At 42.0% G+C, this 71,556-nt stretch overlaps 4 protein-coding genes across 6 annotated transcripts in view; 1 reads left to right on the top strand and 3 right to left on the bottom strand.

The window, feature by feature from the left end:
* SERPINB3 (serpin family B member 3) overlaps positions 1-4,229 on the top strand; it is a 6,793-nt gene extending 2,564 nt beyond the window's left edge. The window contains exons 4-7 of the mRNA XM_008160661.3: positions 1-72; positions 1,166-1,308; positions 1,611-1,766; positions 3,362-4,229. The exon at positions 1-72 is cut by the window's left edge and continues 46 nt beyond it. Coding sequence (XP_008158883.1) covers positions 1-72; positions 1,166-1,308; positions 1,611-1,766; positions 3,362-3,766 — 776 coding nt within the window. The 3' untranslated portion in view covers positions 3,767-4,229. The remainder of the gene's footprint in view (positions 73-1,165; positions 1,309-1,610; positions 1,767-3,361) is intronic.
* Positions 4,230-10,349: 6,120 nt separating this feature from the next.
* Positions 10,350-28,183, bottom strand: SERPINB13 (serpin family B member 13). Its single transcript, XM_028139382.2, has 8 exons — positions 28,148-28,183; positions 26,264-26,439; positions 25,699-25,755; positions 17,145-17,273; positions 16,657-16,774; positions 15,089-15,231; positions 14,729-14,884; positions 10,350-12,197 (listed from the first exon to the last, which is right to left on the bottom strand). Exons 2-8 carry the CDS (start codon positions 26,420-26,422, stop codon positions 11,793-11,795), a joined length of 1,167 nt encoding a protein of 388 aa, XP_027995183.2. The 5' UTR covers positions 26,423-26,439; positions 28,148-28,183; the 3' UTR covers positions 10,350-11,792.
* Positions 28,184-41,667: 13,484 nt separating this feature from the next.
* Positions 41,668-71,101, bottom strand: SERPINB12 (serpin family B member 12). 3 transcript variants are annotated; one of them, XM_054724214.1, is made up of 9 exons: positions 70,790-71,101; positions 62,934-63,119; positions 59,995-60,129; positions 59,244-59,384; positions 57,594-57,711; positions 47,349-47,491; positions 46,045-46,212; positions 43,633-43,831; positions 41,668-43,478 (listed from the first exon to the last, which is right to left on the bottom strand). In XM_054724214.1, exons 2-9 carry the CDS (start codon positions 63,099-63,101, stop codon positions 43,366-43,368), a joined length of 1,185 nt encoding a protein of 394 aa, XP_054580189.1. In that variant the 5' UTR covers positions 63,102-63,119; positions 70,790-71,101; the 3' UTR covers positions 41,668-43,365. The 3 variants fall into 3 exon arrangements, with proteins under 3 accessions (XP_054580189.1, XP_054580188.1, XP_054580190.1); XM_054724213.1 differs by having other exon boundaries at positions 43,365-43,831; positions 70,790-71,100; XM_054724215.1 differs by lacking the exon at positions 70,790-71,101 and having other exon boundaries at positions 43,365-43,831; positions 62,878-62,997.
* On the bottom strand, positions 60,495-62,901 carry LOC129150929 (guanine nucleotide-binding protein G(I)/G(S)/G(O) subunit gamma-5-like). The gene has a single exon (XM_054724216.1). The coding sequence runs from the start codon at positions 61,470-61,472 to the stop codon at positions 61,266-61,268; it is 207 nt and encodes a 68-aa protein (XP_054580191.1). The 5' UTR covers positions 61,473-62,901; the 3' UTR covers positions 60,495-61,265.
* Positions 71,102-71,556: the final 455 nt, after the last annotated feature.

The raw sequence follows: 71,556 nt of genomic DNA, 5'->3' as shown, positions 1-71,556 counted from the left end.
CTGCTGATTTTGTAAATGCTGCAGAAGAAAACCGAAAGATGATTAATTCCTGGGTGGAAAGCCAAACGAATGGTACAGTATGAGAGGGTCACCCATTTAAAATCACCCTGAGTCCCCGCTGTGCATGAACCTGTGCTAACACTGCGTGAGGTACCAGGACAAGGGAGTGAGAGGAGTCCAAAGAGAGTCTGGGGGAGAGCAGTGCAGATGGTGGCATGGTCCAAGTAAATGAGGACAGAAATAAGGGGAGCCCAAGAGGGATCATGAAAACGCAGCTGGAGACTGATGTCATCTTTGTGGACCCCAACTCTCTGCTCAGACCCCATCTTGGGTTCACATCTTTTACTTTAAATCAGAGACTTAACTTCTGGATTACGATCCCTAAGAGAAAAGATGAGAAAGGGATCCCTTACCCTTTGTTAACTGAGAAACAAACAACTTTCCTGTAAATCCCCCCTTCTTGCCACCTGCCTGCCCCACTTGGCCATCCCCACAGCTTCTTCCTACACCACAGCACAGAGTTCAACAAAATCTCCATCCTATGAGCCATATTCTCCCTCCCCGCTGCAGTCCAGACTAAACCAACAGCAATTCTAAGTGTGGAATGAAGAGGAGGACACCCCGGGGAATGGCAGCTGACCACATAGAGCTTGTGCTTCAGATTATAGAGCTGGTGATATTGGCTCTAACGAACATTCAGGTCCTATTTCCCCTGAATCATGAGCCTAAATTTGAAAGAAAAGAAAAAAAAAAGAAAGAAAGAAGGGTAGGAAGGAAGAAAAGAAGAGAATGGAAAGGTGGAAGAAAGAACAGAGGGAGGGGAGGAGAAGGGAAGGCCAGGAGGGAGGGAGGTACAGAGGGATGAAATGTATTTGTTGAAAGAGTAGATGAAATCAGTTCATCAGTATTCAGTGTGAGATGACTGAAGTCACCCTCAGAGAACCTGAGCACCTTCCTAATCATAAGAAGTGGTGACTTTTCCATGGGGGTAACTCCATCAGGCTGGTGCTATGAGAAAGATTGCACCTTGTCAACTATTTGGTCATGGAATCACTAAAGTGGTGACTTGTACGAATAACTAATGATCACTTTAATTTTCAAAGCATCTTCCAGACAAACCACTTGTACCTTTCATGACAGACCTTTGTTTTTCTTTCCTTTGCAGAAAAAATCAAGAATCTCTTTCCCGAAGGCTCTCTTGATAGCACCACCATTCTGGTTCTGGTGAATGCCATCTATTTCAAGGGGCAGTGGGATGAAAGATTTGATCCAAAAAGAACTAAGCAGGGAGAATTTTGGCTGAACAAGGTATTGTCTATTATTTACTTATATAATGCAATGTAGCTAGACATAGAATGTTCCATTTCTACACATATTTGATTAATGTACAAGTTCAGGTAGAGAATAGAATTTCTCACAGTTGCACTTTCTTATTTTATTTTTTACTTTATTTAGTTAGGAGCCCTTAAAAAAACTCTTCTCTCTAATTCAAATGTCCCAGATTATCTCTTAGAAAGAGGATGTGCTTGCTATCTCAGTAATATTATTTTTTATTATTTTTTAAATTTATGCCTCCCTTGGCATTTGTTTGCCACACTAATTTACTGCAGGATACAAGCAAATTTGTGCAGATGATGAAACAAAGCAATATGTTCAAGTTCACCTCCCTGGAGGACATGCAAGCCAAGATCCTTGAAATACCATACAAAGGCAAAGATCTGAGCATGGTGTTGTTGCTGCCAAATGAAATTGATGGTCTTCAGCAGGTAAAACCTTGTATCTCCAATTCTTCTTTCTATTGTCCAATTTCCTTGTAGTACAACGCTTGTGTGGGCTATTTATGGAAGCGGTGCTCACAGCCCATGGGTGATGTCTGAAGGGGTTCAAGAAGAGATACTTTGTCTCTTCTCTGCATACAGCCTGAAGAAGAGGTGTTAAGGAGAACCCAGCATTCTGTCGTGTTCCAAAAAATAAATAATATCTTAAGTATCATGTGTGAGTGATATGGAAAAGTATATAGAAGTGTTTAGGATCACAGGTCCCATTAACATCTTGATAAAACCATGAATGTCAGTTCAGAAAAAATACATATACCTTGGCACACACATGGACTATTTTGCAACCATAGGAACCTCCGATATATTCCAGTTTATTCACTTGAAGACCAAAACACTAAGTCTTTGATGTAGGTGATACATGGAAAAATATACACAGGTTCACCCATAAACACAAGCAAGCAAATTAAAGCACCATTAGGTACCATTTTGCATACTGACTCACAGTGGGTTTGTGGACAGTAGACAAATAGATTTATCTTGATTTTCACTTTTCAGTTTAGAAGTAGTCTATTCCTAAGAGCTCAAAGTCATTTGGACTCTCATTCCTGTGAGAGAGAAAAAAAGAGAAAATTTCCTCTTAGCATTGTTATAATGATTAAATATAATGTGTAAAAAATATCAATAACAATACCTGACATATTAAGGACATTCCAAAAATGGCATCTGCAATTCCTATAATAGTCAAGGATGCTGCTGGAGTTGCAGTGAGCTTACTACAATAAAAATATATACTGTGGATATGTACACATATAGTACCTTAATAAAAAAAAAATATTGGCAGGGGAAGTCCTCCAGGAAAGTAGTCTGGTGGGATATGTGGATAGCCTTTACTATCTCTTTCCTCCCACTCAGCAGTCTTCCTAATCAATGACATTAGGAGCCCCAGTCCTGGAATTTATCCCCTGCTAATTAGTCTAAGCAAGACAAAAGCTTTTGGAACAAAGTGTCTAAAAGTAATGAACATTTCAAAACAAGGAACAATGGTGCAGCTTTGTATTGGCAATAGTTTAGCTTAGGGGCTGACACACAGTAAATACTTTAAAAATATTAATTGTGAAAAGATATATACATTGACTATCAATTTAATGGCAGTATATAATAATTAAAACTTGATTAAAGAAATATGTAGCTATATGAAAATGTTTACAAATAGGTCAAACAACAAAAAAGTATAAAAGTAAGTTGGATGCTATAAATTGTAAAAAAAAAAATTATGTACAAAAAACATTTACTAGAAGAGAGCTATTTAAAATGTAAACATGCAATGGACAGGCAGTTAAGAATGGAGATATATAATTCATCTTTTACAAAATAATTTTACTTAATGGTTCTATTGCTTTATATATAATACAGAAGATTTGGTTTATTATGTGTAATATGTACTTATGTATTACTATGTATTATAAAATATATATAACTGAATATCCTGTATTTATATTTGCTGGAACATTTTAAATCAATGTACAATTGTGTTCAATGTCCACTGAGAATCATGTCATTGGTTATTTTTCCCATTGTTATAGCTTGAAGACAAACTCACCGTGGAGAAATTAATAGAGTGTACGAGCTCACGGAATATGAGCATGAAACATGTGCATGTGCAGTTACCTCGGTTCAAAGTGGAAGAGAGCTATGACCTCCAGTCCACGATGACAGCCCTGGGGATGGTGGATGCCTTCAGTCCACAAGATGCCGACTTCTCAGGCATGACAGGGAGCCGGGGACTCGTGCTATCTAAAGTCCTACACAAGTCCTTTGTGGAGGTGACAGAGGAAGGTACAGAGGCTGCAGCTGCTACCGGCGCAGTAATTTCTGTCACATCAGCACCAATGTATGAAATGTTCCATTGTGATCACCCTTTCCTGTTCCTCATCAAGCACAACAAGACCAACAGCATTCTCTTCTTTGGCAGAGTCTTGTCCCCTTAGATGCAATTAGCATGCTGCTGTGTTAAGGGGAGGTTGACAGAGTTGATTGCAAGAACTGGGTTCTCTTTAGCTTTCCTTTCCAATCTCATAGTCATCACTAAGAATGTAATGGGTGAAAGAGCATGTTTGTCTCTCTCTTTCTACAAACACATGTAGATTATTTCCCCATGATAATCCTACCTTTGGGATAAATATTCAAGGAAAGGTAAGAGGATATTTCAACACTCTACCATCTAAATGTGAAATGCCATATTTGCTGCTTCAAAAATTATATCTACTATTCAAATGTATTAGCCTTACACCTACATTTATTGAAATTTATTTACATCTGCTGTAACTTTTCAATCCAATGTTAAATTGTGTTCATTGTCTACTAAAAATTATATCGTGTGCTATTTTTTCCTTACATGTCTACATTTTTGATTTTATGAAATACATTACCAATAAAATGGTGATTTGTTCATATTACTTGTTACTTTTCCTTAGTCAAAGATGAAAGCCAAGTCTCACAAACTGCCGATGTTGAAATGAAAGGATACATACCTTCTTCCCTTATGAAACGAGATTATCCTCTTTTGGGGAAAACCCTCAATGTTTAATCTTGTCGGCTCCATCAGAACGGGGCTCTGTCAGAATTACCTATGTTGTACACCTGGAGCACACACAGGGGTCAGCAACTATGTGACAAATGAATGAATGATTGACTCAATCCCTTTACGTCACTCAGGAGCCTAATAGTTCTTCAATAAGAACTCATTTGTATTTATATTATAAAAGACATTATAAAAATCCAAGATTGCCTCACTGTGAGTAGTGTAGGATAAAGTCATTTAACAATTATTCTGCACCTGCTATGTTTCATGCTGACTAAGGCAGCAGGTTCTCAGATATAAGATGACAAAAATAAATAAACAAATCTAGCATCCTGATGGCCAGAATAGAGGAACCAAATTCAGCACACAAGCATGCCAACATTTGGAACAAAGTGCCCTAATGTTGATGGTCAAGGGTTTATTCAAGGTCTGGAAATACAGTAACAGTCTGACTGTAATATACACATGTAAGCACGTAAAATCAGTCAGAAAATAGCTAGTGGGCAGTCAGAAAACTAGAAATCCACAAAACCTAAGGATCTCATAAATGAGGCAAACTCAGAAATTCAGGAAGACATTTTGTAGTAGACCCAGAAACCAGAACTCACTAAAGGTTCTGCCCTCCTTAGTGGCTGTGTGTGTCATTCCCCAGAGGGTAGGGCCATCCCAGAGCATAGAAACCCAGGGCCAGGCCCTAGCCTTTTAGAATATTAGAATCTAAGACTGTATAATCTCTGTTCCTGATAATTATGTACCCTAATGTTTGGAAACCAAAAACACTCAAAATATTGCCTAAGAAGATTCATGCTTCATTGGAGACTAAGAATGCATTTGTTTCCTTTCTAACAAGGATGTTTTAACGTATATTTTATGTCTAACAATAATTTTTTAAAAGCTTGTGTTTTTTTAATATACTCTAAGTTAGTGATCAGACTCAAGTGAAGTTCATTCAAGATAAATTACACATGACAAATAGAGAGATGTCTGCATTTCAACTCCCTGAAGTCGTGTTTATTCCAGGGATTGCACATCAATGACCTTGAAAGCAATACCAAGGCAGCTACTGCAGAGGAACCTGGAGCTCTGCATCCCAGGGCTGGTGAAGCCCATCACAGCATTGAACTCTTGTTCAATGGAGACTAAGAAAGCATGTCCTGGATTGCACAAATGGAAGGTCACCCTTTCTATCTCAATACACATCTGCATAAATTCGCAGTTAGACCAATGCTCAGAGGCACTGGGACTTTATGCTGACCCCCAGAGAAAGGCATGGAAATGATGTTAATTTTAGAACCAGTTATTCTGCCCACACCTCTTATAGTGAAAAGTTTGGGGTGTGGCAATGAGAGAAAATTTGCTTGGAAATGCAGAATGCATAACAACTATAGGATCAGACCTAAATATTGTCAAATCCCAGGGATTAGCTGGAGTAAGCTTAGTGAGTCAGAACTTTTGAGCATGTTTGATGGGCTTAATAGACACATTGGTATACAGCTTCCTGGAACACTGGCTTCCAAATACTGACATCGAAGTACAAATCAAACATTGAGAACAATGCCTCTCTAACCTGGAATCCACTAATATTTTAGGACTGATGAAATAAGACCTCAGATTTTAATATGGTGGCTAAGGACAGGATTGCCCTGATTTGGTTTCCAAGCGAAGTAAAAGGATGCTATTATTGCTGCTGGTGATGTTGATAATGATAATGATGAGGGTAGTGATAGTGGTGATGTGATAGTAATGACAAGGAAAATGGCAGGCAACATCAACTGGGTGCATACCCTGTTACAGTTTCTTTAATAAGCACATAGTCTATTTATCCTCACAACAGCTCAATAAAGTAGAAACTCTTATAAAACCAATTTTTAAAATGAAGAAATGGAAGCTCAGAAAGGTGAACTTAACTACCGTATCCCATAAAACTATTTCCAAAGCCCAGATTTACATTCTGTTTGTCTGACCCTGAAGCTGGCACATAGGAAGAGGATTTAGAAATGAACATGAACAAAATTTGCTTTTGTTGCTAAAGTGGTTGGCCTTAATTCCCTCTGTATGTCTGGATTATTTTCCATTAAAATTAGATATAGTGGACTATTTCATAAGGAGTAGTCACCAATGTAATGTTAGAAGTATTAGTAGAGATCCTTTTTACAATTCTCTATAATTAAGCAATAAAATAAAAATAATTGCAACAAAATGAATTGCCATCCTTGAGATCACAGTTAGGTCAGGGCAGAGCTAGGGTAGATACTCCAGCTTCCTGACTCCAAACTTGTCACTCTTTTTAAAAAGTGATTCTACAGAGAGGAAGGGAGAGAGAGATAGAAACATCAATGATGAGAGAGAATCCTGTTACAGCTGCTTCCTGCATGCCCCCACTGGGGATCGAGCCCACAACCGAGGTATGTGCCCTTGAACGGAATCTAACCCAGGACCCTTCAGTCCAAGGGCCAGTGCTCTATCCACTGAGCCAAACTGGTTAGGGCCAGACCTGTCACTCTTCACTTTGCTTCCTTCCCAGCATGGGTTGATAAACTTAATGTTACATATCACATTACCACTCAGACACTCATCTGTTATCCTCCCAGAGCACTGACAGCACAGGCCTGGGGGGTATCCATTCCCAGACACACTCACCCTTGACTGCCATCAACAAGCCCAGTACTGACTACACTGAAGTTCATGCCTAACAGATATGTGGGCATTAAATATTTCCACTTTCATATTCTTCATTGATAACTTGTTGTTTAGATGCTGACTCCTTGCTCCTCCAATAAGTTGGTGGATAGAACATTGCCTATAATGTGCAGGAACATTAAACTAGTCAGATTTTTGAACACTTGCATTTTCAGACATTGATCTAGATGCTGAGTGTCCAAAGATGACTGCAGTGAATGGAGAGATAGAAAACATAGATACAATAGTTAAAAGTGTGAACAAATCTCACTCTGGGAAGATTGCATTTGGTGGGATAGCTTGGGAGGGGCAGAAAATGTCACAAACCCAGAAGTGTCTAATTTACATATTTCAAATTCAGGATTTCAATGTATTGATTCATAAAAGGAATCATACCATAAATTATGTCTACTAATACCTGGGAACTCCTTCCTGTTGCTTAAGTTCACAAATCAAGTTGTACATGAAAAACCTGCTTGTTCAATGAAGGAAAAGAAAAAATTAAAATGAGATTTCCAGCATGAGAATGGCTCTGTATATCAGTGTCTTTCCTCTTTACCTCCTCTATAAGCAAGAAGATGAAATGGAGAAGGAAGAGGAGGCGGGGGAGGAGAGGAGAAAGAGGAAGAGGAGGAGGAAGATGAGGAGGAGAAGGAGGAGGAGGAGAGGAGAAGGAGGAGAAGAAGGAGAAGGAGAAGGAGAAAAGGGAGGAGAAGAAGAAGGAGGAGGAGGAGAGGAGAAGGAGGAGGAGAAGGAGAAGGAGAAGAAGAAGGAGAAAAGGGAGGAGAAGAAGAAGGAGGAGGAGGAGGAGGAGGAAAAGAAGAAGGTCTCTGTAAATTTCTTTCTCAGTTAAGTTAGGAGGTAGGTATAATTCTTGGTCTCATAATTCATATAAAGGCTGTGTGGGGTTCAGAGATAGTCACTCCAAAATGTTCTTCTGTGATATGTGGATTGTTATGAGCTAAGGGCAACATTAACTGCAGGCTTAGGAGAAACTTCTGCCCTCCCTTGACTACCTGGAAGAATTTGGATTAGGAGCCTTGCCCATAATGGGAGATTATCAGAGTTAGCATCTTTGACCTGTCTGTAGAACAGGACAATTTTTTACTTACTAAGCATCTGTTCTTATTCTGCAATGACTCTTTAAAACCCCCAAGTCTGCCGAGACCGGTTTGGCTCAGTGGATAGAGCGTCGGCCTGCTGACTCAAGGGTCCCAGGTTCGATTCCAGTCAAGGGCATGTTCCTTGGTTGTGCGCACATCCCCAGTAGGGGGTGTGCAGGAGGCAGCTGATGGATGTTTCTCTCTCATCGATGTTTCTAACTCTCTATCCCTCTCTCTTCCACTCTGTAAAAAATCAATAAAATATATATTAAAAAAAAACGAAGTTACTCCACCTCAACCCTTGCTCAGGATGTCTTAAACACTCATGTTCCCTTTCTGTCGCTGAACCTCTCCTGTATGCGGGGTCTCTGACTGGCATATAAAGGGATCCTATAGATATGTATGTATCAAATTTGGTTGTTTGCTAATCTGCCTCATGTCTATTTGATTATTAGACCAGCTATAAGAATCTTGAGGGTAGAGGAACATTTGTTCCTCCCTGACAACTGCCAAAGGTGGAAACAGCTGAGGTTGAGCAGGAGGCCCTGGAGGAAGTAAAGAGAAAAGCAAAGACATTGGTAAGAGGGCTCAGTAGCAGCAGATTTCAGAGAGTCTCAGCGAAAATACATTTCTCACAGGAAAGAGCCTCCCTCTCAATACAGAAAATAGCACGATTTATCTGGAAATAATTGGCATGGGGCCGGGCACTCTGGATTAGCAGCAGGAAGCTTCCTGGGCCTGACCTGACTCAGAAGCCCAGAGGACATGAATCACCCATAATCACAGTCTTCCAGTTTCTGCTGTGGTGGAAAAAGCTGGAAAGAGTGCTGCTCCACCATGACCGGAGTGGGGGGCGGGGAGATAAAAGTGAAAAATCTGGATAATACACAAATTCTTAAGCCCATCAGAAAGTTGTTAGGCCACCATCCAGTCTGAAATCTAAGGAAAGACAAGTGCCTTCAAGAAGAGACAGGACGCCAGCACTGACTTGCCTAGGACAGAACATGGGAGGAAGACAGGGCTCCAGACAAGTGCTGAAGGCTAAGTCTGTGTAGCACCAGAGTATAGAACCCCTGGGAGCCTCAGATACAGACAGAATTTATACCCAGTCTTCACCACACAGGTTCTAGGGTGTTCAAGAGAGCCTCTTTAGGACAGCTGGCAAGAAAGCCCTTGAGCTCCCTCCCTTGGCACCTGCAGGAGATGCAAACCAAGCAATCACATCTTAACCAGGCACAGGAACCCTCACCCAAACCCAAATCCTAATCACAATAAAAGCCCTCCTGGGTCTCCTAAGCCAGGGACCCCGCAATGCTCTCCCCAGAAAGCCTCATTACATAAGTAATCAATCTCTTCATTACTTTCTTGGTGCATGAGTGATATTATCAGTCTCAATGTTCAACCAATTTTTTTGTGTGGGAATAGGGGGACTCCATTCTATCTCCATGGGATGATCACAACATGCCACTATAGGATGTCTGTTTTAATGCAATATTCAGACGATCTATCATAAAATTGTACACTTGAAATCTATATAATCTTATTAGCCAATGTCACCCCAATCAATTTAATTTAAAAATTAAAACTCACTTTAAGTATAAGGACACATCTAAATTAAAATGGAAGGATCGGAAAAAAGCATACCATGCTAATACTAGTCATATGGAAGCCTGAGTGGTTATATTATTAGACAAATCAAATCTCAGGAAGTAATGTATTCAGGGATGGGGAGATATTGACATATGATAAACGTTTAGATCAGTAGAAGAACAGAGGATCAGAAACAATCCACACATGCATGTGACATAAAGTTTCCAGGGTGATTAAGTCATTGAGGTAAGGACAATCTTTTTAACAAATGGTGCTGGAACAACTGAAAGACCACATGAGAAACAATGAGCCCCAAGCCTTACTTCACAATAATTGAAAGTAAATTAGAGGTCTAAATGTAAAGGCTAATGGCATAAAAATTCTAGAAGGAAGTATTAGCAAACTTGAGATATGCAAAAATATCTTAAATAAGACAGAAAAATAGAAACCATAAGTGAAAAAAATTAATGAATTGGACTCCATGAAAATTTTAAATTGCTCAATGACACCATCAATGACAGCAACATTAAATTCATATAGCTGACAGGTTTTTTTTCCAGAATATAACAAAAGCAATTACAAGTCAACAATAAGAAAACAATTTAATAAAAATGGGCAAAAAATTGAATAGACATTTTACAAAAGAAGATATGCATATGGCCAACATGCACATGAAAAGATTCTCAACATCATCAGTCATAAGGGAAATGCATAAATTAAAACCACAATGAGATGCCACCTTCACACCCACTAGAATGGGTATAATGAAGAACGCTGACCACTCCAACCACTGGTGAGGATGCAGAGCAACTGGAATGCTCAAATATTGCTCATAAGAGTGGAAAATGGTACAACCACTCTGGAGAACATTTTGGCAGTTTCTTATAAATTTAAACATATATTGTATATACCATATGTCTCAGCATTTTCACTCACAGGTGTCTACCGAAAAAAAACGAAAGTATATGTCCACACAAAGATTTATGTACACAAATGTGCATCCTAGCATTATGCATAGTAGCTAAACACTGGAAGCAACATAAGTGCCCAGTGGGTAAATAGGTAAACAAAATGTGGATTTACCCATACAATGGAATACTGTTTGTCAATAAGAAGTAATGAACTACTGATATTCCAACAACATGGATTATCTCAGTGCTCAGCAAAAGAAACCAGACACAAAAGAGAACGTATGATATGAATCCACTTGAATGAAACCCTAGAAATGACAAATATACCCTGTAATGATTTAAGTAAGACAGGCAGGCCAGCAGTTGTGTGAGCTGGGGCTGTATGGGGTGGTTGACAGGGAAACAGGACAAGTAAACCTTGGGGACTGATGGAAATGTCCTGTATGTTGGGTGTGGTGGTGTTTGCACAGGTGTACACATTTACCAAGCGTCAAGTTCTAGGATTAAAATGAATCTATCTTATTTTATGACCACATTGACTTTATTTACAATATCAAGATGTTTATGCAATTGACAATGAATAATATGCTCTGTTAGAATAGAGGGTGAAAATATGGGCATCCTCTCTGCCAGGTATATTGTTTCATTTTATCCTGGCTTTTGAGTTTTCATTTATGTTTGGCTGATGTGTTTCTAAATTCTCTTTCCTATATGCAGTTTGCCGCACTAACTGCTGAGAAAGAGAAAAGTAGCACATGAATTGAGTAAACTACTGTTTTATTTCACTTTTTATTATAATCTTTCAAAATATTAGAACTAGAGAGACTCTCAACATCTTTAATTCATAGTCTTTACTGACAAGACAGTTTATTTCATTAGTGAATAAAACTATAAGTCATTAATTTACTTTTAGAAGAAATCAACAGCATATTTATAAGCCTTGATTAAACTCACTTTATACATGACACAAAAGAACATTTCACTTTTAAAGAAAATTATAAACACACACACCCAGTGCAGTCACTAAATCATCCATTTTGAGGGTTGGATTGAAATGCAAGCAAGAAAATCAAATTTCTTCAAAGAATGGGCTACTACCATAGTCATATTAATTCTCCAACACTGGTTTTCTGCCAAGCCAATGACTGGCCTAAGGAGAGGAAAATTTGCCAAAGAAGAGGACACTATTGGACTCATTGTGCCGGATGAAGAACAGGAAGGGATGATTGCAGTGGAAAGTTTCATAATTGGACACTGATGTGACTGCAAAGCTCATCCCGGTGCCCGCTGCAGCCTCGGTACCTTCCTCGGTCACCACCACAAAGGACCCGTGCAGAAACTTCTGGGCATGCAGCCCTGAACGTGGGGACATCCCTGAATAGTCAGCCTCCAGCTCACTGAAGGCATCCCCCAGCCCCATGGCGCCCAGTGCCGCCTCCAGATCGTAACTATCTTCCACTTCAAACCGGGGCAAGTGCAAATCCACAGTCCTTTCCTTCATCTGCCCTGGGTTAGTCCACTCTACTAATTTCTCAGGACTTACTTCATTTATAATCTATTAAGAAAAAAAGGGGAGGGGAAAAATGGCATGATCATCTATAAACGTTTGAAACAGTTTAACACTCATTTGTATCAGTCAGAAATCATTAATTTTAGAAACAAAAGTAGAAATTTCATTTTGCTAGACTGTTGTCTTTATATAGCAGGCACTTGTCTTATATTTCTCTATTTAAATTTTTTGTGCATATATGAAAAGTCAATAGCATTTAGTGAATTTTTAAAGATGAGAAATGCAATTTCTTACTATTTCCCTAGTGTCTTTGTATGCATATATATTATATATAATTTTAAAGATAAAATATGTTGCCGAAACCAGTTTGGCTCAGTGGATGGAGTGTCGGCCTATGGACTGAAGGGTCCCGGGTTCGATTCCGGTCAAGGGCATGTACCTTGGTTGTGGGCACATCTGTGCAGGAGGCAGCTGATCGATGTTTCTCTCACATCGATGTTTCTGACTCTCTCTCTCCCTTCCTTTCTGTAAAAAAATCAATAAAAAAAATACTTAAAAAAATAAAAAATAAAATAAAGATAAAATATGTTTATATCCTATCTAATAAAAGAGAAACATGCAAATTGATCATACCTCCGCTATGCCCAAAAGCCACACCCACCAGCCAATCAGGAGCAAGTATACAAATTAACCCTCTGTCCTATCTAATAAAAGAGTAATATGCAAATTGACCATCACTCCAACAAATATGGTGGCGGCCACAGAGCTGGAGAGAGCAGGAGGCTTGGAATGCCCCTGGCAATGGAGGAAGCCAAGCTTTCTAGCCGCCCTGACCTGCCCTGGCCTCTGCTCAAGGCTACAACATTTCAATTATAGAAGATAAATAAATCCCAACAAAAATGGTGGCAGCTGGAGCCAGTCGGAGGCTTGGGTTGCCCCTGGTGATGGAGGAAGCCTAGCTTCCCACCCTGGCCAGCCCTGGCCTCCATTCAAGGCTACAAAGTTTCAATTATAGAATATAAATAAATCCCAGATACCAGGGCCTTTGCTTGGGTCGCCAGGGGGCATGGCTGGCCTGCAAATCACCATAGGCCCCTCGCCCAGGCCACCCCATGCCCCAAGGGAACCCGCACCCTGATCCGGGATACCCTTCAGGGCAAACCAGCCAGTCCACCTGTGCACCAGGCCTCTATCCTAACTAATAAAAAAGTAATATGCAAATTGACCATCACTCCAACACATAAAATGGCTGCCCCCATAAGGTCAAATATGGCTTCCCCCCTTTGGACACAAGATGACCACCACAAGATGGCCAGCAGGGGAAAGCAGTTGTGGGTGATCAGGAAAGGAGGAGAGAGCAGTTGAGGGGGACCAGGCCTGCAAGGGAGGGCAGTTGGGGGCAATGAAGCAGCAGGGAAGGGCAGTTAGGAGTGACCATGCTTGCAGGGGAGGGCAGTTAGGGGTGACCAGGCCAGCAGGGGAAGGAAGTTGGGGGCAATCAGGCTGTCAAGGGAGCAGTTAGGCACTAATCAGGCTGGCAGGGGAGTGGTTAGGGGGTGATCAGGCTGGCAGGCAGAAGCAGTTAGGGGCAATCAGCAAGGCAGGCAGGCGAGCAGTTGGGAGCCTGCAGTCCTGGATTGTGAGAGGGATGTTTGACTGCCTGTTTAGGCCTCGAGGGGTCACAGATTGGAGAGGGTGCAGGCTGAGCTGAGGGACAACCCCCCCCCATGCATGAATTTCGTGCACCGGGCCTCTAGTAAATTATATAATAAGCAAATAATAATTAATACTAGAGGCCTGATGCTCAAAATTTGTGCACTAGGATCATCCTTGGTTAAAAAAAAGAAAGATTTTTTCTGAAAAGTGGTGTTGATTATGTGAGAGGTATGCATGTGTGGGACAGGAGGTGTGTGGGAAACCTCTGTAACTTTTTCTCAACTTGTTGTAAACCTAAAAGTCTTTAAAAATTGAAGGTCTAAAAAAAAATTCAGGTCTGAATGCATGCAAAATTTGCTGGATATGTGCACATATGATTTTTTTTCTGGAAAAGAGATGCCTAGATCAGTGGTCGGCAAACCGCGGCTCGCGAACCACATGAGGCTCTTTGGCCCCTTGAGTGTTCTAACGCCACTTCTTCAAAATAGACTCGCCCAGGCCAAAAACCGACTTCTGCGCATGGGCCACGAAGTTTCAATCACACTGTATGTGCGCGCCGGCATGTGGTATTTTGTGGAAGAGCCACACCAAGGGGCCAAAGAGCCACATGTGGCTCGCTAGCCATCGTTTGCTGACCACTGGCCTAGATAATCAACCATTTCTCAGAATACTGGGTGATCTTTACAATCCCTTAAATGTTTATTTTAGCTCATTCCCAAATATTTTCGTGTTGGCCGTTCTCAATAAACCTGATGTCATCTATCGCTCCACATTAGACATCCCGCGCAGAAGTTGAAATAGTTTCCACCGCCAGACACCAGCTGCCATTCAGAAGCCCGCTTCCAGGCTCATCCAGAATGAGCTCTGAGATGGAGAGCCTCCAGAAATGAGAGCAAGAATGGGGAGATGCAAAGTTTTACCTTCTCCAGACCATCGATGTCATTGGGCAGCAACACAAACATGCTCAGGTCACTGTTTTTATATGGAATCCCCAGAATTTGGGCCTGCAGGTCCTTCAGGAGAGAGAAGCTGAAGGAGTCACGCTGGGTCATCATCTGCACAGGTTTACTTGTGTTCTGCAACAAATTCACAGAGCGCCCAGTGTCCAAAGACGCATGAGATGACCAGGGGAGCTCACTGAAATGACGCTCTCAACCTAAAACAGTGCTAACGTCAGACCCTCCAAATCAGCATTGTCTGTCCACCCTGCACATTGATGGAAATATGACTTCAGAATGTACATCCCATGTGTAATCACATAAATAGTTAAAGAGCCATACCTTATCCAGCCAAAATTCCTCCTCCTTGGTATTTTCTTTCTTAAACTCCCTGTCCCATTGCCCTTTAAAATGCACGATGTTCACCAGCACCAGCTTCGTGGTGCTGCTTAGAGTGGCATCTGGAAACAGGTCCTTGACTTTTTCTGCAAACAAACAACAAACTTGGCCCATCTTCGAAATTATAAGTGATATATGCCTGGCAGATACGATGCAGGTGAACTTGACTGGTCACTAAAAACCTCAGCCAGGCCCTAGCTGGTTTGACTCAGTGGTTAGAGCATCAGCTCACATGGGTGCACTGAAGGGTCTCAGGTTCAATGCCCGGTCAAGGGCACATACCTCAGTTGCAGGCTCAATCCCCATCCCTCTCCCCCTCAGGGCACATGCCAGAGGCAACCAATGAATCAATGTGTCTCTCTCACTTTGATGTTTCTCTCACTCTGTCTTTCCCCTCATTTCTACTCTCTCTAGAAAAATCCATGGAAAAAATATCCTCTGGTGAGGATTAACAAAAACAAACAATAAAAACCTCAGCCTGGTCAGCACCTGCAGGCTCTGCCGACAACGACAACAGGTTCACTGGAAGTCCTCACTGTCCCCCGCCTTTTATCCCATTGGATGGATTGAGGTGTGAGGATTAAAGAGTTTAGGCTCTGGGATCAGATTGCCTCTGTGAGCATCCAGTTTTGCCTCTTACCAGTTAAGGAATTACGGGCAAGTTAATTAAGCTCTCTGTGCCTCAGTTTCCAAATGAGTAAAACAGGAATGAAACTGCTTCATAGGGTTGTTGAAAGGAGTAAATGATCTAGTGTGTGTGCATCACTTAGATCACTGTCTGGCTCACAGTAAGAACTCAGTAAATGTTAGCTATTATTATTTTTACCCACTTGATCTAGTTACCACCAGAGGATATGTTTACGGATTTTAGACAGAGAAGAAGGGAGAGAGAGAGAGAGAGAGAGAGAGAGAGAGAGAGAGAGAGAGAGACATCAATCTGTTGCCTCCTGTATGTGCCCAACCGGAAATCGAACCCACAACCTAGATATGTGCCTGAATAGTAATCAAACTTTAAACCACTTTGGTGTATGGGATGATGCTCCAACCAACTGAGCCACATGGCTGGACACAAAAGCAGATCTTAATGGAAGAGTTGAATGTTTCTCACTGGATAATGAGAAAGGAAACCCCCTATATTTCCACTCAAAGACCCAGACTCAGAAAGACTCTGATATAAAGAAAAGAATGTGAACCCAATGCAGACATGATCCAGTTTCAGGACCCTCAGCTATATTATGAACCACAACCAGGTGTAAATAATTCTCCACTAAGTGTCTCCATGAAGTTGGCTCTATGATCCCCTCTGATTCTCCTTGGCTTTCTCTACAATTTGCAGTGCCTCCTCCCACGCCTCATGCTCAGGCCTGCCTTTCCAACCCTGTAAAACCCATACCATGTCCCCTCCCAAAACTTGTCCACTCTGGTCCCCCACACAGTGCTAACCACAGGGCTTCACTCACAGTGGGCACTCAAGGAGCGTTTTTATGATGAACGACCCATCCATACTCTACCATGTGTTTGGCTTTCAACCCAGGAATTAATCTTCTTTCGACTTTCATCTGCTGCATTTACAAAATCAACAGGTTCCAGAGAAGCATGATAATATTTTTCAACATAATCTAAGTATTTCTTTAGGAGAAACAGGGGAGGAATAGAAAAAGGTTGAAATTCAATTTATCTATTGCCAACATCTCTAAATAAGTTCAAGATCACTAATATTCTAAGCAGGGTTGGGGGGCAAATCACTTTGACTATTTCCATGCACCTTTTATGCATGTGCAATAGGGTTAAAGCAAAAAATCAGATTTAAACTGCCAAGATTACAAAGGAGCTCTCAAGGGGCCAGGATGTCTGAAAAACAAGCAGAGGGATGCCAAGTGATCTGGGCCAAGCCAGGCAGTCAATGTAGGCAGCATGCCACCAGGACCCACAGTCCTAACAGAGCCATTGGCCATTCATGAATACCACTCACAGAAGTGGTGGACACGGCAAAACTTACTTGAAGAAAAAGGTATGTCTTCTCTCCAAATAGCCTGTTGGCTACTTTCAGTTCATAATTATTATTGGGTTGGCTTATTTCACTCAAAAATGTTTGGAATTGATGGTGTATCTCTTCGGTCTTCTCAATCTTCAAAACAAAACAAAAACTCAATGAGCTATCTTAGCAAAAGCAAGCCTAGCTTCTGCCCCAGGAGGACATGGATGCTGGGTCTCTTCCTCAGCTTGGCAGCCTTGAGGATGGCCCGTGAATTTGGTGTGGCCCCTGGATGTCAGCTGGCTTTCACACAAATCACTAATGTAAGTCACAACCAATCTCAGCTCTGCAAAGAAGCTTGCTCTTTGGCCCAATACCACAGATCTAGCTTTTCTGGCTCAGGTTGCATTTTTCATCTCAAATGTAATTGCCCACTAAGTGGTTCATATGCTTGCTTTTAGCTTCCTACAATATTAAGCAACTGGGAAAAGTAAATGATTCCTCAGATGACTCTTATCCACTTAAACTTGGCCATATCTGTTCCAGACAATGGATAAGAAAAGTAAATCCTGATGGTGTAAGCAGCCCTTTCTTAGCTATATACTGGACTGAACTGATACTATTTCTTATCTCCGGGGGAGGGTGGTAAAAAACTTTTCTAGACATTTTTTGTAGAATCCATCAGTTTTCTGATTGAAGGCTGAGGAGTGAGTGCTTCATGGCAGGGCCAGATGACAGTGTCCATAAAACAGAGAGGAACACTGCCCCCTGCCTGTTAAGTGATGTCTGGCTACCTCTATCCACCATTCACGTTGGATTCGAGGGAGAGTCATTTTATTTTTGAACTGAAAGCTTATCCCTGATTGCACTGAGAATGGAAGGACTTCTTCCTCTAGAATATAAAGCCCATGGGTCTTTTGTTTGTTTTCTTGCTTCATCTTTTTATTTCATGACTGACTACTCAATGCCCAGAGTAGTATCTGGCACTTAAAAGACACTCAGTTAATTTTTATGCTAATGAACTAATGAACATTTGAAGACATTCAGATGGAAATACATGCTGCTCTAACAAGTATCTGAGGCTGAATTTGACCTTTGGCTCCCTCCTTGTTACTGTGAGCCTTTAAATGTCCAGTGATCATTCATGGCTGCTCAGGTTGACTGATATGTGATGTGAGCAGATCAAGGTATTGAACCTATGGGGAATAATGGGTTGATATAAAGAGAAGGATGTAGTGGGAGTATTTCTCCAGTGGGACATTTGTGACTAAGTTGACCTGATAAATGGAGAAAGGGAGTAAGGGCCTACTGTCAAACAGATTTGAGGTTTGAAATTATACAATCTCTGTGGATGGGGAAACCCCAAACTAAGAAATTAATTTAAAGTGGCCCTGGGTTGATAACATCCCAGGATCTTATCCCAGGAAAAAAAATTACCTGTATTAGAAAGGTAACTACGTCTCAGGTTTTGCTGGACAACCATAGATTACCAACCAAATATTCGCTCATATTCCAAAGCTATAAATCATGAGAAAATAAGTCCCACATCAAGAATTGATGAGGAAAAAAAAAACCAAAGTAAACAGCCATATTGGATTCTCAAGGACTTTAGGTGTTGATATTATCAGATATCACACTTACAAAGCAGTATTTTGGAAAAAAAAATTAAAATATGGTGGAGAAATAAGAGACTGTTATCAAGTTCCAGGTTCATTTTATAATCAACTAGAATTCCTACATGCTCAATAAGCATTGAATTTTAAAAGCTCAATAGATGGGTTTAACTGCCAATTAGGCACTGCTAAATTGATAGACTAGATAGATCTGAATAATTTTCTCAGAATAAAACATAAAGACAAAAAGTGGTGAAAATATGTATGACAGATAAAGAAATCTAGAAGATAGAATATGAATTCTAGCATCCTTCCAACAGGCAATATAGATTGGAGTACATGCATTATTCAAAATATTAATTGACTGAGACTTTTTCAGAATTGATAAAAATATGAATTTTCATATTAAGAAAGCACAGTAAATCTTGTCTTGGTAAATTAATAATTCCATGTCTAGACACATTGCAGTAAAATTCAGAAACAACAAAAACAGACAGCAATACTTAAATGCAGCCAGAGAGAGATCACCTACTAAAGATTGACAAATAAACCAACTTCTTAACAGCAACATTAGACTATGAGAGAAGAATGCCATCATCAAAGAGTTGAGAGAAAATCTCAACCTAGAATACAACACATAGTTTAACATCCATTCAAGAGCCAACAAAGGTCAATGCAACCTGATAGCATCTAGTATGTGCAAATCTTTACTAAAGAAACTTCCCAGGAGGGATGGCATCAAGATTGAGAATAAAAAGCCCCAAACTAGAGATACTGATTTAACAACAATACAAGAAACAAATACCTTTGTAAGGAATCAGGAAATCAGTTAAGAGGTTTCTGTATCCCACTGAGCGTGAAACCAACTGCATCGAAGCCTAGTTTAAAAAAAAAAAATTCATAGCTCTCTGAGGAGAGAAACGGAAGAGTGCGGTGTATAACTAACATTCTGACCTTTCTAGAAGCTACCTGAGGGCTTAGTTTCTGTCTTGCTTGAACATAAATGCTGACAGGAATCCTGCACCAGGATAGCCACTAAGAACAAAGGCAATTGTCAGCAAATTCTGCAGTACCCCAGATAGACACCAGGGAGAGCTCCTGAGTAGAAACCTGCAAACTTCAATTGGGACATCACAGCACCTGCCCAGAGATTGCAGCCCCAGAAAAGGTTTAAGACGTCTCCAGAATCTCTAGTCAGCCTGGTTTTAAAAAGTTTTTCCTGCCCTGCTGGTGTGGCTCAATGCTTGAGTGTCAACCTATGAACTAGGACGTCACAGTTCGGTTCCCTGTCATGGCACATGCCCAGGTTGTGAGCTCGATCCCCAGTATGGGGTGTGTTGGAGGCAGCCAATCAAAGATTCTCTCTCATCATTGATATTTCTATCTCTCTCTCTCTCTCCTTACCTCTCTAAAGTCAACAAAAACTTTTTTAAAAAATTTCTTCCTGTATGGCTGGGTTTCCAAATACCAAAGTCCCAACAGAAGATAACAAGCATGCAAAAAAACAAGGAAACATCTCAAGGGACTAGGAAAAGAACAAACTAAACCAAAAGTTAGAGTTACATTTAAAGCAGAAATAAACAAAATAGAGAGTAGAAAAACAAAAGAAAAATCAACAAAAGCAAGAGAGTCATGGGATTTTTTAAGAAGATCAACAAAATTGACAAACCCTTAGCTAGACTAAGAAAATAACAGAAGAGTCCAATAAGTAAAATTAGAAATGTCTGGAAATTAAAGGACTATAAGGAACTACTATGAACAAGTATATATATCAAAGTAATGAATAGCCTAGAAGAAATAGATAAATTTCTAGAAGTATACAACCAACCAAGACTGAATGATGAAGAAATAAAAATGTGAACAGATGTAACTAGTAAGAAGACTGAATCTATAATAAAAAAAAAACAACCCTCAAATAAAGAAAGATAATTTCATTAGAGAATTCTACCAAATATTTAAGGAAGAATTAATACTAATCCTTTGTAAAGCTTTCCAAAGACTTGAAGAAGAGGGAACATTGGCAAACTCATTCTCTGTGGCTAGCATTACCCTGACACCAAAACCAGACAAAGACATAAGAGAAGAAAACTATATATAATAATAAAAGTGTAATCTGTTAATTAGACCAGACATCCTTCCAGGACGAAGCTGGGACTGCAGCCATGGGATTGAGGCAGCCGCCCTCGGCTGTGAGGGAGGGATCCAGGCAGCCCCCACGGCTGTGAAGGCCTACTCTTACATGAATTTCATGCATCAGGCCTCTAGTCTAATAATAACCCTGATGAATATTGATTGAAAAATCCTCGACAGAATACTAGAAAACCAAATTCAACAGCACATTAAAAGGATTAAACACCATAACCAAGCAGGATTTATACCTGGAATGTAAGGATGATTTAACACATGAAACTTGAATAATGTAATACAACACATTAACACTGAAAAACAAAACCCACATGATGTTTCAATTGATGTAAAAAAAGCATTAGACGAAATTCAATATCCTTTCATGATAAAAAAGAAAACCAACAAATTAGAAATATAAGAAATCCACTTCAACATAGTAAAAGCCATAGTAAAGCCCACAGATAATATTACACTCAGTGGTGAAATGAAAGCTTTTCTTCTAAGATCTGGCAAAGATGTCCACTCTCACCACAGCTATTTAACAAAGTCTCCATAGTACTAGGCATCCTACTTATAGAAACTAGAGAAGAAAATGAAATAAGAGGAATGCAAATCAAAAATAAAAGAAGTAAAATTATGCCTGCTCACAAAAGACATGATCTTACTTGTAGAAAGCTTTAAAGATTCCACAAAAAAATAAACGTTACAACTAATAAATTAATTCAGCAAATTGCAGAACACAAAATCTGCATTCAAAAATCAGTTATATCTCTATACACTAACATTGACCAATGCAAAAAAAAGTAATTAAGAAAATAATCCTATATACTGTAATATCAAAAAGGATTAATTACTTAACTAAGAGATAAAAGACTGTTCACTGAAACCTACAAAATATTGCTTCAAAAAAGTAAAGAAAATACAAATAAATGGAAAGACATTCCATGCTAATGATTGAAGGATGTAATATAATTGAAATATTTCTATTACCCAAAGTGATGTATAGATTCAATACAATCCCTATCAAAATCCAAGTAACTTTTTTTAATAGGAAAAAAACTAAAATTCATATGGAATTTCAAGGGACACTGAGTAACCAGAGCAACCTAAAAAATAAAGAGCAAAGTTAGAGGCTTCGCACTTCATTATTTTAAAATATACTACAAAGCATCAGTAAGCAAAATGGTGTGGTACTAGCATAAATAAAGATATATGGGCCAACAGAAATAATATATAGTCCAGAAATAAACCCTTGCTTAAATGGCCAACTAATTTTCAACAAGGGTGCCAAGACCACACAATGAGAAAAGGACAGTCTATTCAAAAGAAGGTGCTGGTAAAACTGAGTATCTATTTGCAAAAGCATGAAGTTGGACCCTTACCTTACACCATATACAAAAAATAACAACAATAAATGACTCAAAATAGGTTAAAGACTTGCAATAATACCTACAACTATAAAACTACTAGAAGAAGACATAAAGGGAAAACTTTAGGACACTGGATTTGGTAATGATTTCTTGAGCATGACATTAAAAGTATAGACAACAAAAACAAAAACAGACAAATGGAATTAAATCAAACTAAAAAACTGCTCATCAAACAATCAACAGAGTGAAAAGGCAACCTGCATAATGAGAGGAAATACTTGCAAATTATATATTTGGTGAGGGGTTAATGTCCAGAGTCTATAATTAACTTCTACAATTCAACAACAACAAAATTAACCCAATGAAAAATATGGGCAAAGAATTTGAATGGACAGTTCCCCAAAGAAAACATACAAATGTCCAACAGCATCTGAAAAGATGCCCAACACCACTAATCATAAGAAGAATGCAACTATCAAAACCACAGTGAGCCCAGCCAGTGTGGCTCAGTGGTTGAGTATCGACCTATGAACCAGGAGGTCACAGTTCAATTCCCAATCAGGGCACATGCCCTGGTTGTGGGATTGATCCCAGTAGGGGGCTTGCAAGAGGCAGCCCATCAATCATTCTCTCTCATCATTGATGTTTCTATCTCTCTCTCTCCCTATCCCTTCCTCTCTGAAATCAATAAAAATATTTTTTCAGTATTATTCACAATAGCCAAGTGGTAGAAGCAGCCCAAATGTCCATCAACAGATGAATGGATAAAGAAATTGTGGTAAATAAATACGAAGGAATATCATGCAGCCTTTAAAAAGAAGGAAATCTTGTCATATGTGTCAACATGGATAAATCTCGAAGACATATGTAAACAAAATAAGCCATTCGCGTGCGCGCGCGCGCGCGCACACACACACACACACACACACAAACATACTGTATGCTTCCACTCAAAGGAAGTATCTAACGTAGTCAAAATCATTAACAATTAATCAATCAATCACCAGGCCCAGGTAGTTGTAAATCCAAATTCAGAACAGAATATTAGGTGTGTTTCTGAATTTATACAAACTCAGAGAATAAAAAAAAAAGGAAACATTCCACACCTATTGTAAGGCTAGTGGCATCTCAAGTCCAACTATCTCTTTACAACTATATGGAATGGGCCTGCATACACTGCTGAGAGGAATAGATGTTGGTATCATCCTTTTGGCAAACATTAGGTAATATATATATTATTGATTTCAGAGAGGAAGGGAGGGGGAGAGAGAAATAGAAGCATCAATGATGAGAGAGAATTATTGATGGGCTGCCTCTTGTAAACCCCCTACTGGGGATTGATCCCACAACCCTGAATGTGCCCAGACCAGGAATCAAACCATGACCTCCTGGTTCATAGGTCAATGCTGAACCACTGAGCCACACCGGCCAGGCAACATTAGGTAATACTTAATAAAGTGGAACATGCACCCACCCTACCACCCAAATATATGCTATACACTCATGCTGTCTCATAGACATGAAATAAGAACAACAAATGTGAGCCACATACTATCTTAAATTTTCTAGTATCTCTGTTATTTTTTTTTCCAATTAACACAAAGATTCTATTTGGGAGGGAAAGTACTGTCAAACAACTGTGCTTCTTGACTGAGTGGACAGTAGAGCAGTTATCTGCCCCAACTCTGATGTACAAACCTGGAAGGAAGCCTGACTCTCTATATACACATGAGGAAACCAGACCACCTGGACATGTGGGGTGTAAAATGAATCATCCATATTGCTGGGTGACTTGACCCCTGATTTTATAAGGGTCTGGGACTGAGCTATGACTACTGTCAAGGCAGATGTGCCTTTCCTGAGAGCTCTAACCATCTCCAAATGCCAACCCAACCTATGGACTTAACATCTCTCCTATGTTTACACACTCTGTGTTTCAGGGAAGGAATATTACAACCCTATAGCTGAAAGAGACCCCAAGAGAACATTAATCCTATGCTAATATTTTTTTAATAAAACATCAGAGCAGGCAACGAAGGGACTTAAAATAAAAATACAATCTATACTAATAAAAGGGCAATATGCTAATTAGACTGGACATCTTCCGGACATCCTTCCTGACAAAGCCACGGTGGCAGGGGCCGAGGCAGAGGCTGTTAGGGGCAATCAGGCTGGCAGGGGATGGCAGTTAGGGGGTAATCAGGCCTGCAGGGGAGATCAGTTAGGGGCATCAGGCTGGCAGGCAGAGGTGGTTGGGGCAATCAGGTAGGCAGACAGCAGGTGAGCAGTTAGGAGCCAGCGGTCCCAGATTGCAATAGGGATGTCCAGGCCAGCAGTCGAACATTTCCCAAGGGGTCCCAGATTAGAGAGGGTGCAGGCCGGGCTGAGGGACAAACCCCCCCCCCCCCTGTGCACGAATTTAGTGCACCGGGCCTCTAGTATAGTAATAATATCACTTACTACTACCATGACCACCACTATGCAAGTCACCAGTGTTCCAGACAGTCTACTACATTTATAAAGGCCCAAAGAAGAGGAATAACTTGCCTAAAGTAGCACAGCTGCTAACTGACTAGCCCAGGATTTGAACCTAAATCTGTTTCACTCCAAACCCATCCACTCTGATATAGGGACTTCTCAGTCTGTTAGCCTTTACCAGGATCTATCATAGTGGTTAGTGTGCATTCCAGTTAAGTTCTCTTAACACTAATGGTTTATTATAATTAGAGGCCTGGTGCACAAAATTTGTGCATGGGGGTGGGGGTGTCCCTCAGCCCAGCCTTCACCTTCTCCAATCTGGGAGCCTCAGGAAATGTCTGACGGCCTAAACTGGCAGTTGGACATCCCTCTCACAATCCAGGACTACTGGCTCCTAACTGCTCACCTGCTGTCTGCCTGATTGCCCCTAACCGCCTCTGCCTGCTGGCCTGATGCCCCTACCTGCTCTCCCCTGCAGGCCTGATCACCCCCTAACTGCCCTCCCCTGCCAGCCTGATTGCCCCTAACTGCCTCTGCCTTGGCCCCTGCCACCGTGGCTTTGTCCGGAAGGATGTCCTGAAGATGTCCAGTCTAATTAGCATATTACCCTTTTATTAGTATAGATAACCCTAGTAACACTATTGCACTGCTGTGATTATTACTGCTTATAGAAGCATGGAACAGACTGTCGAATCTCAGAGGGGAGGTAGGGGTGGGTGAGTGGAAGGGAAGAGATCAACCAAAGAACTTGTATGCATACATACATAAACCATGAACACAGACAATAGGGTGGTGGAGACCTGGGGTGGGGTTGGGGGTGGGGGTGAGCTAGAAGGGGTAAATTGGGGGAAAATGCAGACATATGTAAAACTTTCAACAGTGAAGATTTTTTTAGAAATAAGCATGAAGTAGTACCTCTTCTACACATTTCCCCAGTGAGCCCACATCTACTAAGCCACCTTAGTGAAGTTGGTAAGACAAGTCTCCCACCTCTTTTCCTTCAGCTTTGATTCTTGAGCTATCTGTGTCTTTTTCAGAGAGAGGCACCTGGAAAAGACAGAAAATATCATGGTAGGGATCAGAGCAGAGGAAACCCCACACAGAATCAACCAGGGGAAGTGGACATTTGCTAAAGACTCCTCAGTGTCACACAGGAAGATCTGTCTCCTTGCAAAATCATGCAAAGCTCTGGCTGTCTTCAGAGGAACTTAAATTGGTTCACCCATGCACATATTCATCTTTGATGTGTCGTTTATACCCCAGTGGAGATTATGCAACTTTTCCCAGTCAGCATGGTTCTGTCTTTAATTATCAGGTTAATGTCTTTGGACAGGGCCTCACCCAGCCCTCACCTGGAGGAATTTCATGCACCAGGGAGCAGATGGCAGGGTGGAATTTGGAGAGGGAAGAGAAAAACCTAAAACGACTTCATGTCCTCACACGCTTAATTTGTTTCCTGGCTCATGGGTCAAAAAGATCATGTTTTCGAGGCAATTTCCAAAGGCTCATCCCATGAAGAGGCTGCCTGAAAAGCCATGGCTGCCTCCCTACCTACCTTCTGCAGCTGGGTGGCAGTGGCTCCCCGGGTCCGCAGGAGGAGCATGCCGACAGCCGCTAAGATGCTCGCAGGGGAAAAGAAGATGTTGCCATTGTTTTCTCTATTCAGCTCTTTGAAAAGATTAAACCCAAAGGTCACTGTGCCAAGTGATTCCATGATGATTCTAGTGAGATCTAGAATAGCAACAACAAGCAAAATTAATACAAAATAATACTGAATGTGAACTGTAATTGAAAAATATTTTTTTTAAAGAAAAACCAAATGAGCACTTGTTGGAATTGCTTTAGATCATGGGAATCCTTCTTGCTTCTCTTCCTGCATTGATCCAGAAAAGAGGGGCTATAGAATGTTTCAGTAAACAAATTAAATTCAGATACTGAGATGGGCCTGGATTTGAGCTGCAGAACTCTCAGAGAGTATTTCAGACAGTACATCCTCTGACAACGATAATAGCTACAAACCCTTCTGAAGGTGATATATGTTTGTGGTCTTGATCACAGTGATTAAGTTGTATACATTAAATATGTAAGCTTTGTGCATATCCATTATACCTCAATACAGTGTTTTCTTTAAAGAAAAAAAAAGATGGAAAAGTCCCAGTGGCCTGCTTCTCACCCCTTAGCATAGCCTTCTCTTGACCAGAGATGTGCATCAGCTGGGCACCATCTGGTGCTTCTTAGTTCTCATTTCCCCAGGGAGCTAGGTGACTGCCTTGGTTTGAATCTCTCTTGCTCTCTGTCAGAACCTGCCTGCATCTGCCTGCCCGCCGCCTCCTCCCTGAGGTAAGCTCCCAGCAGGCCCAGTGCCTGCCCTCCTTGTCTGGCTTGCCCAATGCTGTACCCACGACCAGGCAAGGAAAAGCTGAAGGAAACCCATGGCCTTGGATCCAAGCTGTGTTCTCTGGTCCAGCCATAACAACAATAAAGCCAAGAGTATATCCTTCTCTAACACTTTCTCAATTGATTCAAAATCCTGTGCAGAGATGATACATTAATTCTCTTAAACCCCAACCCCTAACTGCATGAAAACTTGATTCTGGACTCAATTTTTCCTCAACGGTAATGACATATCTCTAGATAGAAATTATTATTTTTAAATATATTTTATTGATTTTTTACAGAGAGGAAAGGAGAGGGATAGAGAGTTAGAAACATTGATGGGAGAGAAACATCGATCAGCTGCCTCTTGCACACCCTCTACTGGGGATGTGCCCGCAACCAAGGTACATGCCCTTGACCGGAATCGAACCTGGGACTCTTGAGTCCGCAGGCCGATGCTCTATCCACTGAGCCAAACCAGTTTCGGCTAGCCATGGATTATTAAGTGGAAGTGAAAGAGTTGCCTTTTAATAATTTTCTTTTATTTTAATTTTCTACATTTTTTCAAGTTTATATAGTAAGTTCACATTACTTTTATCTCATCAAACAAAATTTTAAGAACAATTAATATTAACCACAAATAAAATACATTTTATATTTTCTTCATCTCCAGCTAGGTATGCTATAATTAGTTAATAAAGGCTTTAAGAAAAAAATCCTAAAACAAGAATGAGATTAAGGCAAAATAAATTGTTTTGACTTTGGGGGGTTCTTTGCAACCAAGGACCCACACTGCTAGCTAAGACATCTAACATCTGCTGTTCAAACTTCCATTTCACCCCTGGGCTTCCTCACAGGGATTCCTTGCAGGTTAACCCAGAAATACAATGAATTAACCTGCTGTCAAACAACATGAAGAAGAAACTGTCTCATGTCTATGTAGGCACTGAAGTAAATAAAACCACCCCAAGGAAAGTTACCCACTATAAAAATTCTTCTTTCAAATCAACAAACATTCTCAAAACACAAAATGTCTTCAGTGGGCGCTGAAGAGAGAACTTACCTGGCTTCTGGGGAGACAGAGGTGTCTGAGCATGGACCTGGGAAGCACGTGTAACATGAGTAATTTAGGTCTTCAATTTATATCTCTCCCTCTGCCTCTCCCTAGTCATTACCATTTTTGCATTTCCAGTGAAACAACCTTTGGTTTCTCAATGATAATGCCCTTCATAAAATTAGCATGCAAGGTTTATGACAAAATTGAGGATTGCATTTTCTATTTCCTATGTGGCCATGAAGTTATGCACTTGAAGTTGTCAGTAATTTCATTGTAAACTGTAGCTCAGATACAATACACATTAAACTTAGAGGAAGAGAGCTGCAATTTCTCACTTCTCCAAAATCTCTTAGAAATTCTTTTGGGGATCCAAGTATAAAGAGATCTAAATTAGCCAGAAAACAAAATTAAACCAAATGCAGGAGCTCAACCCAGGACCACACGCAGCATTAGAACAGCCAAGTTAAATGAATTATTACCCAAGCAGGGGGAGACTTTGAGAGGGCCTTCAACCCTAATGATATCAGGGATCCTCTGAGGAGAACTGGTTCTCCACCTTGGGTGCTCATTAAAATCTCCTGGGGAACTTAAAGGGGAAAAAAAGATCTATGCCCAAACCCCACGCAACTGAGTCAGCATCACTGGGGTGGGAACCACGCATCAGAGTTTTTATCACCCCAGGTGACTTAATGTGCAGCTGAGGTTGGGAACCAGTGGTTTATGGCCACAGGAAGCTCTGAATCAATGCATACTTATCTACCACAGATGTACAGAGCTATGTCCTGACAAGCCCAGTCTCTGTAATTAAGTTAAATTTGCGGTTGCATTATGTGGGGGATGCCAAATGCAAAGAAAAAAAATGGGGAAAAAAATTTCTTGCTAGAAATGTAGTGAGAAAAAGTCATGAGAAAAGTTTGGGCAGGCAGCCAAACACACACACACACACACACACACACACACACACACACACACACACACACACTAGCTCTTGTTCTCAAGTATTCTGTTTATTAATTATGATGTCTCTCATTTTAATTCATTCAGTAAACATTTATTCAGAATCTATTGTGTAGCAGACATTGGGCTAAGCATCAATAATTCATAAACACCCAACAAGCTCACTGATCTCAGGAAAACAACACTACTAAAAAAATACCTCAACAGGAAGTTTTACCTCCAAATTCCAGTTTTTCCTACCAATCCTGGGGCACCCTTACTGGCTCTACAAGTTCATTAAAGGACACAGTGCTTGGACTGAGGGCGTGGAGGTTCATCACATTACCAAGCAGCGAATCTAGAAGGATATCTAAGCTCTTCCCTCTCCTGTGAATGTCTGCTTAAGGAAGCAGCTTATCTCAGTGATACAGCTTCTAAGGGCTGGCTGATGCCTGTGCCAATCTCCATACTCACGGTTTGCTTTTTAAAAAAATATTTTGATTACACCTCTTTAAGCAAACTCAAAGCTGTATATAATTAACTTTGCTTTCTAACTCTCTCTGATAAATGTGAAAACTGAGGAAGGTTTGGAAAGAATTAGCACTTAGTTATGGAGTCAACCCTGGATGCCAATGAAATGAAAAAAACAAACAAAAACTCATAGACACATTACCAAAAGGAAGTTGGGTATTAAAGGGGTCAAACAAATGGTGACAGAAGAATATTTGACTTTGGGTGGTAAACACGCAATGCAATATACAGATGATGTATCATAGAATTGTATTCTTGAAATATATATAATTTTATTAATCATTGTCACCCACAATAAATAAACTCTTTTTAAAAATGGCATGGAATCCTTGAGTTGGCAATTATGTTTTACGTTTTAACTAGAGGCACGGTGCACGAAATTCGTGCATGGGGGCAGGGGGTGTCCCTCAGCCCAGCCTGCACCCTCTCCAATCTGGGACTCCTCAGGATCAGGCCTAAACGGGCAGTTGGACATCCCTCTCACAATCCAGGACTGCTGGCTCCCAACCGCTCATGTGCCTGCCTGCCTGATTGCCCCTAACCACTTCTGCCTGCCAGGTGGATCACCCTCTAACCACTCCCCTGCCAGCCTGATAGATGCCTAACTGCTCCCCTGTCAGCCCGATTGCTCCTAACTGCCCTCCCCTGCTGGCCCAGTCACCTCTAACTGCCCTCCCCTGCCAGCCTGGTCACCCCTAACTGCCCTCCCCTGTAGGCCTGGATGCCCCAGACTGCCTTCACCTGCTGGCCCAGTCACCCTTAACTGCCCTCCCCAGCCAGCCCGGTCAACCCTGACTGCCCTCCCCTGCCGACCTGGTCACCCCCCAACTGCCCTCCCCTGCCAGCCTGGTCACCCCTAACTGCCCTCCCTTGCCAGCCTGGTCACCCCTAACTGCCCTCCCCTGCCAGCCTGGTTGCCCCTAACTGCCCTCCCCTGTAGGCCTGGTTGCCCCTGACTGCTCTCCCCTGCTGGCCTGGTCACCCCTAACTGTCCTCCCTTTCCAACCTGGTTGCCCCTAACTGCCCTCCCCTGCTGGCCCAGTCACCCTTAACTGCCCTCCCCAGCCAGCCTGGTCATCCCTAACTGCCCTCCCCTGCTGACCTGGTCACCCCCAACTGCCCTCCCCTGCCAGCCTGGTCGCCCCTAACTGCCCTCCCCTGCCAGCCTGGTCACCCCTAACTGCCCTCCCCTGCCAGCCTGGTCACCCCTAACTGCCCTCCCCTGCAGGCCTGGTCACCCCTAACTGTCCTCCCCTGCCAGCCTTGTCACCCCCAACTGTCCTCCCCTCCTGGCCCGGTCACCCCTAACTTCCCTCCTTTGCCAGCCTGGTCACCCCCAACTGCCCTCCTTTGCTGGGCCAGTCACCACTAACTGCCTTCCCTTGCAGGCCTGATCGCCCACAACTGCCCTCCCCTGCTGGCCATCTTGTGGCAGCCATCTTGTGTCCACATGGGGGTGGCCATCTTTGACCACATGGGGGCAGCCATCTTGTGTGTTGGTGTGATGGTCAATTTGCATATTAGGCTTTTATTATATAGGATATTCCTATCAGTATGTCCTCTAATTCCTTTCTCTGGGACCCTAGACTCCCTGTTCCAATGCCCAGCTATTTCCATTTGCTCTCTGCTTCTTCCTAAAGCATTTTCTCTATCACCCAGCTCTCACAGGGATGCCTGGCTTTCCCTGAGACCACCACACCCCACAAAGTCTTCACTGGTGGACATCACTCAAATCTTGAGATCAGAAAGCAAAGTGCCCATTTGTCATCTCTCTGCTCTTGCTTCTTCCAAGCTGTTCTTCCTTCACTTCCAATGTCCCCTTTTCAAACTTACAACATCTCCTTGTGCCACTCTGTCCCCAACCCTAGCCCTGCAGCCTGGTGTGTGGAACATGGTCTTCCTGTCCCCCTAGGCATCCCTCTGTACATCTTCACAATCCAGGTCGGCGGCTATCTCTCACTTTCCTGACACGCGCCTCCCCTCTCCTCTGGAAGCCCATGTACATGGCTACGCTGTGGATGTTGCCACCACCAGGGTCTACTGCTGTAACCAAAATTTAATTGGACACCAAAATTTCTCCATCTGGTTACAGATGCCTGTCCTTGATCTTTCTAACCCTAATTTTCAATGTCATCAAAACCTTCAAGCATTGGATCCTTTCCCCTTCTAGTATCAAAACTGTCCTAAAGGTAGATATGTTAATAATTAGAAACTATAAAAATGGTTTCTATGCTTATGAGTGAGGACAGAAGATAATTAAGCCCTGAATCAGAGTACTGATGAGTTCCCCATCCCATCCCAAGTTTGGCACAACCTCTACATGTCTGTTACTAATACTGATTTATAACATTTTTGTCTCCAAGCCTACAATGCAGTGGATGCTGCTGGGGTCCCACCCCGATTCTCTTAACCAGCCAGTGTTTCTATAACCCAGTTACTGGTTTGACTGATAATTTACAGCTACCCTTCTGTCAAATGAGTCTTAGCTAAATGGAAACCACCTGCCGGAAAATACACAGCACCCCACCCCTGCCAGGGCACACCTCAGGAGTGAGTCACTGGCATAAGGATATTAAAGGACAGGACAGTCCCCTTGCATCAAAATAGGACTTATTTTGTAAATGCAATTTGTCATCCAGAGCTTCTCCCATAGGATCAGACTGTAGCTAAACTTTTGCTGAGGCCACATGACTGATTAACATGTTTCCTTTATCTAGTCCTTCTTCTCTCAAAGACACACACACCCTCCAAATACCTGAACAAGAATCCCTGCCTTCGGCTCTGCTTCTAGGGTAGCTGACCTAAGACAAATGTGTTTTAATATCTAGCCCAAACCCTCTCACTGTTTTTGCTCTCCAAAAAATTCCTTGGCAATTCTTGCATACATACATTCTCCTTTAAATATTTTTAATCAGTTTATCAAGGCCTATAAAATAGACTCTGGGGATTTCAAATGGGACTCTTTAGAACTGATACATTAATGACAGAGAGAAATTGTCATCTATACTAATAAAAGGATAATATGCTAATTAGACCAGGAGACAGGACATCTTCCTAACATCCAACTTCCTTCCGGACAAAGCCACAGTGGTGGGGGCTGAGGCAGAGGCTGTTAGGGGCTATCAGGCCGGCAGGGGAGGTCAGTTGGGGGCCATAAGGCAGGCAGGGAAGGGCAGTTGGGGGCCATCAGGCCAGCAGGGGAAGGCAGGGGACATCAGACTGGCAGGGGAGGGCAATTGGGGGACATCAGGCTGGCAGAGGAGGTCAGTGGGGGCAATTGGGGGCCATCAGGCTGGCAGGCGAGGGCAGTTGGGGGCCATCAGGCCGGGAGGGGAGGGCAGTGGGGGCAGTTGGGGCCATCAGGCTGGCAGGGGAGTGGTTAGGCGGTGATCAAGCTGGTAGGCAGGCAAGTGGTTAGGAGCTAGCAGTCCTGGATTGTGAGAGGGATGTTCAACTGCCCCTGAGGGGTCCCTAATTGGAGAGGGTGCAGGCTGGGCTGAGGGACCACCCACCCCCATGCACGAATTCTGTGAACCGGGCCTCTGTATATAAAAATCTAAGCGACCGTTATGACCGAACAAACAGGAATGACCGGTTGACCAGATGCTATGACACACTGACATCCAGGGGTCAGATGCTCAATGCAGGAGCTGCCCCCTGGTGGTCAGTGTGCTCCCACAGCCAACCTCCTGTGGCCCCTCCCCATGGCAGGCCAACCTCCCAGGGTCCCCCCCCCCCCCCACGCTGGCCAACCTCCCGTGGTCCCTCCCCCTGGCCAACTGGCCCCTGATGGGCCTCGATCACCAGCCAGGCCGAGGGACCCCACCCATGCACGAATTCGTGCACTGAGCCTCTAGTCTTTACATATTGAGCCAGAAATATGTTCATCTTATAAGCCCTTCAATAGCATTTACAAATAGAAAGAAATGGAGAAAGAGAGAGACTTCTCTTTGTGCTGAAGAACAAAACAAGCATGCCCACTCTCACTGCCTCCTTCAGATTGAACCAGAGACCCTAGCAAGTGCAATAGGCAGTTGACTAATTAATTCATTACTTAATTAGTTAAAAGTTTCAAGACTCAAAATGAAAGTAAAATAATCATTCAAGAAGGAATTGGTACATACATTATAAGAATTTAAAAGTGAGTTTACCACGATTGAGGAATACAAGGTCAACATTTTAAAAATTAAGTATTTTTATATGTTAGCAACATAGTTAAAAAATAAAATTTTTAATATGTAATTTTTTAAAGTATCAAAGAGAATCACATACCTATTAAAAATGAAAGATGCGCAAGCCTCTATCTAGAAAAAGATCAAACATAGTACAGAGAAATTAAGAAGATCTAAGAAAATGGAGAGAGAGAGTTTGTGGTTTCGAAGACTCAATATTGTAAAGATGTCAGTTCTCTCAAAATTGATCACTCCAATCTCAATGAAATCCCAAGAGGTGTTTTCTTTTTCTTTTTCTTTTTCTTTTTTTTTTTTAATTGATCATCTGGTTCCAAATTTATATAAAATAGCAGAGGTTCTAGAATAGCCAAAACATTCATGAAGATGGAAGAAGAGATTCTGTCAAATAGTAAGACTTGTCATTAAAGAACCAAGTGTTATTTGGGCAAAGGATGAGCCAGAACATACATCTGCACATACAGGCACAATGGAATGCTTTGTGTTTTTTTCATATGGTTTTATTGATTTTATAGAGAGGGGAAGGGAGAATGCTAGAGAGAGAGAAATATTGATGAGAAAGAAACATTGATCTGCTGCCTCCTGCATGGCCCCCACTGGGGATCGAGCCTGCTACCTGGGCATGTGCTCTGACTGGGAATCAAGTCGGCAACCTCTTGGTTCATGGGTCAACGCTCAACCATTGAGCCACACTGGCTGGGCAACACAGGACTGTCTTTTTAAAAATATATTTTATTGATTTTTTTATAGAGAGGAAGGGATAAGGATAGAGAGCTAGAAACATTGATGAGAAAGAAACATTGATCAGCTGCCTCCTGCACACCTCCCACTGGGGATGTGCCCGCAACCAAGGTACATGCCCTTGACCGGAATCGAACCCAGGACCCTTCAGTCCGAAGGCTGACGCTCTATCCACTGAACCAAACAGGCAAGGGCAACACAGGACTGTTTTGAGAAATGTCGCTGCAGCGAAGTGGAAAGATTGGTGTTTTCAATACATTATGCTGAGTCCACTGTCTATCCATACAAGTAAAATAAAATCTTGACTATTGCCTCATACCATATTCAAAATATCAACTTTAAATCAACTGCAGAGCTAAATGAAATAGGCAAAAGTGTTGACATTAATAGTAAAGATTACTATTAATTATTATTACTGGCTTCATAAACATTAAAAGTTTTCATTAATAGCCTGGCCAGCGTGCTCAGTGGTTGAGCTTCGACCTATGAGCCAGGAGGTCACAGTTCAATTCCCAGTCAGGGCACATGCCCAGGTTGAGGGCTTGATTCCAGTGGGGGGAGAGGGGGGGGGAGGGGCCTACAGGAGGCAGCAGATCAATGATTCTCTCTCATCATTGATGTTTCTATCTCTCTCTCTCCCTCTCCCTTCCTCTCTGAAATAAATAAAAATATATAATAAATAATAAATAAATAAATAAATAAAGCACTGCAATATTGGCATATGAGTAGTCAGACCAATGAAACAAGATAAATGGTCCATAAATATCATAAACTAGAGGCTGGGTGCACCGGTGGGGTCCCTCAGCCTGGCCTGCGAGGATCAGGCTGAAACCGATTCTCCTACATCTCCTGAGGGGTCCCATATTGTGAGAGGGCAGTTCTTGGGTGACACACCCGGGAATCAGGAATCAGGCTCCTTCCCCTCTGGTTCTGGGTGTGTCACCTGAGCACTGCAGCTGCCAAGTCACTGCAGCTCAGCAGCTCCTGCGTTGAGCTTCTGCCCCCTGGTTGTCAGTGCACATTATAGCTACCAATCAGACAGTCGAATGATCTGCCGGTCGCTTAGGCTTTTATATATGTAGAGGATGTGGTATCTCAAATTTCTGAGGTACAGAGAGATATCTTAATAAGTAGTATTAAACAAATGGATAACCATTTGGAAAAAGATAAAAATTGGATCTATATTTCACCTATAAGCCAGAACAAATTCCATTTTGATCATAGATCTAAATTTTTAAATATGAAATCATACAGGTAATGGGAGGGAAATGGGTAAATTATTTTACAACCTGGACATGAGAAAAGACTGATTTAAAATCTAGAAGCAATAAAAGATTGATCAACTCAGCTTATGAAAACTCAAAAAATAACTTCAGTGTTTTGGAGGGGTTTGGCCAGAGAAAAAAATTGATAATTAGTAAGGAATAACAAAGCAAAATGATGTTTTTCTTGCTTGAATTTTTGGAATCTAGAAAAGATATATTAAAGTTATTTACTATTTTTGTAGATTTTTCAACTTCCTCCTTGTGTTTAAAAATTATGCTGTTAAGTGATACTATTTTTTTTCTTTTTAGATGACTACTTTTATCTAAGAGAAATATTTATCTTTTTCTCTATTTCTGTTTTGGACTTTGATTTGATTTTTAGCTGATATTATTGTGATTCTCACTTCCCTCCTGTTAATTTCAATTTCTCTATCATTATTTTAATTTTCTTAGTTATTGTTGTCTCCTATAAATATAATCTAAAATTATAAATTTAAAAAGACAAGTTGAAAATTTTTCTTTTTAATTCAATCTGTCTTTTAATTGTCCAAGTTAACTCATCCATACTTCTTGGGACTAGTCATATTTCAACTTATTCACCATCTTGTTTTAAATTTTATATACGCCATTCTTTCTTGTTTGTTTGTTTTTTCTTCTTTTTTACTTATCTTTGAATTAAGCAAGAGTTTTTCATTCTTTTTCCCCTAATGTTTTAAATTATGCATTCTCTCTCAGTTCTTCAACTGGTTGTCCTTAGGTTAACACAAATATCCAGACATAATTTTCCATTAATGTGAAGGGTTACTCCATTCTCCCTTGCATCCCCTGAAATATAACAATGGGTTTTATTTCTATCTAATTCCCTCTTCACTCCTCAACCCCACCATCACCCACCTCTCATGTTGAAATCATCTGAATATTAATTTTTAAATTATTTATTCTAATTTAAACTTAAATCATGTCTTAATCTTTTTGATGTTGAAAGCATCACTGTTACACATATCCAATGTTTTCTTCTTCAATTCATCTTTTAAATTCTTTTAGAGTAGAACTTTAAGGCATTCTTTCAGGTTGAAATGTGCAGATGCTACACTTAGAGTCCTTGCTCATGCATTTTGCTGTCACACTTGAGTAATAGTTTGTATGGATACAAGTTTTAGTTTCTTTTTCCTCTCTTAGAACTGCAAATATTGTTCTGTGTCTTCTTGTTGGATCAAAGAAAAGCCTAAAAATAATCTGATCCTCATTCCATTGTATGAATTATATTTCTCTTCCTCACAAAGCTTTGAGAACACTTTTTTTTTCCATTGATCAATAATATTGTGTGGAAGTGTAGGTTCTTAATGACCCTCTCAATCTGTATGACCATATTTTCAATTCTGTACATTTTTCTTTTCTTATATCTTTGAGTAGTTCCTCTCCAACCCCTCAGAACTTTGTTCCTGAAATCTTCCTTGGTAAATGTTGGAACTTCTTAAACTACTTTGCATACTTCTTAACATTTTTAAGTACTCTTTATTTTTTTCTAGGTTTTCTAGAACCCCATGTTCAATCTTCCAGCTTACTTTTCAGCCACTTTAGTAAATTTACTGATCTTTTTGTAAAAATTAAGATTATTTCCAAGAACTTTAAATAAATATTTAATAATTCTCTATTCTTATTTTATACTAAAGGCCCAATGCATGAAATTCATGCAAGAGTAGGCCTTCTTTCCCCCGGCTGCCGGCACCGGCTTCCCTCTGGCACCTGGACCCAGGCTTCCTCTTGCAGCCCCGGCTTTGCCCGGAAGGGTGTCCAGTCTAATTTGCATATTACGCTTTTAATATGATAGATTTTTAATGTCTCTTATTAACTCTTGAAATTGACTTCTTTCTTTCAAGTGTTGTTTCCTTTAAATATTTGGTAATGTAAGTTATATGCTTATCTCTGTATTTGATATTAGCCTGTATGAAGGCTGTTTTGCGGTTACCACAGCCTACCTTGGCAATTTAGGAGGGGCCCATGTGCTTCCAGGCAAGGGTACCAGTAGCTTATAACCATTAAGTGGGAACTGTCCTCTTTGTCAATGGGCGACACCTGGGGCTTCGCTGTGCCTCTATGACTCAAGCAGATACACCTACTGCTCCAGCCTGAAGGCAAAGACCTCTGTCTGTCACTCACCACTTGGCATAAGGCAGGAAAAGGAAGACGAACACCTACCAGGCTGCTCCTACTGAACCTGTCCCCACAATGGTTGCCTGCCTCATAACTCCTCCTCCTACATGAATTTTTCACATTCAAACAAAGAACACTGGCACTCTCAACTCTATTGGTCACCTAAAATTTGATCTTGAGGAACCCTTGACTCTCAAAGTTCACATGTGCAAAATAAAGAAATGGATATAAATGACCTCTTGTATTCTTTATTTCTACTTGGAAGAGTAGATAGAGCTGTGTTTAGAAATCCACTGTATAACATCCAGCCAGAAAGCCTGTTCAAATCCTTGTTCAACTGTACACAAAGGACTTCATCTCTCTGTGCCTCAGTTTCCTCATCTGTTAAAGTGGCTAATAATAATAACTAACGGTTCAGGATGATTAAGAAGATTAAATGGGCTGACACATATCAAGGTCTTTGATCAATACCAGTTCACAATAAGTATTCAATAAATATTAGGTATTATTATTGTTCCAATTCAGAGATTCCATGGCTGCAATCTTATTCTGGATGTTGAGACTCACCCCCTGCCTGTTCCCAATGTAAAAAAAAAAAAATATATATATATATATATATATATATATATATATATATATATATATGCTAAAAAGAAAAGTCACACAATTTGGGGACATCATTAAAACTCAAAATTAAGAACTTTTCTTCTTCCTTTGATGGTCAATTGAAATCATATTTTCACTGAAGAAATTCCTTTACTAACTTTTGGAATCTTTGATTGCATTGGATTCTGCTCCAAACAAGAATTTAATTTCAATTCCTATGATGTTTACAGCACAGGTGCTAAGGATTAAAAACATTACACTCACAAGTGCAAAAATGGAGCAAAGAGGACTTTTCTTACAACTTGACTCAGCATGAAATTCTTTAATCATATATTTACCCCTCAAACTTGTACACTAGGCTTTATTTTCTCCAGAAATTTAACACAAACATCAGAGGCACATCTGATTTGTTTATCCTTTTTTAAATGTTTTTTTTTACTTTTTAAAATATATTTTTATTTATTTCAAAGAGGAAAGGAGAGGGGGAGAGAGAGATAGAAACATCAATGATGAGAGACTATCATTGATTGGCTGCTTCCTACACACATCACACCGGAGATAAAGCCTGAAACCCTAGCATGTGCCCTAACTTGGAATTGAACCAGCAACCTCCTGGTATATGGGACGATGCACAACCAACTGAGCCACACAGCTGGGTTAATTGTTTAACCTTTTAAGTAAATTTTCTTTTTGTCCAAATGTTAATAGAATCATTTTTTCAATCTTTTATTTTTTAAAGTTTCTAGGATGTCTATTTTTGCTTATATTTCTTGGAAATCAGTGTAATCAGGTGACTATCCAAGTTAAGAAATTTTTTTAATTATATATTTGATTATTGATTTCATGCCAATTAATCTGCTTCCTTTCTCAGAAACACCATAATTCTTGGATTTACTTTATGTTTACTCTTTGTATCTACAATTACCCTCCTATTATTCCCTGTACATTTTAAGAGAGACCCTCAAAGACACTGCTCAGCAATAACTAAATTTTCCAGTGCATCAGTTTTGCTGCTTTATCGCCTCTAAAATCTATTTAAATTTTGCTGTTGCATTTTAAATCTTATTGACCTTCTAATTCTTGCCATAAATTTTTTCCTGAAATCTCACTTTTTTCCATACCATTATGTATCCCTTCCTTATTTGACACTATTTTTTTCACAACCCTAAAGTTTTTACCCATTTATTTAACCTTGGATATGGATTAATGTGTTCAAAAACTATGTGTGTCAACAAAGGGTGTATGTGGGTTACTGTCAGCCCCACTGTTGTGTATTTATTTTACAAAGAGAGTGGATAAAATATACAAATCCAAACACTGCTCCAGGGTTCTTTATGTCCTTCCTTCTTAAATCCTTCTCACCCATCTGTAGCAAAAACATTGTTTGATGCATATCATGGATTTAGAATGGAAATGGATATTAGAGTATGAAGATATTTAAATTATACTGTATAATGAGTATAGAGAATACATTGGTGAACAGTGTGCATATGTGGGATAAACTTAGTGTTGTTTTTATTGAGTAAAAGAAAAGAATAAGACAGTGGATTGGGGAAAACAAGAATACAACGTGAGTAATGTGGATGAAGTTGGCATTCAACTGTGGAACAAAGGAACCCACTGAGACAACTGCACATCTTCCTCATCCTGTTGCCCCAATTACAGGACCTCTGCACAGGTTAATGACAATGTAATAAAACAATACTGGACATGCAAAAGAAGTAAACAGCATCAGGGATGATGCAACAAGTGTTCTGGCTTATCCCAGCTCCAGGACAAACTGGGGAGGAGTAGGAAGGAGAGACAGGCATGCATTAGATGATGTATGAAATCATAACGAGGACTTGGGTTAAAATAAAACAGAATGTCCTGGGCCTATGAATTAAAGAGTAGTAGAGAACCTGTTGGCTAGTTGGCATAAATCAATTGTTTGAACTCTACGTTGCTTGGCTTGTCCTGCAACATTGCTGGATGGAAGGAACTTTGCAGTAGTCATGGAGGAGTTCACTCCCTGGAGTTTCATGCTCCCGTTGGTTTTCTTGCAATTATGCTAGCCTACTTATTTGTGTGATCTCCTGCCTCTGCCTGCCTTACTGGAGTGTCAATCTTGTTGGTGTGAAAAGACTGAAGAGTCATTTTGAGCATAATTTCCACAGTCCCATGGACTCCCATCTGGAGTAGTTCTGTTGGACTGCTAGAATGCATTTCTCCATGTATGGCCTGACCCTGACATTCCAAACAAAGAGAGTGGATGAAATATACAAACCCAAATATTACCTCCAGAGTTCTTTCTGTCTTTAGCCCACAAAAAAAAAAAAAAAAAAAAACATTACTTGTGATGACTAAAGTGCCTAGAGTGGAAAGTACCAATGACTGTCCTCACCTTCCTCTGAGTCATACTTGAAAAAAAACACAAACTGCTAAAAGACAGAGGCTAGGAAATAGCAGCAAATGCAAAGCAGAGAGATGGATTCCCGAATTTTGATTGGAAGAGCTCTTGTGTTTCTGAATTTGGGAAGGCAGTCGTGGTAGGAACACAAGATAGATTGTCACAGAGGTAGCCCCTCAATTAGACCTTTCCATCCACCCCATTAATTTGTAGTCAGCAAAAATTTCTTCCACATTTTGATCATTCATTGATTCTTGGGTTTTATTTTTATTTTTAAATATATTTTTATTGATTTGAGAGGGAGAGAAAGTGGGAGGGAGAGAGAAAGTATGAGGATATTTAAATTAAATGTTAAGTATAGAGAATACATTGGTGAAAGGCGTGCATCTTGTGCACCCCCACTGGGGATCTAGCCCATAACCTGGGCATGTGCCCTGATTGGGAATCAACTATTGACCTCTTAGTGCATGGGACAACACTCAACCAACTGAGCCATACTGGCTAGGGCTATCTCTTAGGTTTCAGAATTATGAGTTTTCATCTGTTTTTATATGCTTCCATGTGTAATTATGGTGTAAAGTTGTAAGAATTTGTATGGAACAAGATATATCTTTCCTATGTAATAGATGAATTGTTAGTTTTAAAGATTATGTATTTCTATATTTCTAATGAAAAAAATTTAAGTTCGATTTATATCACTAAAAAGCCAGTTGGTAATACACTGTACATATTTTAATGACAAAAGGGCTTTTATTCATTCAGAAGAAACATTTTAATCAAAGTTGCATAAAGAATGCTTTTACTGATTTACAGAAAGATTTAAGAGTCTCACTCTTTCTCATTTTTGTAAACAGATATATTTTTCCCTTGGGATTAAAATTTTGAGAAATCACAATACAAATAGGAAGATTTTTTCACCAAAGAAGATAAGCATGTAAACAATGCCAGATAATTCCAACCCTATGTATAGGTTATGATTATCCAGCTCAGTGTCCAATGGTGATGCAGGTCAGTGTGGAATCAGCCCTCAAGATCATCAGCCCCAAAAGGAACCACAGGAGACACTAAGTATTTGATTATCTGAGGTAAATTTGATCCATGGGATATGAATTATGGGTAAAGAACTTGCAAGAGCTCTGCAGCCTGCATGAAAAACATGGAACTTGACTCTCACAGCACAAAGAAATTGCCAGTGTGGAAGAAAATTTGGGTGGGTGGGGCAGCATGAAAGCATGTGCAGTTAACCTACCTTCACCTGCAAAAGCTGCTACCACCACACGTAACCAACATGGTGGCAACTGGGAAGAAGATGGATATAAGGCAAGGCAGGGAAGTGGGGCCACACCAAGACCAGAAGTTCACCTCACAGAAAAAAGACTGAGGCACTCTGACATGCATTCAGCTAAGGCAGAGATCAATAACTCAAACTGACACATCAGAGAACAAAGGTCCCGGGTCCTGTAGTCAAACAGGCATTGGGCTTTCAGTAGATTGGAGCTGGATATGGAGCCAGTGGCCTTCCTGACAAGAGATTCCACATGCATCGTGCCCAGGCCCAGGCCTGAGACCTTTGAGAGGACAAATAAGTTCATGTGAACAGAGTATGGAGAGGGGGATGAGGAGCCCAGCTTTCCACAGTGAAAAGCGCTCCCCTCCCCCACCTCATGATGGCTATTTAGGAGAATGCTCTCTGAGGAAGGGAAGAGGGTACAGAAGAGACAGAGGGCAGTGCTTCATGATGATGGCCTCAGAGACTCAATGAGGAAAACTGAGACTAATCTCTTTTAAATTCACTTGCCACTCTCCTGGGTCAATGTCAAGTTCACAAGACAAATTCTCTGTGCAAAATGAATGCTGGTTGAAATACTTTTACAACTTTGAGCTCTCGCTGAAATCCACCCCCAAGCCCTGTTTCCTCCTAAGTGAGAAGCCCCTTACAGGACATCTTTGGACAATAGAAGATGGAAGAGGAAGATGCATCTTGCCCACTGCACCAAAATTTTAACTGCCATAGAAACAGAGCTGAGTTTCCAAAATACATTCCATATAAACATTTTCTCTTGTCACCCATATTAAAGTGGTTTCTGAGTTTGTCATTTCCTAGAAGTGGTCTAGTGATTTGAACTTTCATGATTCCCTCAAAATGAAGTAAGTAACTTAAAGTCAATTTCATTCTCAATGATGTTGACCTTCAGGTCCAGATGTTGAATTTTTTATATGCTTGAAAACTCAGGGTGGTGAGAGGTGAGAGAGGGAGCAAGGGTCCTTCAATACTAAGGGACTTAGACAAAATCAACTACAGGTTGAGAGAAAGAGCATGACAAGCCCAGACCAAAAGCTGGAAGAAGGGGACATGACACTGTGATGAAATTCCATCGGCTTTAGATATTAGCAAAAAATGCCCACGTTATGCTATGGGAAGATTACATTGCTGTTTTCTTCCAGCTCCCAGGTACTAGACACTGTGCCCTTTTCAAGGAGAGCAGACCCTGCCATAGAAGAAAATGGTTTGGTTTTTGTTGTGTCTGATGAAAAAGAGAAAAGGGTGATCAGCATTAAAGGTCTCCCAGGATGGTGCAGACATTACATTGCCCACAGCCCCACTGGCTCCAACTGCCTGGGTGCCATTTTCATCCACCTCCACAAAGGTTTTATGGACAACTTTTGACAAGTACAAACTGGGATTTGGAGAGATTCCAGTAAGATCAGCCTTCTTTCCATCGAAGACATCCGTGATGCCCATGTCTTGGAGAATAGAGTTGAGATCATAGCTGTCTTCCAGGGTGAATTGGGGAAAGGAGACAGCTACTCTTTTTTCTGACATATATTCTGGACTGCTCCAGGCCACTATTTTTTCATAAGTGATGTTTCTTTCAAGCTACAAGATGAAGAAAACAATAGTAAGGGTCAGATTATGAGCCTGCAAAGAATACCCCAATTACTTCTCAGGGCCTGAGTCTACTCAACGATAGTAACAATCTTCAAGTTCTTTTCCTACACCTCAAACTACTCTGATTTCATTTAAAACTCCTCCAAGCAAATCTCTTTTCTCTTTAGAAGTGTCGTAGTAATATATAGAAATGTTTTAAGATGCTTTTAAAATGCCTAAAAAATATTAAGAAGGTTTTAAAATGTTTAAATTAACTTTCCTTGAAACTTAAAGTGTGATATTAAGAACACATTCCCCACTGCCCTGAAGCATGTGTACCTCATAGATAAGGATTTGAACTTCAGTAAATAACTCAGAGTGACTTGTCAAGATAACCTCTTGAGTGAGTGATGTACTCTCCCTAGATAACCACATGTAGCCCCTCGCCCTGTTTGAGATAAACATGTGTGCATTGACGTAGTTCATTGATAGCCACCTGGACTGCTGCAAATGGGGTGTGGGCTTTAAAAATGGGGATCCTGACCAGCCCAGTGATCGCCTGTCAAGACAGCCACAAAGGCACGTCCTTTAGTCAGTCCGGCAAGTGACGCCGCTCCACGCTCCTCTTCCTGCCAGCTGACAGAAGAACGGCTAGTAACTCCCTATTGAGATGTGACCAAGCTCTCGGGTGAGGAACACCGACTCCCTGCATCCACACAAGACCAGTCTAGCTGCCGTACCCCAGAGGAGACAGCACCACTGGGATCCCATTTAAGGCTGTACCCATAGCACCAGGAATTGTGTGAGTGATAAAGTGCTGTGTGATTTGCAACTTAATATATTTCATGTGGTGTAATTCCTCCGGCAATTAATTGAATTATTTTGCATATGCTTAGAATTTAAATTAGAGCTTCTGGTCTTTTTTGGTCCTACACCTGCCCCTTGGTCCTGCTTGCATAGAGAAGCCTCTTTGCTAGCAACTACTTGAATGTCCCATACCTGCAAGGTTAAAGTTTATCTCAAGGGATGCCTTAGATCAGTGGTTCTCAACCTTCCTAATGCCGTAACCCTTTAATACAGTTCCTCATGTTGTGGTGACCCCCAACCATAAAATTATTTTTGTTGCTACTTCATAACTGTAATTTTGCTACTGTTATGAATTGTAATGTAAATATCTGTGTTTTCCGATGGACTTAGGCTCTACAGCAGTGGTTCTCAACCTGTGGGCTAGCAGGGTCACCTAAGACCATCGGAAAACACAGATATTTACATTACGATTCATTAACAGTAGCAAAATTACAGTTATGAAGTAGCAACGAAAATAATTTTATGGTGGGGGGTCACCACAACATGAGGAACTGTATTAAAGGGTCACGGCATTAGGAAGGTTGAGAACCACTGCCTTAGATAAACACCCCAGATCCTTTCCCTGGATCTACTTGGGACAAGAAGTTACAGAACAACTTGAGTTCCAGTGTTTTTTGGGGTCTGACAGACAAGTATTCAAAGCTCAGTTGATTAAGTTGGGTGAGCATGACCAAGCCTTGACATTGGAAGTTCAATCTCTTCTATAAAACAGAGATAATACCATCAGGCTCCTCAAGGATTAAACAAAATAATGTATTTAAAATATGTAACATAGTGCAGACACATAATACATTTTGAATAATGGTCATTATTATAATTACTATCCAGTGTTTCTCTCTCCCTCTGTATCTCTTTACCCTACAGGATGTGTAGTTGAGCTCCCCAGCTTTTATTAATCCCCACCTCACACACAATCTATTCCAGTATCAGCATCTCCACTGCTGTCCAAGCACAGGCATCCCGAAGCAGGATTCAGCTAAAGTGTCTTTAACTGAGCTATAGCAAAATAGTCTGAGTGAGAGGCCAGCAGTCAGGATGTTCAGGGAAAAGGAAATGCTGTCTTATCTGTAGCAATTCTCAAGTTACTCCCCATCCAGATTCGGTGATCTGGAAAAATACGATTCCAGAGAGCAAAATGGGATTAGAGAGGAAAGCCCTAGCCTACATGTTTGGCATTTGTTCTTTTCTAAATAAGTGAGGAATAAATAGCTCAGCGAATTCAGATTCTTATATATTATTTGCTTATCTCAGACAGCTCAGATACCACCCTGCCTCAGGAGGTAAATGGTAGATGGTGCTGCTCTCCAAAGATCGATAATGAAACATTTTGGAGAGACAGGAAAATGAAGCTTTACCTCCTGTAGGCCCTTTAGGTTATCTGCAGAGGGAGACGGCAGGAGGACGAACATGCTGAGCTTGCCCTTGGTGTACGGCATTTCAAGGATCTGTGCATTCACCTCCTCTATGAAGCCCATTTTAAACATACCCTTTTGATTCATCATCTTCACAGTCTTCTTCTCATTCTGCAGCGAATGAACAAGGTAGAAGGTCAGGACTGCCATGATAAGCTTACAAACTCACATGGTCCCCAACTTCTCTGAAAACAGGGGTCCATTAAGTTGAGCAGGGTCTTCCCCAGAAGTTCGGAGCCACACCAGTGACCCAACCTAAGAGTCATCTGCCCACAGGCCCTTACTTTGCCAACACGTTTTCCTCCTGTGGTTTTAATGGATTATTCAACTCCCAAAACCATTTATTGGTAGCTTGTCTATCCAGGCACCTACTCACAGCCTAGCCAGCAGAAACAACTCCTGCAGCTCTCTCTATCTTTTATACCTCAGCTACCCCAGCCTCATGGCCTCACTCGACCCCCTGTCTGAGCTGGACTGAATGACCCCACTGCAGGGCCAGTGGGAACCTTGGTTAAATGATAGTCACCTACATAGTAAATAACAATACCTGTTCCATGTACTTCCATCAGAGGCAAGGGCACAGCCCCAGATACCTCAAACTTCAGATAAGCTCACAGTATGGGGGTGGGAGGGCTAGCAATCTACAGATGAGGACATGAAGCCCTTGACAGTCATCCAGCTAACAAGTGTTGGGCTGGGTCTGACTTTTCCCTTTCCTCCAATTCTACAGCCTAGTGGTTTAGAACATGGGTTTTTCAGGCAAACACAGATGTGAATCCTAACGCATGGATTTGGCTACGTAACTTAACCTTTGTGGTTTTTTCCCCTCAGCTCCTTAGTGGGAATAACAATAATTTCACCTATTTTCATAAGGTGATTTTAGGGAACAAATGAAATAACAAATGAAAAATGCTCAGTGCAGTGTCTGACACCAAAAAGAGAGAGAGAGAGAGACAGAGAGAGAAAGAAAGAGAGAGAGAGAGAGAGAGAGAGAGAGAGAGAGAGAGAGAAAGAAAGAAAGAAAGAAAGAAAGAAAGAAAGAAAGAAAGAAAGAAAGAAAGAAAGAAAGAAAAGCTCAATAAACTCCAGATACTGATTTTTGTTAACAGCAAATGTATTCTTATTATAAATGCAAGCTATAACCCAGGGGTCTAAGCTTTAGATTTGAGTATACATACATCAAACCATTCTTAGTGGAAACTGTGAGTGGAATCATTAGAAACCACACACATGCTCTAATATAGTACCTCGCTTAAAGAGAAAGGTGCATCAACTGTGTTTCCAACTTCAAAGTATTTTTCCCATTTGGCTTTGAAGTAAACAGCATTCACCAGCACCAGGACAGTCCCATTGTTAATGGTATTCTTGCTGAAGAGTTCCTTAATTTTACCTAAAAAAAAAAAAAAAATTCCAGAGAATATCTTAAATATGAATTGTATCAAAATTGCAGACAGATTTGTTTCTTACTGCAGCTTAACATGCCCAGGGCTAGAGAGTGTCTCATTCAAGAACTAATCCAAGAAGAAACCCGGGTTCCACAAGATATGTGATCAATGCCAGGGCCCCGCCAGCAGGCGAGGGGATCCCAAGGCAGGTGCTGGGCATGGAGGCCACGGGGCATAGGCTACCAAGGAGACAAAACTGAACCTCATGTCACCCTGCTTGGCCCCGGAGGATGGCTGGTTAGCCAGAGACGGGTAAGATTCCTCAAGGAAGGAACAACCTAAGACAGGCACAGTCGCAGAGGGGCCATCAGGAGAGAATTTGGGGATCAACAGAGGTGGGGCACAGAACCTCACCCCCCCCCCAACATTGCAGGGGCCTGAAACCTAGCCCCTTCTGAGGGAGGTCTCCTGCCCCCATGGCTGCTTCGTGCTTCCCATGCCCACCTCAGATCAGGACCCAGGTGACCGACAGAGACTTGGCCGACAGCAGCTGCCATCTCACTCCAACAAGAATTGTTTGAGTTATCTTGTACCCATGGTGTGGGGAAGTGGGTTTACGATATCTAAATCCAGCCTACCACCAGGAATGCTCAGGACCTACTCAAGAAGGCAAATAATCCCTTCCACCAATATTTACAGGGTAAAATAAGATTGTTGTTAGAGTAATAAATTTGACAGTAAAATAGTAGTCAAGTTTTCAGGCAAAATTAAATTGGCTAGTTGAAACAAGCGAATATTCTAGAAAAATTAATTGTACTGGACAAAAAGGTGTTCCTAAAGTGTTAACTAAAATTTTTATTGTAACTTCATCTCATGATAAAATTGTGCACCATGTAATGAACCTAAAACAGTAATATTATAGTGCAAAAAATTAAAATTTAAAAGCCATCAAGACTACATTATAAAATTTTCAAAAGCCTCCTAACATTTAAATCAAAAAAGGAGGGGATAGTAGAGGAATATCATGTAAGGAAAAATATCCTGTAAGTAAATTACATCTAGAAAATTAATACTTTAGAAAATTAATTGTAAGGCTAAAAGCAAGACACCCATGAAAAACACACAAGGTGACAAAACAAGCCAGAGGAAAATCATTTGGGCAAAAAATGAAATAGGATCCCAAGTCAAATTTATAGAAAATATTACTTTATTAACTTTTGGTCGAGAATATGTTTGTATATTTTCAGAAAACAACTCTGAGACCATGTGGATTCCGGCAACAGAGAGGAATCGACAGGACTACTCCAGCCATGAAGACAGAAGAGAAGCAGTCCAAAGATGGAAGACGCTGATGTGGCCTTCCCATACTAGCAGTTAACAGCTGTGCATCACTGCAGGTTGCCCAGGACCAAACCAGAGAGAGTCGGACCTGCATTACCACCATTTGTCCACCATCCAGAACTGTAATGTCAGTGCTGACATGTACACATAAGGAACTGTTGGACATTGAAATTGGTTCTCAAAAGAACTGTTGGCCCAGAAAGAAACTCACTACAGACTGATTCATTTGCCTGTCACCATAACCATTATTGCTTGTCTCATTTTCGGTTTTTATAAGTGTATTTCTAATAGCACATGATCTCACTCATCTAGGGGAAATAATGAACAACATAGACTGATGAACAAGAACAGACCCAGAAACAAGGAGGCATGGATCAGACTGTTGGGCCTCAGAGGGAGGGTAGGGTAGGGTGGGGGTAAAGGGGAGAGATCAACCAAAGGACTTGTGTGCAAGCATATGAGCCTAACCAGCGGTTAAGGACAACAGGGGGGTGGGGGCATGTGTGGGGAGGGGTGTGGGATGGGAATGGGGGGGATGAGGACAAATATGTGATACCTTAATCAATAAAGAAATTTAAAAAATTAATTAATTAATTAATTAATTTAATAAATAAATTGGGGAAAAAAAATAAAAAAGAACTAATCCAAGAAAGTTAAACCTGGAGAAACCAAGATGGCGGCATAGGTTAAACACCTAACCTGCAGCCGGGCACAACAATTTCAAAAATACAACTAGAGGTCAGAACGGACATCGTCCAGAACCACAGGAGAGCTGGCGGACTGAAATGCCCACAGCTGGGGGGAAGGAGAAGGCCACGGGGACAGTCGGGGAAGCCGTAAAAGCCTGAGGTATGGAGAAACGGGCGGAGACACGAGCACACGCGCCTGCAGGGAGGATGGAACCGGAGAGGAGGGGGCGGCTGATGACCTGGCCGGAGTTCACTGGCAGGAAGGAGATAAAGGCTCCGGAGTACGCTGAGCACCGGCTCCGATTGCACTGAACCCCATTCCGGGCGAAACCCTGGGAAACTCACTCACTTTCGCAACTCCCCCGCCCCCGCAGGCTGCCCGGCCCGGGAAGCTGGGGACGCCGCCGCAGCGGCGGCGCCCGGAGCCCGGCGGCCTCTCAGCACCCGTCCCCGCCGCGCAGCCCCCGCGCGCCTGGTGCCGCGGGCCGCTCGCCCCGCACACCGGACGGAGGCCCGGGCGCCCTCTCCGTGCACCTCCCGGCGGCGCTAGACTTCAGTAGAGTTGACTGAATTCAAGGGATTAAGAAGTATAAATTGGGGGGGACGCCGCGGCGGCGACGTCCGGAACACGGCGATGGCGGTGCCTGGAGCTCGGCGGCCGCCCAGCGCCCATCCCAGCCGCGCGGCCCTCGCGCGCCTGGTTCCGCGAGACGCGCGCACCGCGCACCGGACGGAGGCCCGGGCGCCCTTTCCGTGCACCTCCCTGCGGCGCTAGACTTCAGTAGAGTTGACTGAAATGAAGGGATTAAGAAGTACAAATTGAGAAGTTTGAAAAAGATGGCGGCGGAGGTTAAAGGCTGTTCTGTTGCCTCGCACCCAGCGAAATCGGAGGGGATGAGGTGTGGAGGTGCGTGGGTCTGGCTGGTGGCGGGGAAAAGGGGCTTTTGTTCCAAACCTAAGGGAGATTAGCTCTCCATCACCCTGAAACCCATCTTCTGGCGAACCCCGGGAGACCCAGATGCCTGCGGGGAGAGGCGGGACTCTTGCAGAGGTGCGCCCAGCAATCAGTGCTTGCTGCGCTGGAGTGCGGAACGAGGGGACTTAGATACGTGGAAGGCAGAAGGACCAGACTCACAGCCATCGAGGCTCGCCGCACCATGGCCTGTTGGCGCCCTGAGACCCCGCCCCGCCCTGGGACCCGCCCCGCACGTTTTGAAGACCTGCCCCGCAAGTCTTGCAGGCACACCTGCGCCCCAAGCAACGGCTTATGCATGTGGGTGGCCTGCCCTCTGGCAGCGGACCAGATGATCTGCTGTTCTAGTCGGACTGCTCCAGGGCCACTCAGACAGGAGGAAGAAACTACAGTTTTTGCTGTAATCCTTGCTGAGTGCCTAAGGCAGTAGCTGATCTACACCCCTTTGGAGACCCAGAAACGAGGGCATCTAGTGGTCTGTGGGAGATGACACCAGATTTCAACCACGTGCATAAGGGACACATTCAACGGGAATATTCAGTGAGCGCCAAAGCTTTGCTGCACCAAGACCCGGCCCATAAACGTGTCTCCTGCACAGCAACTCTTCCTTTATAGACAAAGAGAGCCCCCCCAGTGACACCAACAACAATCAAGACTTAACTATACAAAGGAGGACCAAGATGGAGGCATAGGGCGGAAGCCTGATTGTTGCCTACCACAACAACTTTGAGACTATGACAAGAGAGCAGAGCAGACACCATCCAAGACCACCATAGGGCTGGCTGAGTAGATGCTCTACAACTAGAATAAAAGAGGGGGATGTGGGATGATGCTGATGCCGGTGACCCAAAGACCACACTTTAAGAACTACAGCTCAGGCGACACAAAAGAACTATGGCTCAGGCGATACAACAGCGGCCTGGAACGTGCTCGGCGCAGTTCCCCCGGCGGTCTCCACTGGCAGCCAAGCACGGACAGACGAGCCCCTATGAGACATGGGGTGGGAGACTCCGCGCTTGCTGACCTCTGAGTCCGTCAAGAATCTCAACGCCCCGGAAGCGGCCAGGTGCGCATGCTCGGCGACCGGCCACCGATGCAGACCCAAGGGCCGACACAGCGACGCCAGACTGGCCCACCGCCATGCACCGGGTGCACCGGAGCTTCGCCGAGCCGCCGCCCGACGAGTTCTGCAGCAGCCATACTGGAGCTCTGGAAGGATGGCCAGGGGAATTGCTGAGGGGGGATTGACCGGCAGGAATTGGGATCGGGAAGACGGGGCCCCGCTGAGACCCGGGTGCGGGCGGGGTTGCGCGCCTCTGGGCTCGGGTGTGGTCACACGCCTCTGGGTATAAGTGAGGCCTCACGTCCCTGGGTCTAGGTGAGGCCACATGCTCCTGGGTCCAGGTGAGGCCGGACTCCGGGTCCGGGTGAGGCCAAGTGCCCCTGGACCCGGATGACGCTGGATCCCGTGCCCGGGCGAGGCCAAGCGCCCCTGGGCCTGGGAGAGCCCACACACCCCTGGGTCCAGGCGAGACCATGTGTCCCTGGATCCGGGTGAGGCCGCGTGCACCTAGGCCCGGGTGAGCCCAAGTGGCCCTGGGTCTGGGAGAGGCCAAGCGTCCCTGGGTCCGGGTGAGACCATGTGTCCCTGGATCCGGGTGAGGCCTCGGGCACCTAGGCCCGGGTGAGGCCACGTGCCCCTGGGTCTGGGAGAGGCCAAGCGTCCCTGGGTCCGAGCGAGACCATGCGTCCCTGGATCCGGATGAGGCCTCGTGCACCTAGGCCCCGGTGAGCCCAAGTGGCCCTGGGTCTGGGAGAGGCCAAGCGTCCCTGGGTCCGGGTGAGACCATGTGTCCCTGGATCCGGGTGAGGCCTTGGGCACCTAGGCCCGGGTGAGGCCACGTGCCCCTGGGTCTGGGAGAGGCCAAGCGTCCCTGGGTCCGGGCGAGACCATGCGTCCCTGGATCCGGATGAGGCCTCGTGCACCTAGGCCCGGGTGAGCCCAAGTGGCCCTGGGTCTGGGAGAGGCCAAGCGTCCCTGGGTCCGGGTGAGACCATGTGTCCCAGGATCTGGGTGAGGCCTCGTGCACCTAGGCCCGGGTGAGCCCAAGTGGCCCTGGGTCTGGGAGAGGCCAAGCGTCCCTGGGTCCGGATGAGACCATGTGTCCCTGGATCCGGGTGAGGCCTCGTGCACCTAGGCCCGGGTGAGCCCAAGTGGCCCTGGGTCGGGGAGAGGCCAAGCATCCCTGGGTCCGGGTGAGACCATGTGTCCCAGGATCCGGGTGAGGCCTCGTGCACCTAGGCCCGGGTGAGCCCAAGTGGCCCTGGGTCTGGGAGAGGCCAAGCATCCCTGGGTCCGGGTGAGACCATGTGTCCCTGGATCCGGGTGAGGCCTCGTGCACCTAGGCCCGGGTGAGCCCAAGTGGCCCTGGGTCTGGGAGAGGCCCAGCATCCCTGGGTCCGGGTGAGACCATGTGTCCCTGGATCCGGGTGAGGCCTCGTGCACCTAGGCCCGGGTGAGCCCAAGTGGCCCTGGGTCGGGGAGAGGCCAAGCGTCCCTGAGTCCAGGTGAGACCATGTGTCCCTGGATCCGGGTGAGGCCTCGTGCACCTAGGCCCGGGTGAGCCCAAGTGGCCCTGGGTCTGGGAGAGGCCAAGCATCCCTGGGTCCGGGTGAGACCATGTGTCCCAGGATCCGGGTGAGGCCTCGTGCACCTAGGCCCGGGTGAGCCCAAGTGGCCCTGGGTCTGGGAGAGGCCAAGCGTCCCTGGGTCCGGGTGAGACCATGCGTCCCTGGATCCGGATGAGGCCTCGTGCACCTAGGCCCGGGTGAGCCCAAGTGGCCCTGGGTCTGGGAGAGGCCAAGCGTCCCTGGGTCCGGGTGAGACCATGTGTCCCTGGATCCGGGTGAGGCCTCGTGCACCTAGGCCCGGGTGAGCCCAAGTGGCCCTGGGTCTGGGAGAGGCCAAGCATCCCTGGGTCCGGGTGAGACCATGTGTCCCAGGATCCGGGTGAGGCCTCGTGCACCTAGGCCCGGGTGAGCCCAAGTGGCCCTGGGTCTGGGAGAGGTCAAGCGTCCCTGGGTCTGGGTGAGACCATGCGTCCCTGGATCCGGATGAGGCCTCGTGCACCTAGGCCCGGGTGAGCCCAAGTGGCCCTGGGTCTGGGAGAGGCCAAGCGTCCCTGGGTCCGGGTGAGACCATGTGTCCCTGGATCCGGATGAGGCCTCGTGCACCTAGGCCCGGGTGAGCCCAAGTGGCCCTGGGTCTGGGAGTGGCCAAACGTTCCTGGGTCTGGGTGAGACCATGTGTCCCTGGATCCAGGTGAGGCCTTGTGCAACTAAGCCCGGGTGAGGCCACGTGCCCCTGGGTCTGGGAGAGGCCAAGCGTCCCTGGGTACGCGTGAAGCCAGATACTGGGTCCGGGTGAGGCCGTGCGCCCCTGGATCCATCCGGGTGAGGCTGGGTCCCAGGCCCGGGTGAGACCACGCGCCCCTTTGGTATGGGTGAGGCCACGTGCCCCTTAGTCCAGGTGACGCCGTGCCCCTGGGTTCGGCCGAGACCAAACCAGAGGGAGTCGGACCTCCATTACCACCATTTGTCCACCATCCAGAGCTGAGGGGTCAGTGCTGACATGTACACATAAGGAACTACTGGACATCGAAATTGGGTCTCAAAAGAACTGTTGGTCCAGGGGGAAGCTCGCTACAGATTGATTCATTTGCCTGTCAGCATAAATATTATTGCTCGTCTCACATTCAGTTCTTATTAGTATATATCTAGTGACATTTGATCTCGTTCATCTAGAGGAAATGATGAACAACATAGACTGAGGAACAAGAACAGAACCAGAAGCAAGGAGGCAGCGATCGGACTATCGGGCCTCAGAGGGAGGAGAGGGGAGGGGGGGGGGAGGGTGGGGGGGGGGGGAGAGTTCAACCAAAGGACCTGTATGCATGCATATAAGCCTATCCAACGGTTAAGTTCAACAGGGGATTGGGGCATGCGTGGGGAGAGGGGTGGGATGGGAATGGGGGGATGAGGACAAATATGTGACACCTTAATCAATAAAGAAATTTAAAAAAAAAAAAAAAAAAAGAAAGTTAAACCTCAGAGTCCTGGGTGGGGAAGGAGTAGAAGTAAGGTTGGGAGCGGTGGGAGGAGCATCTAATTCAGAGCCCTGTAACTGAGGGTGGTTTTCTGGTTCTATCACTGTGGTGGGAACTTGGCATCAGACATCTTACACCCTGATTTATCCTTCAGAGTTGAGATCCTGCTGCCTGATTATATTATCACATCCTTGAGAAAAAGGGCTCTTGTATAAACTTCCTGTCTCAAGCACTCATCACAGCAGCATACATATGCTTATGCATAAACAAAAATGCACATAAATGTACGCATCAATGATATAAAACCTACCTTTTAGAGACTTTCACATGCCCTCCCTCATTCCATCCTACATCACCCATGAGAAGTAGATATTGTTATCCTTTCTCTATAGGATAATAAACCATAGCTCATGAGGACTGAGGCCACACAGCCAAAAAGCAGGGAAGCTGACTGAGATTAGTCCCCGGGACGTTCCCATTCTCGGTTCAGTGCTGGGCCTCCTTCCACAATAGCACAGCCCTAATGCAGACCGGAAAAGCCCATGCTATCAGGCAATAGTTCACTTTCAGTACACATCCTTTTCTACCTCAAAATAGCAAATCAACAGTACCGTTACAGGAATGCATGCCTAGGCCTGAGCACCTTAAGAAGATTTCCACTTAAATCTCATAATAATACATTATTTCGTCACCATATATATTTAAAATACTCTGGGAGAGTTAAGCAATTAAAGAGAAACTAGACATTCATACCTTAATCTAAAGTTTTTCCTCTTGGCAACTAAATGAAACCTTAAAGGCATGGGAAATTTTTTATGGCATGTGAAATAAGTGAAGACAAATAATTTCGGAGTTTGGTTATTCCCCTCAAGGAAAGGCCAGGCAGGAGGACCCCAGCCCTAAGCCAATGTGAGGAAGACTGGAGATATGGAGAGGATAGGGCATATTCCCAGGTAGGAAAATCTTTACTTGAAAAAGTAAATTAAAATATTTGACTTCTGTTATAAGTTGACATGAATGGCATGTCAGAAAGGTGATTTCTTTATTTGGGCTCATAGACTCTGCTTTTCATTTTGAGAAATTAAGATTTCATGTTAGTGTTAAGGGTCATTTCTGATGACTCTAACTCTCATTAAACAATCCATCATCTATCCAAGTATTTGGTAAAATCCTTCTGGTCTATATCTTAATACCTCTCAAATTCATCCACCTTTCACCATCTCCACTCTTGTCTACTTCTAAACTGTTCTCCAGCCTATAATCAGAGATGTCTTTTAAAAGATACATTCCCGGCCCTGACTGGTATGGCTCAGTTGGTTGAACATCCTCCCATTCTTGGAGAGGTCCACCGGTTTGATTCCCAGTCAGGGCACATGCCCAGGTTTTGGGCTCAATCCCCAGTATGGGGCATGCAGGAGACAATCAACTGATGTTTCTCTCTCTCCCTCTCCCTTCCTCTCTCTAAAATAAATAAAAACATTTAAAAAAAATAAAAGACACACTCTCTGTCTTAAACCTTCTCTAGCTTTCTTTTGTTCTTAGTTCATCATGTAAATCAATTCTGAAAATTTCTACACTTGGGAGGGTTCTTATTAAGCCATTGTTACTTTGTACATTAGTTATAAATAAATATAACACACTAAAATAGCTATTGCAGATTTGAAACTCCCTACAGCTCAATCAAAGAATAGTTTTTAAATATGCTAAATTATTTTGTTGTAAACTAGGTATTGTAATGGGGTCCCAAATATTTCTAATATGACAGACAAACTCCAATATCAGGGGATATTTTAGAGGGTAGATGAGTTTTGATTCTATAGGCAAATGAATATTTAGTGCTGAAAACACTGGTGTGGTTAAAAAAATTAGAATGGTCAACAGTATCAAAGAAAACACTAAATTATAATGAAAGCATTTACAGCATTATAAATATTGAAACAAGAAACCGAACCTATGAGGAAAAACTATTTAGAGTGTGCAATTGTGGGTTCCATTTACTAATGAAAATACAAATTATGAAATTTTATGGAGGTAAGACATCTTCTCATTCCTACTCCATTATTTTACAGATGTGGCTACTGAAAACCAGAAAGGTCATCAACACCAAGGTCATTTAAGCAATTGAACTGCAATCAGCCCCAGTTTTGTACAGTTTCTGTTTTGCTTTAATGCAAACATCACAGCAGTGAAGAACCCTGTACTCTGCCAAGGTAAGCACAGGTGTAAGAGATGGGCAATACACAATGACTGATACTATTCCAAAGTAGTACAATTTATGTCTTTTGGAACAGCCATAGAGATGGCTTACATTGAAGAAAACATTAGAAGGAGGACAATAAAGAGTAGAGGGTAGATGGAGATCAATGCTCAGAGGGGTCATGGCTGAGGATCATGGTTTGGTGACTGGGCTGCCAGCAAGCAAGGCAGGGAGGCGGATTGTATTTAAATATGACGTGGTTGGGGGTGGGCGGAGGTGCTGCTTTGAGAGCCCCGTGTTTATACAGTCCATTCAGAAACTTCCATTTTGCTGGGAGCTGGATGAAGTTGAAAAGGGAGTTTCATATTAAAAAATAATGCCATCTACGTTGAACTCAAATGTTCACCACTCATCACTATCCGAAAATCCCCTTTCACTCAGAACACATATTTCTAGTGAAAAGTTGATAAGAAGGATTTTATTATTTCCAGGCCCTTATGAATAACTAGATTCTCTTTACAATCTTTTTACTGACGCTTTAAAAGAAATGGAAAGAGTTAATGTCCTGCTGACCCTGTGCTTGGCTAAAAGGCACATCACCTTTATGATGGAGTAGAGAAGCGACAGTAACTATAGCACCTGTGCATTTTAACTGTTTGACACACGCGAAAGAAGCTTTGGGCCCAGTCCACACCTGTAAGCATCTGGTACCTAGCAGATGAGCAATGTGAAAAGCTGGGCTGAGCTGTTTGCTTTTAAATGGGAAGGAATACCAGCTACAACACGTTTGGGTTTTCTTACCTTGGGATTGAGATTCAACCCAGAAGTTAATCTTTTGTCTGGACTTTTCAGTATCTTTCCGGAAGTCAACACTTTCAATCGTTGTGTGATAAAATTGAATCACACCATCTAAGTACTCCTGTTAAATTAGAACAAATGGAAATCATATCATTATGCTAATAGTTAGGAGTGAAGCAGTCATGGGCCTCGTCACTCAAACTGGATGTGTGTCAGTCTCTGTCTACCCCCAGTCTTGATAAGCCAGACATTTCAGCTGCTGCAGTGACAGTTTCAAACCTAGAATGCTTGGGTATGGGGCAGTCCATAGTTATAATGGCACAAGGCTTTCCTACCAGATAGCCTTGTATTTGAACATTCCATTTGTGGAGACATCACAAGATAAATATCAAGTGTCTTGAGCAACTTAGCTATAAAATGCTTCTATTTCCAAAAAAATTAAACTGCTAAATTGTTACAGAGTTTCTGTTTGAAATGATAAAAACATTTTAGAAATAGGGTGATGATTATGCAACATCGTGAATATAATTAATGCCATTGAATTGTATATTTAAAATTGTTAAAGTGGAAATTGTTGTTATAGATATGCAATTTTTAAATTAATAGTGTAATATACCAAAATCATCAACTTGTACATTTTTATTAGTAATTGTATGATATATGAATTTATATCTCAATAAAGCCAGATTTTTAATAAAACAGCATGTAGAATCTCATTTCCATTGTAAGAAAACTACTTATTTTGGTCCAAGTAGGCTGCCTCTCCCTTTCTAGGCCAGCCCTGGGCTGTGTGGCACATTTGCCATTGGTCACTCCCCTCATGTTTAGTGCCATGTATATGGCTCCTTCTAGTGGTGACAGAGGAAACTGAAGCCCAGATTCAGATGAAACTTGTTCTAGGGCAGTGGTTGGCAAACTCATTAGTCAACAGAGCCAAATATCAACAGTACAACGATTGAAATTTCTTTTGAGAGCCACATTTTTTAAACTTAAACTTCTTCTAACGCCACTTCTTCAAAATAGACTCGCCCAGGCCGTGGTATTTTGTGGAAGAGCCACACTCAAGGGGCCAAAGAGCTGCATGTGGCTCGCGAGCCGCAGTTTGCCGACCACGGTTCTAGGGACAAAGCAGTGTAGCCACAGAGACAAGACAGGTGCCTTTTGACTCCAAATACAGTATCCTTCTGCTACCCTACTCTGCTCCTTAAGTGAGTACAATTTCTCGGGGCGGGGTGGGAGGGAGAGGCAGGGTGGCTTGATGGTGGCACCAAAGGTGATTTTAGGGAAGTGCCTTGGAAGGCAGGGGTAGGAGGGACAACAGGAAGAGGAGCTACCAAGTGCAGCTACCAGGCACCTTGATTGGGAAAGAGGTCACAAGAGAAAACAGCATTATCAAACTCACACATGCTCTGAAGGCTATTAGTCCTATGACCCTCTTTCCATCCACTCTAGCCCACTCACAAGAAGCCTCGTAAACTGCTCAAGTTGAGAACTGGGAGGAGGGCCATAGAAGCCATGGGAGAGGAGGTGATCCTGGACATCCCACCAGTCCACAGTGCACAACCTGTCAACGAGGTCTGTGTTCTAGATGGCGGGTGATTTGTAAATAGTATGCTCCATGATAGCTCTAAACACCATTCTTGCCCAACTCACCGGACAGATTGGAAATTCCTGCTCTCCATAAAGCCTGTTAGCAATACTCAGGGTGTAATCAGATTTGATCCTATCTAGTTTGGAGAGAAGCTGCCCAAAGTAGCAACTGAGAAGTTCATTCCCATCCTTTGAAGACTCCACCTAACAAAAGAAACAAAATGTGGTCTTAGCCAGTTCAAAGCAAATTGGCTTTGTTAGCATGTAGGGGAGCAAGATGAGATGAAGAGAGGAAGGAGGAGAGCAGAGAGGTCCCAGTGGAAAATTATCCATGAAAAATACATCTGGAGACAATCTTCTCTGCACCTGCCTCTTAAGCTTTTTTAAGGTGGAGGGATATGTAATTCTTGCTCCTGGTTATGGGACAACCAATAAAAATTGTGTGTGTTAGTACAGATTTCAGCTGGAAATAAAACAGGCAAAAGGGGGAGGGGAAGAGTAAAAATCCCACAGCTAATACCTCCTCCCCTTACTGCCCTTCATCCTCAACCAGGCTCCATCCTGGGGAGCTGTGGTCTGTAAAAGTAGGTGAGTAGACGATAACAGATTCTACTCTTTAGGAAAGTGGCTTACAGCCAAGAATGTTTGACACATAAACAGATAGGAATTTTGGGTCATGTGGAGTTATTGCTGTTATTGGAGCTGTGGATGATGGCCAGACATAATGTGTGAGGATAAACAACCATCAGCACCACAGGACAGCCAGCATGAAAGGTTTGTAAAGACGAGGAGCAGGAGTTTACAGGTGGCTCACCTGTGGAGTCGGAGGTTTGGTCGCTCCTTTCTGCCCTTCCGGAGGGCTGTCAGCCAGTGCCTCCTGCTCTTTGTATTTCAGACAGGGATCGGGTGTTTTGGTTTTCTCCTGGGAAAGTTCATCAAAGTGGAGTACCTGCGTGATGATGGCATGGGGCCTTTCAGACAATAGGAACAGCTCAAACTCTGAAGAGCTTCAGAAACATTTTAATGATGTGACTATGACAATGATTACATAGTCCAACAAAACAACAACAATTTAAAGAAATGTGGACATTTCTTTTGATTTGGGATGTGAGGTGGGATGGAGAGGAGGTCAACTGAATGCTACCCACACTCCCTTAAGACATGTAGGAATGACCGTGACTAAATTAAGAGTATCAGGTATTCCTAAGACTGTCACCTGTGGCTATTGACCAGTCTGAATTAACTTTGAAAATACACACAGGATTTTGAAGACTTGGTATGAAAAAAAAATAAGAAGGTAAAATATCTCATTTAAATTTTTAATTGATTGCATGGTGATATGGTAATATTTCGGATGTATTGAGTTAAATAAAATGTATTATTATTATTAGTCTCACCTATTTCCTTTTACTTTTTTAGTATGGCTACTGAAGATTTTTAAATTACATATATGGCTCAAATTCTATCTATGTTAGATGGTGCTGATCTACAGTTTCAAATCAATCAAGTGAGGGAGGACAGGAGAAGACATGTTGTCCAGAGCATCACGGACAGTTAGGAGGCCAGGTTTGCTGGCAGGTGACACCCGAGTGCCTGGAGAAAAAAACACCTGAAACCTGACCTGGATGATGCCAACCACACTCTAAAGCTAAGTTTTGCTAAAGAAATAATACCAAATAAAAGTAAGTGAATAAAGTAGAATGACCCTAAATGCATTCTGCCTTAATCCAAGAATTCACTCCTTTGTATTAGGGACAGTAGTGGGGTTCAGATCCAGGGAAGTGTAAGACCAGCCTCAGGAGCCTGTAGTTTATTTGGGAAGTTGTTCTTTTTTTTCTTTCACTTTTTATACTAAGTATTATATTTGTATGCTGCTGCCAGTGTATATAAAATAATCATTCTTGTGAAATAGAAATTCATGAAAATTCAGAGAGAGATAGGTGTTAAGGGCTGACAAAAGCAGAAGTTTGTATGGAGTGGCACATGTTATAGGATAAGCTTTTTGTACAGGCTTCAGATTTAGCTCTCTTTGGATATTCACCGGTTCAAGAAAAGTGGTTTAGAACACTTTCAAATTTCATTTTACTACAAAAAGGAACAAACTTTCTGGGGTCTGAAGGGATTGGTACTTGAAGATACTCCAGTCAGCAGAGGGTCATGTTGAGCATTCTGCAGACAGAATTGTTTCCAATCTGCAGCTGCCTGGGAAACCTTCACACGGGTGAGCCTGGCCTCCAGCTGGAGCTGTTGAACCACTTTCTTCAGAGCAGTGACGCTGGAAGAAGCAGACATGGTTCACGCGAGTACAGGGCAGATTGGTTGGTAGCGGTCACTGGTCGCGGGTCCGCAGGGGCGAGAAGGTGGGACAGCAACCTGAGAAGTTGTTCTTGCTGCTTTCATTCATTCATTCTACATATCTGTATTGGGTGGCTACCATAAGCCAAGCGTTGTTCTAGGACAAAGATGAATGCCCTCTAGGACATTATATTCTAGTGGGGAAGACATTCAAAAAGCAATACAGCCCTAGCAAGCTTGGCTCAGTGGATAGATAGAGCATCCTCCTGCAGACTGGAGGATCCTGGGTTTGAGATTCCGGTCAAGGGCACATGCCCGGGTTGCGGGCTCGATTCCCAATAGGGGCATGCAGGAGGCAGCCAATCAATGATTCTCATCATTGATGTTTCTATCTCTTTCTCCCCCTCTCTCTTCCTCTCTGAAATCAATAAAAATGTATTTTTAAAAGCAATACATGTAGTGAGTAGTTACTGTATGCAGTATGTTAGAAAATGAAAATGTCATGCAGGGATGGCAAAGCCATAAGAGGGAATCTTTAGGGATTGGGGCCAGGATGCAATGTTAGATTGAGAGATCAAAATAGGTGAACACTGCTCAAAGTCCTGAAGGAGAAAGAAAGTTATAGATCAGTTATCTGTGGCAAGCAAAGGGAATGCATCAGGCCCTAGGCAGCAGAGGGTTGGGCTTTCCAAGAAGTCAGGAGGCCAGCATGGCTGGAGAGAAAAAGAGGGGGGATGGGGAGAAATGGTATCACCAGTTACCTGGAATTCAGATCCCCAGACCTTCATGGGCCATTGTAAGGACTCTGGCTTCTATCATTAGTGAAATTAAAAAGGTTGGTTTTAAGCAGATAAGAAATTGGGTCTGACTTAGGTGTTCAAAAGACCTTTCTGGAAGCTGAATGGAGAATACTGTCAGTGGGAGCAGGAAATTCCTGAAGAAATTGTATCCAGGTTAGAAGAGACCTCAGGGAGGTGGTGGGAGGTACCTGGTTCTGGGTAGATCTCCAAAGAAAAGCCTGTCTTTTCTGACAAATTTGATGTGAAGTGAGAAAGAGAGAGAGTCAAGAAGGACTCGGGGACCTTTCGCCACTGGACATGAAACTGGCGCCTACTAAATATTTACTTAATAAAATGAATGAAAGAGAAAACACATACACATTAAAAATTACTAGCAATATTGGTATCAATAATTATAGAGAGAAAGAGCAACAGACATGCAGACAGATAGATACGGAGAAGATGAATCAGAAAAGCTGTCAGACTGGGAAGGTTGAAGAGATACCATAAAGGAGATTGAGGACTCATTGAGCCTCCAAGAATAGAAGAGAAGAGAAAGGATATAAAAGGATATAAATGAAGACTCTGAGCAAGCCCGGGGTTCAGTGAGTAGCTTGACTTGCCAAAATGGGATTAGGGTCTGGCATTGAGAGTGGACCCAGAGTTACTGCATCCGTACCCGGTCGATCTGATGTGCACTCTCACTTCTGGCCCCGAGACGGACCATGCCAAGGGCAGCTGAGAGGCTCAGAGGACAGAAGAAAATGTTCTTAGCACCATCATTTTTGCTTATCTCTTGAAAAAGATCAAAGCAAAATTTGGAGTTTGCTGCAATGAGAGATTCCATAGTGAAACTGATGACAGCCTAAAACAAACAAACAAAAACAAATTATAAGAGAGAGAAAATATTTATCAGAGAAAAATAAGTAGACAGTTCTCATTTTAAATACTCAAGATATAACCATATACAGTTATTCAGTAAGCTATTAAAAACTGGAAGATAAAGTCACCATCATCTGGTCTATAGATATTGATGTCAATATTTATAATAATACAGATAGAGATCTATTTTTATTCAGTGCTGTTGATTCTTTTGCTAAGGCTGCCATAACAAAATACCACAAATCAGGTGGCTTAAACAACAGGAGCTTATTCTTCCTCAGTTCTGGAGGACAGATGTCCATAATCAAGGTGTTGGCAGGATTGGTTCATTCTGGAGGCTCTCAGAGAAAATCTGCTTCATGCCTCTCCCTAAGCTTCTGGTGGTTGCCAGCATTCCTTGGCATCCTTGCTTTGTAGAGCCATCATCTCTGCCTCCATCTTCACATATGTCTTTCCCTGTGTCTTCTGTGTGTACACCCAAATATCCCTTTTCCTATAAATCATTGGATTAAGGCCCACGCTAACCAGTAGTTTGACTTCATCTTAAGTTGACAACATCTGCAAACACCCTATTTCCAAATAAGATCACATTCATCATTACTGGGGATTGGGATTTAAACACATCTTTTGGAGGGCAAAATTCTACCCACTTCATGGTGGAACTTCCTTTATTCGGGTAAAATCAAGTCAAAGGCTACTATGTCCCCATGGTCAAGTTAGCAACCAAGAAAGCTTCACTCCACCCCCTTCTCTTGGTTCTGCTTAAGACATTTGTCTGGACTGTCCCTGAATTTTCTATGGCAGAATATATGCCCAAAGAATTGTCATGGGTCATGTCCTTTGTTAATATTCTCACCTCATTTTGATTCATTTCATATGAAACCTATAGGACTTGAAGCACTTTAATCAGTCCTTGATATTGTCCAAGAGGTAATAGAGGGTTGAAAGATGCTGAGGGTTTAGAAGTCATTTGGTTTCGCTTGACAATGTAGAGCCATAAGTAATGGAACCAAAGTAAGGGAATGACTTCCCTTAGGACAGCCCTTGACCCAGCCCCATCCCAATAATCTATTCCATAAGAATCAAGACAACTTTACATACTAGTAGCTCTCACTTTGGACCTATCCCCCTCAAATAAAATGTCTTTGTCTTTTGCCTATGGATATTGTATATTTCCAAGATGGAAATGTAAGCCCCTTTATTTTAGTTTTAATCATCAGACATATAACACACAACAAACATTAAGAAATAGTTATTGCTTTGGCCCTGGTCAGATAGTTCAATTGGTTACAGTATTATCTCGATATGCCAGGGTTGAAGGTTCAATTCCTGGTCAGGGCACATACAAGAAGTAACTAATGAATGCATAAATAAGTGGAACAACAACTCCATGTATCTCTCTCTCTCTCTCTCTCTCTCTCTCTCTCTCTCTCTCTCTCTCTCTCTGTATTTGTGAGGTTTTAACATTTTCCCACTTTAATAGATTTTTTAGTCTATTAAACTTAATTCAAAAAGATAACATTAGGTACCTTTTTAGAAAATGTGCCACATGTGTCTTTAATGTACACTGGAAAATATCCTCCAAACAAAGAAGTCTAAATGCTGATTATTGAGGGAGGCTGTCTCTTAAAAGCTACAGCCTGAAAAAATGTGTATACAATGGACTCCAGTAATCATTATTTTCCAACAGACTTGAAATAATCTTTCAAAATAGTAACGTCCCTCAAAAATCTATTCAACTCAAGGAATCAATAAAACCCAATTATAAATACTTTTATAATAATATCTACCATTTAATTTGAGCCTACAATGTGCCTGGCATTTCACAAATATTGTCTCTAATTCTTGAACAATCCCATGAGTCAAAATCTATCTTTATTTTATATCCCACTATGACGTGGGGTAGCTGGTGTGCAAATCAGTCCATTCAGTCTGATTGCCAAGCCACCCTTCCTCCTCCTACAGCATGCTGCCATCTGGAGCAGATAAAGCATTCACAGTCCCCAATGCTACCTCCTACTGACCATACTATACAGAAAGACTTTAAGGAACAATTTCATTCAGAAAAAAATAAGTGAAAACTTACATTGATATTAATAAAAATGTTATATTTTTGCCTGTACTGATTCCCGGGTGATTATTTAAACTCTAGTAAGGTATAAGAAAGATTTTGATTCTCAAATGCAAATTTATTGTACAGATGGCAAAATATCAGTAATGAGGTCGGCCACCTGAACGATAAATTTGAATTTTGCTCTCACAGTATTGACAAGTCCATTGCCTTCATTTTTCCATGTGCTTTCTCATCTTACAGTCATAGCATCTATATTCATATATACATTCATTTGTCTGTATATGAAAGACAAATGTTCATATTTCTATTTCCCTTATGATTCTGTCTCTAAGGTGATTGTTTGTGATATATCTGTCTTTCCTTCCAAACCATAATTCTTTTGAGGGAAAGTTCCATGATTTTTATTCATCTTTATATCCCATTAGTAAAGAATATAAACAGTGGTACATAAGAACACTTAATATTTATGGATTTATTTACTATCATCTGCCCCATTTTTGGTATAAATAATTCTAATATTTGAAACAGTAGGTGATAATTCATATTTCACATTGACTCTATACATTCTGCAGGTAGCTATAATTAATAGAGATGTTGCATAGTGGGATCAACTTTAGATTGACTTTCTACTCTATTAGAAATAGTTTAGTTGCTAAAAATATGATTTCCTTTATTGTAACAATGTAAAAGGTTAGACTAGGTAGATTTTCTAACAGCCCAAACTATTCTAAGTGTGAATTTCATATCCCAAAAATATTTCATGTCTAAAAATTTCCACCATTTTTACAAAGCTATTAATAAGCTAAGAATAAAATTTCAACTTTACACAGATAGACACAATTTTGCTGGAAATGATTTTCAAACCTAATTATAACTAACTAAAGAATAAGCAATATCTAAAAACAAAGAAATACTTGTGAAAGATTTAATCAAAGTATTTCCATCTCAGATTGCCAAAGAGAAATGTAAACTCATGTTATCTAAAATACAGATATTCTAAATATTATACCATTTTATTTTTCAGAAATTAGTGAAAACATAGTATACAATCTGCCAAGTATGTAAAGATTTTTTAAAATTATTCAAACATCCTCGTTTTTAAGAAATCAACCAGACATATCTGACATGTGACCAGGTGCTGGGGGGGCTGAGGGAGGTGACAGATGATGGCTAATGTTTCCTAATAGGTATTGCCACATTTACCAAAACTTCAAAACATCGTAAAACAAATTACTCATTTTTAAAAGACAGTTGCCTAACTAAAAACAGCATATCTTTTAGTTTCAATCCAATCTACTCTGGGTTTTTATTACTTAAAACAATTTTCCCATGCAGTGGTTTATTGTTAAAAATAATACTAGGCAACGCTAGCATTTACCTTCTTGCCTTCAGAGTTGCTGCTAACAGCTGGCCAGGTAAGTTTCAATCTGTACCCTGTCAGGAATGGAAATATATGAACTTGGCCCCTCCCACAGTGGCAGCTTCCCAACTGCCATTTTAGAAGTCAGAGTCAAATTATTATTGATTGATTGATGGCCAGGGAGGGCGGGGGTTGGGGGGGAGCAATGTATGGCATATATATTTTAAACAAATACACTCTATGCTTTCAACTAAATTAAATAACTTACTATATTTATATATTCTTTGCTCTTTCTAATTGGGTCTCTTTATGGAGCCCTCATAATAACATTGAGCCATACCCTTCAACCCAATTCCCCATGCTAAATAAATAGAGAAGCATAGGATTATTTGCCCATTGTCTTGGACATTCTCTTATACTTGAATTTCTATATTATTCTAAACTTTTTAAAATTAGCTTTAAGCCCATTTCAATAGCCTGGGATGTGAGTAGAGATTAGTATTTAATTTGTTAACTAGAATAGCTGAATACCAATCACAAAATTAAAATTATTAAGAGAGACAGAGAAGAGGAGGGAGGGAATTTCTGGAAGAAAACTACTTTGCTAGGAGCTAGAAAACTAATCAACTCTGTCCAATACCTCCAGAAAGTTTGCCTAATTTAGCTTTCTTGCTGTGACCTGCTCACCTGTTTATCTCCTAAAAGGATTTTTTAGAGCCCCAGACACCCCCAAGTCTTCATTTTTTGTTCGTTCTTCCTTCCTTTCTCCTTCCCTCTCCCTTCCTACCTTCCTTCCTTCCTCTCTTTCTTTCTTATCAGGCTTCTGATAAAAATTTCATGGAACAAATATATTTTACAACTGAAAAAATAAATTTTAAAACTGAGCCAAGTAACTTCTGATGTTCCTTTTAGCTCTAATAGTCTATGATCCTGATTTGTTTATGACCATAAACACATGGGTGAGTGAACAGGGCACAGAGGTTGTAATCGGAAGAGTAAAAACGTTGGGAATCAACATGACTTAGGGACAAAATGAGGATCCTCTCTGGCCTGCTTCCCTTTTTTACCCCTTTTCCTTTTCTAACTTGTCTGACAACCATACAATCTCAGCTCCACCCCCACAAATATGATTATGTTAGACATAGGGAAATTCACAAGAGAACTTTGTAAAGTTTTGCCTTTATGGAGCATATAAGTTGCTCATATATAGTCTAGTTGCTCATACATAGACTCTAGTGTATGTTTACTTATATGGAGAATATAAGCTATTTATGCAGCTAGTGTAGAAATGAAACAAGTAAAATCATTTTTATAAGGTAAGATATCAACAAGCAGAAATTGGTAGATGGGTATCCAGGGGGGTCTTTCAATTCTCAACAGTCAACATAGAAAATAAATCTGCTGTTAATTTACCTCACTTTTTCATTTGAAAAATGCTTACGGGTGGTTGTTTGTTTTTTTGTTTTCTCTAAACGCCTCCACGAAATTCTAAAAGCCATCATTTTTCGGTTGAGTCTGGTCATTGCTTATGATTTACAAGAGGTTGGGAAAATTTTAACACCTGAGTCAATTAACACTTCATTCCACTTGATTGATAACTACTTCGAGCAGTTACCATGCATCACCACCTTTCAGAAAGGGTACTATGTATATTTAGGACAGGATAAATTTTCCCCTGGCTTCCTGGGTTTCTGTCTGTCATGTTTGTTCATTGTTGGCTGGTGATATTCACACTGCCTTGGGCTTCTGGGTGCCTGAGCAGATCCAAAGCTTGTTTGGATATCTTTAATCTAGGATTGCATCTGTTTAGCCTGTCAAGTAATTCAACAAGGATATGACAAGGCATGGCTGTGCCTTACAAGCCTAATACTCTCGTGTGGTGTGGTTGTTCAATCAGTAATGATGAAATCCACCACTAAGTGTAGGTAAACATTAAAGGAACTAGATAGACCATAAGAGGGCATGAGAATTCGTGGAGCATTGAGTACTATGTGTTGAGCACCATTTGGGACTTTGCGTACATAATTTCATCACCTCATCTGAGGGGCTGAAAAAAGTCAGTCTAATATCAGAGACTTAAAGCATCAGAGAATTACACTAGAGTTGCAAGGCATTCTGGGGGTCACTAACCTGACAGTGCTCTTCAAGATTTTTCTGTCAACAGGCTGTGAAAATAGGGTTTCATCAAGTGCAGAGTTAGATGACCCCTCCTAGGCATGTTACAACTCACCCTGAGTGAATTATGAGCCAAACATTTAACCTGTTAGCAACTAGTCTTTTTTTCTTGCTGGAATGAAAAATTCAGGATACTAGAGTGTGATGCAAAGTCTTTGCTAGCTGGTGAAGCTAAACAGTATGATTAAAATTCTCCTGCATGATAAAGGCAGTATTTTTGAGATACTGTTAAGAGGCTCTTTTTCAGTTAGTTTTAAATCACAATAGTGAGGGAACAAATGTTTGTGGGGAAAATATCCGCAGGGAGACTTTTGATCTATTGATCTTTTGATCTATTGATCTTCTAAAGGAGACAGTTGACCTGATATTTACCATTTTATCCTCCAAATTTAGAAGCCTGGGTAACAATGCATGAAACCCAAGAAAATAAAAAATGCCATTAAAATAACAAAAAACAAAAATAAAGACTAAGCACAATAAACTTGTTTTAAAACTTGCAATCACCCTTAAGATAGCAATTACCCTCTCCATAAAAGCCCTCAGTTCTCTCAGATCCAAAACTGAAGGCTTCAGGATTAGAAAGGAAGCCAACTGCCTACCCCAGTGTGACTGAGGCACAGGGACCAAGATGGGCATAGCTAGGAGGTGGCCAAGAACACACTGCAGAAAAAGCAGTATGCTTGCAATCAGAGGACCCAGATCCTGGTATGAATCTTATTAGCCTGAGACCTAGAGCAAATTCCTCTTGAACTTGCTCCTATAAAAAAAAGGAATAGTAACATGTGTTTGCATGCTCTAATGCGTAATACAAATATCAGCATTATTATTGTAATTACATGGAATTAGTACTTCAAAACTTCTTTTCATTTCTTAAATAAATCTGTAGACATATACCTATTTCTTCTGTAAGTGTCATCCTTCAAATCAGGGTTCACAAACTATAGCCTGTGGGCCAAATCTAGACCAATGCCTGTTTTTGTAAATAAAGTCTCATTGATACACAGCCATGCCCATTCACTTACTGCTGTCTATGGCTGCTTTCACTCTACAATGGCAGAGTCTGAGTAGTTGTGAAGAGACTATATGACTGCAATGCCAAAAAATATTTACTGTCTGGTCTTTTACTGAAAGTTTGCTGATACTTGCTTTAAATAATAAAACATAGTAATTTTATTTTTTAATTTATTTTTCAATTATAGTTGACAAATTATATTAGTATCATGTGTATAATATAATGATTAGACATTTATATAAATTACAAAGTGATTACCCCAGTAAGTCCAGTATCAATCTGACACCATGCATAATTATTACAATATATTTACTATATTCCCTTTGCTGTACATTACATCTCATGAATGTTTTTATAACTGGCAATTTAGACTTCTTAATCCCTTTCATATTTACTGAAAAGTTTGCTTATTCTTGCTTTAAATGATAAAACATAACAATACTTAAAGCTTACGAAGTTTATACAGCCTTTGACATATAACTTCTCCTTTCATAAAACAAATGTTAAAATACACTTACAAGAAATAGTCTCTTAAATTAAAAATATGCATTTTTTTTGTTTGATATTAACCCCAGACAAAACTCTAAGCCTCTTGAGTATTGCAGTAAAATAATAGCCCAGACATTCATTTGATGACTATTGAGCACCTACTGTGTGCCAGGCACTGGTCATACAATGAACAAGAGTGGGATTATCTCTGCATTCATGACACCTAGCATAGTAGGATCTTGCCCAGCATCCAGATATAATAAACATATATGGTGGGCCTAATATATAACAGGCTCTTCCACACCCATTATCTCATCCAGTCCCTCCAACGAGTCAGGGAGGAACACATTAGTATCTCAACATGACAAATGAGAAAACTGGGACTCAGACAGCTCAGTTGCTCAGTCACGATGCTAGAGAGCATCAGGAGGATCACATCACAGCTCCCAAGAAAAAGACCTGCAACACAGAGAGCTTCATGCCAGCACAACTGGCCCAAAGGCACCTCGACCAACAGCAGCCTGTCCACCTCCCCGCACATACCTGAAAGCCGATGAGGACTGTCTGCAGCTAAGGTCTGTGCTCTGATGAAGTCAATTCAATATCATGCAGAGAAAGGAACAGCTGAGTCTTATATACTAGTATAGCCTGTGGAAACTGGTAAGGATAGATATTGAGCAAGAAATTCTGTGGCTTTTCAAATAATGACCATGAATCAGAAAATTAACCAATAAGATAGGGGGAAAGAGATATATTTATGATCACTAACTCAAATTTTAAGTTAATTGTCTCTAAGTCTGGGTTATCTCTTTTAGAGTAGATACAGCCTCTCTTTAGAAGCTATTCCACAGCTCGCTTGCAAAGCAGGTCATAGAGGAGGCCTTTATAAAGGACTGCTAGAAAGGCCAGATTTCCTTTCTCTGTTCCTGATTGCCCCTAAACAACAGCACTGTGAAACCCCATGAGTCATAGTTTGTAAGTGAAATACACAAAACCCAAGAGGAATTCTTTTCAATGTGTCCCAATCCACTCCCAGCAAATGGATTAAGTGCTCTAGGGTCAGAGCCAAGTGCAAAACACAATGTAGCTGAGAGAGAAGATAGCAGGTATTGCAACCTATTGTCTCTACGCCTCTATTATCTACTGACTCAATCGGAACTACAACTCCAGGGCTACTAGGAGAGTTCACTCAGTGTTCTCACCAGTTACTACTTTTTCTTCTGACATCTCATACAAAACCTAACAAATGAACAAATTCTCTCCCCTCTTGCCCTTTCTCCCTGGTTCTTCTCTTTATCTCTGTCTTCTCA

The sequence above is a fragment of the Eptesicus fuscus genome, chromosome 12, assembly GCF_027574615.1.
Source record: "Eptesicus fuscus isolate TK198812 chromosome 12, DD_ASM_mEF_20220401, whole genome shotgun sequence".
Lineage (NCBI taxonomy): Eukaryota > Metazoa > Chordata > Mammalia > Chiroptera > Vespertilionidae > Eptesicus > Eptesicus fuscus.
Note: the sequence above shows the minus strand (reverse complement) of the source record. Positions and strands in the feature narration are given on the sequence as shown.

What these genes read in the sequence shown, in the direction of transcription:
- SERPINB13 (XM_028139382.2), bottom strand. Translation starts at nt 26,422, where the DNA reads ATGGAATCACTTGGCACAGTGACCTTTGGGTTTAATCTTTTCAAAGAG. An exon ending in AGACATACCTTTTTCTTCAA is followed by an intron (nt 16,775 to 17,144) that starts GTAAGTTTTGCC and finishes TTTCTCCTAAAG; the next exon opens with AAATACTTAGATTATGTTGA. An exon ending in GGTTGAAAGCCAAACACATG is followed by an intron (nt 15,232 to 16,656) that starts GTAGAGTATGGA and finishes GTTTGTTTGCAG; the next exon opens with AAAAAGTCAAGGACCTGTTT.
- LOC129150929 (XM_054724216.1), bottom strand. Translation starts at nt 61,472, where the DNA reads ATGTCTGCTTCTTCCAGCGTCACTGCTCTGAAGAAAGTGGTTCAACAG.
- SERPINB12 (XM_054724213.1), bottom strand. Translation starts at nt 63,101, where the DNA reads ATGGAATCTCTCATTGCAGCAAACTCCAAATTTTGCTTTGATCTTTTT. An exon ending in GGTTGAATCTCAATCCCAAG is followed by an intron (nt 47,492 to 57,593) that starts GTAAGAAAACCC and finishes TTTTTTTTTTAG; the next exon opens with GTAAAATTAAGGAACTCTTC. An exon ending in CACCTTTCTCTTTAAGCGAG is followed by an intron (nt 46,213 to 47,348) that starts GTACTATATTAG and finishes CATTCGCTGCAG; the next exon opens with AATGAGAAGAAGACTGTGAA.